The 72,089-nt window shown below is 41.4% G+C and overlaps 1 protein-coding gene across 2 annotated transcripts; it reads right to left on the reverse strand.

Moving 5' to 3' along the window:
* Window positions 1-41,651: 41,651 nt before the first annotated feature.
* SEMA6D (semaphorin 6D) lies at window positions 41,652-60,145 on the reverse strand. Of its 2 annotated transcripts, none has more exons than XM_030762530.2 (18): window positions 56,365-60,145; window positions 55,854-55,965; window positions 55,242-55,302; window positions 55,070-55,132; window positions 54,860-54,961; window positions 54,535-54,625; window positions 53,757-53,876; window positions 52,982-53,070; window positions 52,062-52,279; window positions 51,831-51,962; window positions 51,354-51,509; window positions 51,089-51,262; window positions 50,166-50,306; window positions 49,993-50,070; window positions 49,453-49,514; window positions 49,037-49,093; window positions 47,383-47,550; window positions 41,652-45,655 (listed from the first exon to the last, which is right to left on the reverse strand). In XM_030762530.2, the coding sequence occupies exons 1-18, from the start codon at window positions 56,471-56,473 to the stop codon at window positions 44,367-44,369; spliced, it is 3,222 nt and encodes a 1,073-aa protein (XP_030618390.2). In that variant the 5' UTR covers window positions 56,474-60,145; the 3' UTR covers window positions 41,652-44,366. The 2 variants fall into 2 exon arrangements, with proteins under 2 accessions (XP_030618390.2, XP_089763394.1); XM_089907268.1 differs by having other exon boundaries at window positions 49,453-49,553.
* Between the last annotated feature and the right edge of the window lie 11,944 nt (window positions 60,146-72,089).

The following is a 72,089-nucleotide window of genomic DNA, read 5'->3' on the forward strand; positions in this document are numbered from 1 at the left end:
ACGTTTGGAACTGCTATGTGCATTGCCTTGTCTTGGAACACTTAAGTAGCGTGAAGCCTCCAAGACGTCTTACGGTAAAGCAGCCTGTGTAACCTAGCCTTTCCCATACTTATTTCATCACACACCACTCCTTTTTGCGTAACAATTATCCACCTTCCAAGAAACTTGAAATCCTTGGAGAACACTTTTTTAAACCCTTTTAAGAAAGGCAGTGTGGTTTGGTAGGAATTCAGGTGGCTGAGAGCCTGAGAACTGTGCCCTAGGACTGCTTTTGACATTAATGCACTGTGACAAGAAAATCGAATCACATAACCACACCCTTCCTCAGTTTCCTTGCTTTTCAAATAGAGGTATGTTACAAGGTGATATGTAGTAACAAGGCAGGATGTCACAAGGTCAGCAGAGAGACCAGATGAAGGAATGGTTGTGTTTTGGAAAATCAAAAGGAAAGAGAAAACAAGGGAACACTCTACTCTTGAAATGAACGTTGTTCTCTATGGTGGATTCAATAAGAACCCTCCTTTTTTTACAAATGACTCCTGTGCTGATCGGAGCAGATTTGGCCTTTGCCAACAGGCTCTCACAGAGCTCTGTGAGTGCAGAGCCAAGAAGAGAAGATGTTGAGTGGTTGCCAGAGTGAAATGAGGAAGCCCTGCTGCCAGCTTCCCCCCAAAAATGTAGGTGCTTAGACCATATTATCCAAAACCAGTTCTTTGAAGGCACTAAGTGCTGAATAAATATCACTAAAATACGTGTGTGGATTCTCTGCTTTGGAGCTAGGAAATGAATAATTGAGTTCAGGGTCCACCCCATCACATATCTCTTCCTGCATACGCATATCTTCCTGTATGTTCCTTCTGGGTAGAAATGGAAAGAAGAGAGTGTGAATCATAAACCCCTAGAATGGCAGAACAGGAAGGAAATCTGGGGCTCATCCTTTCCTCTCTCCGCTTGACAGAACAGCAAATTGAGACCCGAGAGCTACACCAGCCAATCCCGGTCAAGATGACGATTGCGGGGTGGAGCTGGACAGTTCCCCTCATCCCAAGCCAGTCCTCTGCCATGACACCATGACACCACAAGTCTCATTTCTTCCTCCCCAGTGATCTGAAAACATGACTACTGGAGACCCACTAGCGTTTAAATATAAATGAACCACAGGGCACATTTGTTAGGATTGCATAAAACCTCCAAAGAGCCGCTGTGCAGCAAAGCAGTCTACCTACCATTTAAGCTGGCTTTTCTAGAAGAGGCTTATGTGGAAAGTCCTGGAGAGATGGGCTGAATCATGCTGGGTTCCTTAGAAGCGGAGCCTGACACAGGGTAGGGCAGGCAGAGAAGCTTAGTGAGGGTGTGGTTTGGTAAGGCCCTGCCTTGGTCTAATCTATGGGAGAAAGGTTCTGGAGCACATGCCACACAGAACAATTGTCCCCTTTTAGGCAAGGAGGTCAGCTTTCTCTATGCCCGTGTATATCAGGCACTGGCAGTGGGCCTCTAGGGAGGGTGCGTATCTTCCTGGGCAATGCAGCTCCTGTCCTCTGAGGGTGGTTTTCTGGAGAAGAGGGCAGCTATGGGTCATTAGCACAGTAAGTGGGATCGGGACACCAGCTGGTTAAGGGGATCTGGGCCCAGGCTCCTGACCCCCACTCCCACCCCATAGCATCTACTGCAGGAGCAGAGTGTGGATGCGGGAGAGAGAAGAAGGTTTAACAGGGCAGAGAGAAAAAGTCTGGTCTATTGTCATTCCCTTGGACATGGGCGTTTGCTCAGACCCTTCAAGTCTGGACAGAAGAGGCAATCAAGCGAAACCATCAGAGGAATGTGTTTTTCTTTGTTTCTTTCTGTGGTCATGGTCAGAGAGCTAGGTCCCTCTCAGCTTCACATTTCCTTTAGGGTTTCTCCTGCATTTCAATTGTAATGATCTAAGCAAAGTCAACAAGAAGAAGGACAGGTGTGATGATATCTCTTGATGCCTTGGCAGCCATCCTTGACCCTCACGCTCCTCAGAGAAGCCATCCAGAACTTTCCCATTCTGCAGAGTGACAGGACAACAATGGCTAGTACTCATGGAATAAAAATGGGGAGTGGGACACTCCTACTTTGATAAATTGGAAGTGTTTTTCTCGTGCCCCATCTCAGTTCTCTTTGGTATGTGAACTTGTGGTTCCAGGACAAATGAGATGGCAGTGTTAATTTATTTGCACAAAGGTCTCTAGAATTTATTTGTCAGAAGGTCTCGAAAAAACAAACACATTCTTGTCATATTGGGGAGAAAATATTAATTCTTTGTTTTGGAGAGCTTGAGCCATGATGCTGTGGTATAACGTTTTATTGATGGGAAAAGCTTTAGGGTAATTCTTGCCCAGCTTCTTCATTTTAAAGTGGAGGAAACTGAGGCCCAGAGAAATGGAAATGATTTAACCAAGAGCACAGAGTTAGTTCATGGCAGAAACTGTAAGCAGCATTAAAAAAAACAAACAAACAACAACAAACCAGTGAGGCTTCTATTGGGCACCAAAACGCCGAAGCTTGTGCTGGGAGCCAAACATACCAACTTGACTAGGACTCAGTGGTTCCCTCCAGGAAGGCACAATGCACTAAGCACTTTACAGCATGTGCTCCATTTGAAGTACACAGAGGTTCTGGGGGGATCCTGGGAATCAGATACCATAAGATCGACCTGGGGAATTTAGGGGAAGTCTTTTCAGAGGAGGAGATATTTATGTTGAGTCAGATTTTGAAATTCATGAACGGGAGAACGAAGAAGGGTAAAGAAGACACCCCCACCATATGCACAGCCTGAATGAAGGCAGAGAGAGGGGAAGGAATGGCACTTTTCAGCTGAAGGCACAAGTGAATCTGAGTAGCTGCACAGGAGCGCTGGAAGGGACTCCAGGCGAGAAATGGTGTGGGGGCCCCAGGTGTAGAAATTAAGCCCAGAAGGTGAGGTAGGAGAGAAGGGAATGAAGACTGAACTCCCAAAGCACACTTGCCCTATGAGCAGTGATTTGAAGAGCCAATATTAGGACCTCTTAACCACAAAATCTCTCTCTGATCCTATCCAGCACCCTTTTTAGTCACCGTGCTTAAAAGTCACTGTTAGGATGTATTCCTTTGGGTATTGAAGATGTCTTTGCCTTAAGTAAGCCCTATTAAAATGTCATGCCCCCGAACGAGATAAGAATAATCCGTCAGGTAATACCTCCAGAAATTTGTTGACAACTAAATGACAGCTAGCTGAAAACAAGACCTGGAGGAAAGAAAACAGAAGAGGCACATGCTGGGAGGGAGTTGGGTGCTGAGGGAGGAGAAGGTGCTGAGAAAGGAGGATTCAAAATTGTGCCTGTGGCTGACCCTTCCTGTGAATGGTATGTGCAGGCCAGATATGGGGTTAAAGTGAACTTTATCTGAACTTGAGACTGATGGGTGGTGCCCAGAACCCCAGTTCTGAAGGGGAAGTAACCTGTGTAGACAGGAAAGTGTCCCTTCAGCCAGTGGCTTAGGGAATGAGAGTGTAGCTTCTCAATATACCCACCTGATTTGGTTTGCAGGAGGAAAAAGGGAGTGCTGGCTCACATAGACTCTAGTTTCCCTTCTGCTTACAGGGAAACGTGATGAATGTAACTCCAAATTTGGATATTCTTAGACTCTGTTGGGAATCTGCAAACTGGTATAGCATTGACATTAAACTTGCTTCAGTCATCTCCATGATATGCATTGCACTTATCTCCAAATTTGGATGATATTGTCTGCCCATTCGATAGTAACAAAAATGTCCCATGACTATTAAGTGGCAGAGCAAAGCCCTGAAGCCATTTCTGTTATTAAACCATGAATAATATCTGCCAGTAGTAGCCAACCCCAAGATGGCGCCAGTATTCATGTCTGTGTTAGAGACCCCTCCCACAAAGAATAGGGCTGACCTATGTCACCATTAGGATACTGCAGAAAGGATGGAGTGTGATTTCTGAGGCTGGGTCATAAAAGACAGTGTGATTTCCAGCGTGTGTTCTTGGATCACTGGCACTGTGGGAAGCCAGCTGTTGTATCACAAGGATTCAGGCAGCCTAGGCTAGACCAGTGTGGTTAAGGCCTAACATCTCCTGCCAACGCCCATGTGAGTAAATCAGCTTGGTAGTGGATCCTCTGGCTCCATCAAGCCTTCAAATGACTGCACTCCCAGCAGATATCTTGACTGCCACCTCATGAGACACCCTCAGCCACTCTCAAATTCCTGACCCCAAAATTCTATGGATGATAAATGTTTATTGTTTTAAGCCTCAAAGTTTGGGGGTAATTTGTTACACAGCAGCAGACATCTAATATATTGCCTAATACAATGAAAGTTGGGATAAAATGTAGGAGGACCCTGAGAACCAATACATATTACTTTAGACTATAGGAAGGATATGGATTTCTTTAAATTTGTCACAATCCTAAAAGGTCTATCCAATGATCTAGTGGCCTGGATGGGCCAGCAAAATAACAGGGGAATGTTCTGTAGATTTATTCCTCATCAAAATGACAGGTAGATATAAAGGAAAACCTGTTCAGACAGGCACTGTAGGTCTGATATGCAAGGAAAACTATTGGAGTTACACTCAGATGAAAAATGAAGGGAAGCAATAGTCCCATGGAGAGTCTAGAGACTTAAGTGGTATTACTGTGAACCTGATTGACTTCTTGCTTTCTCAGAAAATGGGAAATGAAATGAAAACTGGGGGGTGAATTACCCCTAGGGAGATGTAGCAGATTTAGTGAGAGCATGATTAAGATAGCACACCCTTGGGGCTTCCCTGGTGGCGCAGTGGTTGAGGGTCTGCCTGCCGATGCGGGGGATACAAGTTCGTGCCCCGGTCCGGGAGGATCCCACATGCCGCGGAGCGGCTGGGCCCGTGAGCCACGGCCGCTGAGCCTGCGCGTCCGAAGCCTGCGGCGGGAGGGGCCACGACAGTGAGAGGCCTGCGTACCGAGGGAAAAAAAAAAAAAAAGATAGCACACCCTCACCCTAGCTAAAACCATGAATTTGGCTAATTCACTCCTCCTGCCCCTCTAGGTAATATTCCAGCTGACCACAATAGAGACAGCTCCATTTAAAGAGTATCCTTAGACAGAAGAGAAAGAGCATAGACCTCATGCGTTGATTCTCATGGTGCGAAAGGGAAGGAGGAACACAAACAAAGGCAGATGGTCAACATTCCTTCTAAATTTAATAAGAACACCCTTTTCATGTGCTCTGGTGTGATTACCAATCATTCTCTCTCACTTTTCCTGCCAGAGATATGTGATCCAAACCTGGCCAATCAGAATAAATATTTATGAGACAGGACTGATAGCCTCAAGGATGGGCACGTGGTTGAATCTGGGCCAATCAGTCTTCCCTGGAACTTCTCTGCCAGTGCTCGGAAAAAAAAAAAGCTCTTTTCTTAGCTGTGTTGCTAAACAGTAGAATATGTCTTGAGTTGGCAGCAGCTGTCAGGGCAATCACTTGTAGAGAGCTTAACCAATAGATGGAGACTTGAAGACATCAGGTGAAATCCTAGATGATCCTAAAACTGCATTGCCTTTGGACTTTTCAGTGATATGAACAAATAAATTCACTTTTACACTAAGCTAGTTTGAGTTGAGTGTCTATCATTTGCAACCAGTAAGTACAAATCAATTCATTACTACAGGAAACAGAAGAGTTCACAAGATAGCCTCTTAGAGTCTTAGGGAAATATAAGATGGCATAGTTCTTCTGGAAGAAAAAGAAAACCTGCAAAAAAAAGGAAGATCAAAGAAAAGATGGTAAGACAGCTGAAAACTGACCTGGCCGAGCATAGAAAAGAAATGGAAGAGAAAACTATTGCAAAGAAGAAAGTCACATAAAGAAAATACAAACAGCGAAAGGAAATTGAATGCAAACATTGTTAGAGGCATGGATAACAAGCCTGAGGGAATTATCACTTTAGAATCACAATATAATTTAAAAAAATAAAGTGTCATCAATAAAATGAAAAATACGAAATGCAGACAAAAGATAATCATATATATGTATATAAATATACATGTATTTTTACATGTATAAGATAGCTGTTTATTATATATATTACATATATATGGCTGGTGTTCATGAATAATAATAATAGCTAATATTTATATAGTACTTACTAAATGTCTGGCATTTTCTAAGGCTTTTATTACCTCATTTAATCTTTATAAAAGCTGTATAAAGTAGGTCTCCAGTTCATGGGTGTTATGGACTGAACACCTGTGCCCCCCTCACCAAATTTACATGTTGAAACCCTACCCCCACCTGCACCTAGTGTGGCTGTATTTGGAGATGAAGCCTGTAAGGGATTAATTAAGGTTAAATGAGGTCATGAGGCTGAGGCCCTTAATGGATTACTATCCATTAAGAAGAGACCCCAGAGGGCTCTCTCTCTCTCTCCACCATGTGAGCACACAGTGAGAAGACAGCCATCTGAAAGCCAGAAAGAAGATGCTGATGAGAACCCAACCTCGCTGGCACTCTGATCTCAGACTTGCAGTCTCCAGAACTGTGAATTTCTGTTGTCCAATCCGCCTAGTCTATGGTATTTTGTTATGGCAGCCCAAACAGACTAACACGATAGGTGAGGACGACCAGGCCCAAAGAGGTTAAGTAACTTATCCAAGGTCACTTAGAAGGTAGGCAGCAGAGCTGAGATTTGAAAACTGAAGTCTCAAATGTTCTCAACTGCTATGCTATACAGCCTCACATATGTGATACAAAACAAATGGAGTCTTAAAATATTCAGAGATATAATTTTAAAAATTTTATTGAAATGTTAGCAGTAATAGTAAAATATGGCGTTTACTGTGTGTCAGGCTGTACAAGATAGCACACTGTGTCAGCAGAAAAACTGATAGAAAGTGATCTACATCAAAGTAACTAGTGATAAAGTTTAAAAAAAGAATCTTGTGGCATCCAAGCAAATCATAAGAAAAAAAAAAATCTAAGAAGAAAAAAAATATCTAAGTGACCTTAAACTTCTCCATAACAACATTTAATGATAAACTACAGTTGAGCACTCATGTGAAAAATCCACATGGAAAATAATTTTGATTGTTTTATGTTTATGTTTACCTTAATTTACACTTTTGGTCCAAATATATTCACATATTATATGAAACTACATTTAATGTTTAATTCTTTGTCTCACTACTGTCAATATAATACAACTTATATGAAAATCTCAACTATATAAATATAATGTGATTTGGCTTAAGTACAAAAAAAAATACATAATACTTTGTAAGTTACGTATGTCTCTTATTACTCATTTATACATCAAAACACATCAGTAGGAGCAAAAATAATTATATTCACTTGTCTATGATAGTTCCCAACTTTTAGCCATATAAAAAAACTATAGTTTTACATATTTTTCAGTTTGGTATTATGAAGGTATATTTATCAGGGTAGGAAGATAAAGAGAATTTCATTTAACAGTTAGCATTTATAACAAATATTTAGGCACAGGGTAAGTGAGTTTTTGTTTTACTGTCGCCAGAGACCCCACCAGATGGAATAACATAATAATAATAATCATGAGATGGAGAGAAAGAGTAGGATGCTAATTTCCTTATAATTTATAATAAAACATCAATAAACACTGTTTAAAGTTAAAACAGGGAGTTTTTTCCCTTTTAAATGATTTTGTCTCTTCATGTTATCCATAATCTTCACTTTCAAATTTTAGGCATCTTTTAGATATGTTAAAAAATTTTATCTAAAGATCAATGTTTTGTTGTATTATATTTGGTTATATTCTGCTAACATTTATAAAAATTAAACTTAAAACATTTAATACAAATAGCTCGTATAGTAACTTCATTTTTGTGAAACTTGTCTCCCGCCTCCTTCTATCTGTATGTGAATCACTGGAATTATGGTCCCTAAAATTCCCTGCTGCCTCTGTTAGAGGCTATTTCTTAACTTAGCTCTTTGTACACTGTATGCTTGCTTTTTCTTTTCCCCACCAGCAGCAATCATTTTCCCCAAAATAAATAAATAAAACGGCATGTGTATATATGTGTTTAGAGAAAACAAAGACAATCAGATTAGCTTTGCCTACCATGGCACGGTAATTACTTGGTGATTTGTTGAATTGGGGTTCGCTGGCTTGATGAGATCAGCCTATGTCACCTCATTTAGATTCTGCTTGAGGTGATGTGCATCATCCTTGCTGATTTGCATAGCACCATATGTTGCTCAGACTGAATCTTTGCACGGTATGAAATAATTCCTTTTGACAGGAAAACCACTATTACAGCAGGTAGGCCAAACTGGGGGAAAACTGTAATCAAATTAAGGAAGCAGTAATTATACAATTAGGTTTACCCCACCACCAAATGCCAGCACTTATCTGTTCAGGATATCTAGAGAGCACTTGGTTGGGAATGGCTTGAGGGCCACTTAGAACATTACTGCAGTGTGAATGTGAGACTTCCTGAAGGTTCTTACTCATAATCTGTTTAGTCCTTATTGGTGGCATTAAGTCCTGAGTTTTGCCATATTTTGAAAAATGAACATTTCGGGCCATGCCTCAAAACCCGAAAGTATAGCCCCAGGATGAAGGATGCAACTACAAATTGGCTTTTCTGTTTAGCCTGATGGGCTCATGCATTAGTTTATTAGTCACATGTTTAAATTTTAGTGACACAGGTTAATGTTTATTTATCTGGCAGAAAGGTACAGTTGCACACTCTGGAATATAATGTTCAGATGATTCTTCCTACCTTCCGACCCTGCCCCCTCTCCATCTCCCTTCTGTGCTGTCAACCAGCAAGCCAGTTCAGTAAGCTGCAGAGCAAGGATGTGATTTTATAGTTATCTCATAGACATCCTGCTCAAGTGGGCTGGCCCCAAGACACTAGTAATCCCTTTACATTCAGAGACCTCACCTTTTCCTTGATCAGCAGGAAGCACTTGACTCCTACATTCCCTAGAAAATTCCTGCTTTTCCCCCTTCCCCGATGTGTGCTCCTGAACAGACCAGAGACCCCCAAGCCAAGCTGAATGCCTGAGATGAAAATTCACTCTGGAGATGACAGGATTCCAGAGGTCAGAGTTCCATGGGACAGCTCCTCTGAGAGTAAGGGAAACTTCTGTTCTTTTTTTTTTTTAATTGATTTTATTGAAGTATAGTTGGTTTACAGTATTGTGTAAATTTCTGCTGTACAGTTTTATATATATATATATATTCTTTGTCATATTCTTTTCCAGTATGGTTTATCATGGGATATTGAATATAGTTCCCTGTGCTATACAGTAGGACCTTGTTGTTTATCCATCTTATATACAAAAGTTTGCACCTGCTTCTGTTCTTCAGGATCCTGAACAATTCTGAAGGAGGCCATGTTGGCGGGAATGCTTTTTAATGTCTCCTGAAGTTAGAAGGAAAAAAAATCAGAGTGTAATTGTGGAGTCTGATGGCTTTTTTATAACCTGGGTCTTTAGGAACAGTCAATTAAGGTTTACCTGCTAGAGTATTTTGCAAAACAAATCAATATCTCATTTATTCAAAATTAAGAGCCCATAAGCTTCTAATACAAGGGTCAAAAAGCAGGGAAGATAGGGCTTCCCTGGTGGCGCAGTGGTTGAGAGTCCGCCTGCCGATGCAGGGGACACGGGTTCGTGTCCCGGTCCGGGAAGATCCCACATGCCCCGGAGCGGCTAGGCCCGTGAGCTATGGCCGCTGAGCCTGCGCGTCCGGAGCCTGTGCTCCGCAACGGGAGAGGCCACAACAGTGAGAGGCCCGTGTACTGCAAAAAAAAAAAAAAAAAAAGCAGGGAAGCAGTGTAGCCATGAATGCTTGGGGGACTAGGAAAAAAAAAATAACATACATTTATGATTCTAAATATACCACAGGGTTCAGGGTGTTGTCACACTGCACTGCGTGGCATCAGCATAATCAGATTAGCTTACTTTTATTTTAAGAGTTGTAGCCCGTAGTTAGGTTTGATTTGCATTCTGTTTCTTCTAAATCACAGGCTCTAGTCCTGAAAGCAGGAGAGCAAAGAACTCTCCTGGAACTCACAGAGCAAAGAACTCTTCAGGAACTCACAGAGGCTGGAGAGAATAAGCAGGCTACTGGTCTTCTTTGACATGGAATAAAAAACAGAAAATATGACAAGAGTGGAGACTTTCCTTATTGACCTTCCCATTTGTGGATTTTGAGTGGGTTTCTCCACCAAGGAGTTCCCCACCAACGCTGGGAAAAAACAAAACAGAACAAAAAACCAACAATCCAGTTCCTCTTCCCCTCCCTATCCTGTAACTGTAAGAACAGCAACCCACTGGCATTCCACAAATGCTCAGGGCTGCCCATTCCACAGCCACATCCCTGATTGGCTCATCATATCAGTACCTTTAGATACAAGCTCTCAAACTTGCCTGGGCATTTGAATCACCTGGAGGGTTTTTTAAAAACACTGATGCCTTGGTCCCAACCCCCCACCCCCCAAATTCTGATGTAGTTGGTATGGGGTGCAGGTTGGGCACTGGGATTCTTAAACCCCCTACGTGATTTTGATGTGCAGCTAAGTTTGAGAACCACTGCCGTAAGTCAGCAGTTCTCAAAGTGTGGTCCTCGGACCAGCAGCATTGGGATCCCTTGGGAGCTTGTTAAAAAGGCAAACTCTCTGGCCTCACCTCAGTCAGACTGATTCAGAAACTGGGGGTGAGCCCAGCAACTTGTGTTTTAACAAGGTCTGTAGGAGATTCTGATGCCTGCTAAAGTTTGAGAACAATTGTCTTAAGTAAAGAAATTCTTTAGACAAACTGTGCTGACACCATTTGTGGAGTAGCATTAACATCTCCCAAATTGTGTTTTTCAGGAAGTAGCGAGATCGGATGGAAAAACTATGGGCTTTGGAGTCTGGCCAGACCTGGGTTTGTGTCTCAACTCCATCCTTTGTGAGCTGTGTGAGCTTAGACAAACATGCAATTTAACCTCTCTGAGCTTTAGTCTACTCAACTCTGAAACAGTGGAAATTTTATCTAACCCATAATGTTGTGAAAATTAAATAGGCTAACAACATCTAGAACTGACTCATAGAATACTTTTATTCAGATCTGAGTTCCCTGCCCTTCCTCCCTTCCATTCCGAAGCTTAACGAGCAATAGGAAAAAGTGATGAAATCTCTCTGAGCTGGGAGTCTTCACTTTCTCACCAGTTCCTAAATATTCTTTCCTATCCTCTTCTGACTGCATCATTTATTTTCACCTGAACCAGCAACACAGCATGGGACTTCACCATCAGGCAAGTTTCATGAACTGGGCTCCAGCTATTAGGCCAATGAAGGAGAGTCTGCCTGTGGCCTCATTGGTTGATGAGGGACAAAAAGCATGGCCATCACTCAAACCCAGGCAGACCCTTCCACAGAGCCCCAAGGGCATAGATATTTATTCTCAGAGGCACTCTGAGTCCTTAGAAGTAGTTCCCCCTTTGACTCAGGCAAATTGCTTAGTTTATTCCAATAATTCCCCTGTTCTGACTGGTTTGTAGAATTCATATTTTAACAGAAGGGATTTAATTTCCCATTGTTGCCCAAGGAAAAGGCACCTAAGCACCCTCCAAGACAACTGGGTCCATGCAGTGTAATCGCTGACAAGAGCAGTATCGACAATTAACATCTGAATAGGTCATTATTCTTTAACTCATAATGTCTTTAACTCCACTTCATTCTCACAAGTCAGTGAGAGAGGCATAATTATTATTGCCATTTTACAGATGAAAAAACTGAAGCTCAGAGAGGGTAAGGGACTTGTCCAAGGTCATGCAAATAGCAAACAGGGGAGTCATCTTTCTAAACTACCCTCCACATTCTCTTAATTACTGTGCTGCTATAATAATGATAATAAATAATAAGAACAATATAAACACAAAGAGCACCTGAGAGATGCATAGACTTGGCGACTAGAAACAGGTGCCCAAATACTTATGTACAAACTGCTGGATCTAGAGTAACTGTTTCTAAGTCTCTCCTCTCCACCTACCGCTCGCTCCACTATCAGCCCCCTCCCCTCATTGATTCCAATATTTTTAGTCCCTAGAATAATGAGATCGATTTCATGGGAATACCTAATCATATTTTCCAATTTATTTATTTATTTATTTTTTGCGGTACGCAGGCCTCTCACTGCTGTGGCCTCTCCCGTTGCGGAGCACAGGCTCCGGACGCGCAGGCTCCGCGTCCATGGCTCACGGGCCCAGCTACTCCGCGGCACGTGGGATCTTCCCGGACCGGGGCATGAACCCGTGTCCCCTGCATCGGCAGGCGGATGCGTCACCAGGGAAGCCCATATATTTTCCAATTTTAAAAGCACTTGCTTGAAAACAGAGAGGAACTGCACTGAAATTACCAGGTGCCCCAGAACCACTCTTGTTGAAGGAGCAGCAGTATTAGTAGTGTCCCCGGGAGAAGTGAAGTATCTCAGGGCTCACCCCACACCTACCCAATCAGAGCTCATGCTGAACCAGACCCCCAGGTGATTTGTCCTCAGTCTGCAGCTCTGAACCAACTCCCAGGTGATGCCAAACCCTCTGGTCTGTGGACTCTGCTTCCGTGGCTGGGTCCTAACACACGTGTCTTTCCCACTTCTCATTCCAACACTCTCCCAGCCTCCAGTCTCAGTGCTGTGGCTGGGTAGATGACACTGATTTCTATCCTATGACCTTACACCCACTCCCCACTTCTCCTGCCAACGCCCTCCACTTGAGCCCAGCGGGAGCGCAGGGGAGGTTCATTAAGTCCCTCCAGGCAGCAGCCCTACAGAGAGTTACCTGGGGTTTACAGCTGCAAAAGGGGTGCACTGTTTCACAGTGGGAGTCCCTCAGCCCACCTGCACGTGGCGGTGGAAGAACTTACCTATGAAGCTGGTCTCAGTGTCTCGCTGTACCCGTGGCTGGGATAAGCTCCAGCTCCGGTGGATCTCATGTCATTCAGGAGGATGGATGGTTCTAAAACCACATCAGGTGGATATGGCATATTTTATGGAAGGTTTTGTAAAATGTTCTCACCACACACACACAAAAATGGTAATTATGTGAGGTGATGGATGTGTTAACTAACCTTAATGTGGTAATCATTTCACAATATATACGTGTACCAAATCTTCACATTGTAAACCTTAAACTTACACAATGTTGTATGTCAATTATATCTGGTAAAGGTGGTAAATTTATTTACTGATTTAGGGATGGTCTGTATGTTCAACTTCTATCTGCACAATGACTCATGGTCTTTTACTTTCCTTAGTTTTTACTTTCTTTTCAAAAGATGGTTTAACTTTTCATCATGTTATCTGAGAGATTTAGTCTCATAAAAGAGGTGGTTAAATTGATTATTAATATTTTTCTTTCACATATAAAATATAGATACATATATTTACACACACATTGTATACAGATACACACACTTGCAGTTTCTCAACGTGTCCTTTCTTACCTTGGAACATTTAATCAATAAGATCATTTTTTTAAGATCACTTTTAATTTAAACAATTTATTCTCTTCTCAGTGCTATAGTTGTTATCCTTAAATAGTAGATCTAAATATTACAGATTATTTTTACATTTATGAAAAAAATCATTTTGAAAAGTAGAAAGGAAAGAAGAAAAAATTAAACATAGCATTGCTTTAAACACACTGGAATCTATGACTGTTATTAAAAGTTTTCACCTCATTAAGGGATGCTGAGTTACACTACAATTCAAACTGGAGTTTAAGTAAGATCATCGAATAGCTTCTTTTGCTTTAATAATTTCTTCCCTTCTCAATAGTACCATTTATGGTGAAATGCGGTATTCACATTTCTGAGAAATAAGTTGAAGGAAGGAACTTGCACAAGATCATTACAAATGATGCTTCCACTAAGGATGTCCATGCCTCTCAAGATTCCAGTTTACAGTTTAAGCACTTATAACCCAAAGGGAAAAAAGATGGGGATGCTCAGTCTCAGCTTCCAGACTGAAACAGGACTATTTTGTGGATGCCCTGAGGACCTCTACAAAAGCCTGTAACTGGAGCTTGGGAGTACGTACTACTCACCTCTTCCCACTGGGACTGAAATACAAACTCTGTAAGTGCAGAAGTAAGGTAGATGGAGCAGAATAAAGACTATTTTGCATCACTCTTCCATTGTTTTCACCTTTCCTTTTGCTAAGTCGGCTGTCAGTAGCTAACCGATGTTTTATTTTAACTGTTTCTTCATTAAAAAAAAAAAAAAATCCTATCTATATAATGTGCCCATCTCAGGCTTCACCAGCCAATAAGCACAAATTGAGTTTTAATACACAAATCGTAATGGCTCCAAGCCCCTTTCATATTTAACTGCACACCGCAAGCCACTCTACCCCCAGGGTAATTGGTCTTGTTATGGCACATCACTGCTGCTTTCTAAACTTCTACTCTGTTTCATGGACACTCTGCAACCCTGCCTTGTTGTTTCTGGGGAGGGACCATTCTGATTCTAGAATACAGCTGCTCTCTCTGTTGCTATTGCCTGAATCCTGCAGGAATTGAAAATCAACTGTTCTCCACGTCAGGGAAGGTGGAACTTCTGACCGGGTGCCAGAGATCCTTATCACTGCTCCTGCAAAGCAGAAGCTGAGGGTGGGGCTGGGAAAGTTGAGGGTGGAAGACAGGATTTCCTGCAGAACTTCAGCTTGAGCCTCAAAATATCACAACAATTAGTGATCCAGCTCTTTCCTCCTCCCAGCCTGGTGGGTGTGAGCCTAGATCAGGAGCCCCCAGGCTAGCCATTCCTCAGAGACACGGCTCTGAAGGTGGAAATCTGCCTGCATCCCTACAGCAGTGAGTACTGCCTTCACCTGTCTGAGGTTGAAGTGGGTGCCAGACGTGCTTACTTTTGAAGTCAAAGGTAGAAAATGACTTCATTTTCCCTTTGAAAGGGAGTAAGGTTCCCAGAGCGAGATTACATGAGCAGCCCTCAAGGACTTAGGGATATATTCTTTCAAAGTATAAACACACACACACACACACACACACACACACACACACACACACACACTGCTAGTGTAACCGGATATGACTAAATTGAGATGGCAAATTCTTTGACAGGCTTCCCAAGGAGAAGTGGGACCTATCTGTTCTCTCCCCACCCGTCCCCGTGACTCTGGCTGGCCTATGTGTGACTAGGAGAATGAGTACCATGGAAGTGAATCTACGCTGGATCTGCCCCTGGCTTTTACGAGGGCTGGCAGCCTCTGCCTTGACCTCTTGGAACCTGGCCCCAGCATATAAGAAATCTGACTACCTTGCTTGAGAAACTATGTGCAGAGGCCCTAAGACTCCACAGAAAGGGAAAGGGTCCAGCTGAGTCCAGCCTTCCAGCCATGCCGGCCAAGGCCCCAGGCAATGCAGCCGAAGCCTCTGGCCCCTCCAGGGGAAGCCAGTCACCAGCTGAATGCCATGAAGTGACCCCAGTCAACTCAACACGTGGCAGAGGAACCGACCAGTTCCTGACCTATATAAAAATGGTCATTGTTTATTTTTAGAAATTTATTTATTTATTTATGGCTGCCTTGGGTCTTCGTTCCTGCGCGCGGGCTTTCTCTAGTTGCGGCGAGCGGGGGCTACTCTTCGTTGTGGTGCACGGGCTTCTCGCTGCGGTGGCTTCTCTTGTTGCAGAGCTCGGGCTCTAGGAGCGCGGGCTTCAGTAGTTGTGGCACACGGGCTCAGTAGTTGTGGCGCACGGGCTTAGCTGCTCCGCGGCATGTGGGATCTTCCTGGACCAGATCAAACCCGTGTCCCCTGCATTGGCAGACAGATTCTTAACCACTGTGCCACCAGGGAAGCCCCTGGTCATTGTTTTTAAGATGGGGAATGTTCTGTTATACAGCAATAGATTCCTGGATCCCTGGATAAGGACAAATTCTATAGGAGCATCTGAGCTGTGTTCAGAACTCCATTACCTTTCAAGACCTTGGCCCTGTCCCTTGTCTGTCCCTCCTCACTAGACTCCTTTCCACTGGCTGCAGACCCTCTGGGACCCTCAGATACATAGACATAATGGGACCAACCAGGGTCATTAGAAGAGTTTCGCCTTTTCTTCTACTAGTTACAACTACTATATGCAAAGAGAGATCCTCAAAGAATTGGAGACTCATCCTCTGTCCGAGGTGGACATGAAACTGGAGAAAAAAAGTAAATATTTTCAAAATTTTTCTTCTTAGTATTTGAGAGGAAAGAAAATGTTCAAGGGTGTAAAGTGCATGAATAATTAGGGTGCTTGAATCCTTCCTTATTTTTACTTTGTAATCATTATGTTTTCTCTTCACCAAACCTCAAGTCCTGAGGCCTGCACTGCATTTCATGATATAAATCCAAATGTTCCCAATTATTATTCTCCGTTAGAGTGATTTTCTCCTCATTTTCTCTTTCACTTAAGAGAGAATGCTAAAATTAGCATTCGTAGCTGGAATCCGTAGCTCACTCAGTATGTTGCTCTAGCTCTGAGTCACATGCCAAGAACACCTTTGCAATCTGGTTCCCAGGGTGTCAGCGTTGATGTGCTATGCCAGGGCATCAGTGTGATGCTCAGAGATGCATAGTTCTTTCTATTCTAAGAGGCTACATTTGACTGTTTATAGAGCAGCAAGACACAGCCTAATCTTTACCTGCTGACAAATGAATGTGGGGGAGGTGCTTCTAGATTCATGTCACTGACCTCAGGATCAGTGATCAGCTGAGTTTGGGTGCAGCTTACAGCAGCAGTAACTTACTGGATCCCCAAATGGCCTTTTCATTAGATTTGGGCCTGAAGAGGCCTTTTCTTAGCTGGCTAGAAGCAAGGAGGGTTCAGGAATTTAACGTGTCAAAATTACCATGTCCCATTTATCAGGGGATCTTTATTTTCTGATCCTCTCACATCAAGTTTTGGAGTATTTGTGAAATGTGTAGAAAGAAATCCAGTCTGAGGGAGAACTGAATGGGCTAGTTACGACTTGTTGTTTCAAGTTATAGAAAAACTAGGGTGACCATATGATTTATTATCCAAACTAGGACACTTTGAGAGCGAAAGGAGGCACTGCCAATAATTTGTCCAGGACAACAGGTATAAACCTGGACTGTCCTGGGCAAACGGGTCACCTTCCCACCCTTAAGATACCCCAATTGAAGTTGTCTTGAGCAATCTGGCCCGCAAAACAAGAACTCCAGAGGTCAGGTGGGCTTTGAAGCTGTCCAACCAATTTCTTCTAATGTGTCCACTCTGCCTTCTAGATGATAGCTTTATCCTAAGGCTGGTTCTTCTGTGGTCATAGGGCGGGCGCCAGGAGGAAATGGAGCTCCATGCTGCTGCTTTCACATCTGGCAACGGGGAGAGCACTTCTATCCCGGCCTTACAAGCAAGGATTTTGAGGTTCAGGCACTTAGGTCACGTGCCCACTGCTTATAAATGACATGGCCCAGGAAATGGAATGCCTTGATTGGTTTTCATCAACAAGGGTCCACCATTTGGAACTGTGAGTGGGTCAGTTTCTCACAAATACTGGGGCCCTTTGGGGATGAGTGGCTTTTTTGTTTTTCATTAAAATCTGGGTGGTATTAAGAAAGGAGAGGGGAGGCATACTGGAATATAGCAGTAAACGTCAGCCCTATTGGAAACAAACCTAAAATTTAATAATTTTAGGCTGTGGGTAGTTAAGAGGGAGATTTCCCAGGTGTAAACCCAGGCTTTACCACTTACTACCCATGTGCTCTTGGACAAGTTGTTTTACTTAAACCTCATTTTCCCAACTTGGAAAATGAGATATTAGTAACTGACTTCTATGGTTGTTATGGGGTTAAATAAGATAATATAACCAAAGTGCTTATGACATTGTCTGGCACACAGTAAGTGCTTAATAAAGATTAGCTTCTATTGTAAAGGTCATTTAAGTGACTCTTCAGAGGGATGGTCATGGGAATTTGTAAAGAAATCCTAAGGCATCAGCAATAGAGAAATCCGTTCACTTGGCTGAAGAAATAATAAAGGCAGCAATAGGAGCTAGAGGAAGTAGCAGAGTGAGGGCTGCATATGGGAGAGGGAAGCAGGACCACAAATAAGCAGAGGAATAAAGTCGGGTTTCAGAAAATTTTAACTGGTTCCCATCCAAGGTGAGTCTGTCATCCTTAAACATTACAATAGACTCTTATAAAAGCCTTTTGCAATGATTCATGGTCAAGAAATTCTCCCTTATATTCAAGATAAATCCTTCCGGTTGTCACATAAGCCCGTTTTATGTCTTTACACAGGATAAAACATGGATAAAGATTTAACAGACATGGAGAGCTAAGATGCAGTTAAGAGATGTTGTAGAGAAAAGTGACAAGGCTTAGTGACATCCATTTTTTAGTGACAGGGAGAAAAGGATAGTGTCAGAAGCAGGCCGGTAATGGTGAGCATGAAAGATGAGGGAGACAATGGTATCTGTGACAAAGAGGGAACAGGGAGAGGTTGGTCTGCTAGATAAGGAGTTGGATTTATAAATAAAAGATTGTGGTATTACCAGGGCTTTGATAGTAAAACCAAAATGGTGCCAGAATAGTAAAGAAGACATTTTTTTTCCTTTCTGTCCCTTGCTAGATAAATAGGTAGTTAAAACAGAAAGGAGAAGGGAAAATGTTGTCAACAATGAGAACTTTTAGCAATCTGTACACATCCTGGCAAGGTTTATAAATTAGAAATCATCAAAAATGGATATTGTCAAATCCTACTTTTTGGCATAGGGGGAGTGGAGGGGGGATTGGTGGCTTTTCCTTTTTTTAATTTATCTTTTTTAAATTTTATTGAAGTACAGTTGATTTAAAATGGTATGTTAATTTCTGCTGGACAGCAAAATGACTCAGTTATACATATATATATACTTTTTCATATTCTTTTCCATTATGGTTTATCACAGTATATATATTTTTAACATCTTTATTGGAGTAAAATTGCTTTAAAATGGTGTGTTAGTTTCTGCTATATAGCAAAGTGAATCAGCTATAAGTATACATATACCACATATCTCCTCCCTCTTGCGTCTCCCTCCAACCCTCCCTATCCCACCCACCTAGGGGGTCACAAAGCACTGAGCTGATCTCCCTGTGGTATGTGGCTGCTTCCCCCTAGCTATCCATTTTACGTTTGGTAGTGTATATATGTCCATGCCACTCTCTCACTTCATCCCAGCTTACCCTTCCCCCTCCCCATGTCCTCAAGTCCATTCTCTATATCTGCGTATTTATTACTGTCCTGCCCCTAGGTACTTCATAACCATTTTTTTAAAAATTCCATATATATGTGTTAATATATGGTATTATTTTTCTCTTTCTGACTTTCTTCACTCTGTATGACAGGCTCTAGGTCCATCCACCTCACTACAAATAACTCAATTTCATTTCTTTTTATGGCTAATATTCCATTGTATATATATGCCACATCTTCTTTATACATTCTTCTGTCGATGGACACGTAGGTTGCTTCCATGTCCTGGCTATTGTAAATAGTGCTGCAGTGAAAATTGTGGCACATGACTCTTTTTGAATTATAGTTTTCTCCGGGTATATGCCTAGTAGTGGCATTGCTGGGCGATATTGTAGTTTTTTAAGGAACCTCCATACTGTTCTCAATAGTGGCTGTATCAATTTACATTCCCAGCAACAGTGCAAGAGCGTTCCCTTTTCTCCACACCCTCTCCAGCATTTATTGTTTGTAGACTTTTTGATGATGACCATTCTGACCAGTATGTGGTGATATTTCATTGTAGTTTTGATTTGCATTTCTCTCATGGTTTGTAATATTGAGCATCCTTTCATGTGTTTGTTGGCAATCTGTATATCTTCTTTGGAGAAATGTCTATTTAGGTCTTCTGCCCATTTTTGGATTGGGTTGTTTGTTTTTTTGATGTTGAGCTGCATGAGCTGCTTGTATACTTTGGAGATAAATCCTTTGTCAGTTGCTTCATTTGCAAATATTTTCTCTCATTCTGAGGGTTGTCTTTTCGTCTTGTTTATGGTTTCCTTTGTTGTGCAAAATCTTTTAAGTTTCATTAGGTCCCATTTGTTTTTGTTTTTATTTCCCTTTCTCTAGTAGGTGGGTCAAAAAGGACCTTGCTGTGATTTATGTCATACAGTGTTCTGCCTATGTTTTCCTCTAAGAGTTTTACAGTTTCTGGCCTTACATTTAGGTCTTTAATCCATTTTGAGTTTATTTTTGTGTATGGTGTTAAGGAGTTTTCCATGTAGTTTTACATGTAGCTGTCCTGTTTTCCCAGCACCACTTATTGAAGAGGTTGTCTTTTCTCCATTGTATATTCTTGCCTCCTTTATCAGAAATAAGGTGACCATATGTGTGTGGGTTTATCTCTCAGATTTCTATCCTGTTCCATTGATCTATATTTCTGTTTTTGTGCCAGTACCATACTGTCTTGACTACTGTAGCTTTGTAGTATAGTCTGAAGTCCAGGAGCCTGATTCCTCCAGTTCCATTTTTCTTTCTCAAGTTTGCTTTGGCTATTCGGGGTCTTTGGTGTTTCCATACATATTGTGAAATTTTTTGTTCTAGTTCTGTGAAAAATGCCATTGGTAGTTTGATAGCGATTGCATTGAATCTGTAGATTGTTTGGGGTAATATAGTCATTTCGACAATGTTGATTCTTCCAGTCCAAGAACGTGGTATACCTCTCCATCTGTCTGTATCATCTTTAATTTCTTTCATCAGTGTCTTACAGTTTTCTGCATGCAGGTCTTTTGTCACATTAGATAGGTTTATTCCTAGGTATTTTATCTTTTTGTTGCAGTGGTAAATGGGAGTGTTTCCTTCATTTCTCTTTCAGATTTTTCATCATTACTGTATAGGAATGCAAGAGATTTCTGTGCATTAATTTTGTATCCTGCTACTTTACCCAAATCATTGATTGGCTCTAGTAGTTTCCTGGAAGCATCTTTAGGATTCTCTATGCAGCATGTCATCTGCAAACACTGACAGTTTTACTTCTTCTTTTCCAATCTGGATTCCTTTTATTTCTTTTTCTTCTCTGATTGCTGTGGCTCAAACTCTCCAAAACTATGTTGAATAATAGTGGCAAGAGTAGGCAACCTTGTCTTTTTCCTGATCTTAGTGGAAATGGTTTCAATTTTTCACCATTGAGAATGATGTTGGCTGTGGGTTTGTCATATATGACCTTTTTTATGTTGAGGTAAGTTCCCTCTATGCCTACTTTCTGGAGGGTATTTATCATAAATGGGTGTTGAAAGCTTTTTCTGCATCTATTGAGATTATCATATGGTTTTTATTGTTCATTTGATTAATATGGTGTATCACATTGATTGATTTGTGTATATTGAAGAATACTTGCATTCCTGGGATAAACCCCACTCGATCATGGTGTATGATCCTTTTAATGTGTTGCTGGATTCTGTTTGCTAGTATTCTCTTGAGGATTTTTGCATCTATGTTCATCAGTGATATTGGTCTGTAGTTTTCTTTCTCTGTGACATCTTTGTCTGGTTTTGGTATCAGGGTGATGGTGGCCTCGTAGAATGAGTTTGGGAGTTTTCCTCCCTCTGCTATATTTTGGAAGAGTTTGAGAAGGCTAGGTGTTAGCTATTCTCTAAATGTTTGATAGAATACACCTGTGAAGGCATCTCATCCTGGGCTATTGTTTATTGGAAGATTTTTAATCACAGTTTCAATATCAGTGCTTGTGATTGGTCTGTTCATATTTTCTATTTCTTCTTGGTTCAGTCTTGGAAGGTTGTGCTTTTCTAAGAATTTGTCCATTTCTTCCAGGTTGTCCATTTTATTGGCATATAGTTGCTTGTAGTAATCTCTCCTGATTCTTTGTATTTCTGCAGTGTCAGTTTTTACTTCTCTTTTTTCCTTTCTAATTCTATTTATTTGAGTCTTCTCCCTTTTTTTCTTGATGAGTCTGGCTAATGGTTTATCTATTATCTATTTTGTTTATCTTCTCAAAGAACCAGCTTTTAGTTTTATTGATCTTCGCTAATGTTTCCTTAATTTCTTTTTCATTTATTTCTCATCTGATCTTTATGATTTCTTTCCTTCTGCTAACTTTGGGGTTGTTTTGTTGTTCTCGCTCTAGTTGCTTTAGGTGTAAGGTTAGGTTGTTTATTTGAGGTGTTGCTTGTTGCTTGAGGTTGGATTGTATTGCTATAAACTTCCCTGTTAGAACTGCTCTTGCTGCATCTCGTAAGTTTTGGGTCATTGCGTTTTCATTGTCATTTGTTTTTAGGTATTTTTTAATTTCCTCTTTGATTTCTTCAGTGATCTTTTGTTATTTAGTAGTGTATTGTTTAGTCTCCATGTGTTATATTTTTTACAGATTTTTTCCTGTAATTGATATCTTGTCTCATAGTGTTGTGCTCAGAACAGATACTTGAAACGATTTCAAGTTTCTTAAATTTACCAAGGCTTGATTTGTGACCCAGGATATGATGTATCCTGGAGAATGTTCCATGAGCATTTGAGAAGAAAGTGTATTCTGTTGTTTTTGGATGGAATGTCCTATAAATATCAATTAAGTCCATCTTGTTTAATGTATCATTTAAAGCTTGTGTTTCCTCATTTGTTTTTATTTTGGATGATCTGTCCATTGGTGAAAGTGGAGTGTTAAAGTCCCCTACTATGGTTGTGTTACTGTCAATTTTCCCTTTTATGGCTGTTAGCATTTGCCTTATGTATTGAGGTGCTCCTATGTTGGGTGCATAAATATTTACAATTGTTATATCTTCTTCTGGGATTGATTCCTTGATCAGTATGTAATGTCCTTCTTTATCTCTTATAATGGTCTTTATTTTAAAGTCTATTTTTCTGATATGAGAATTGCTACTCCAGCTTTCTTTTGATTTCCATTTGCATGGAATATCACTTTCCATCCCATCACTTTCAGTCTACATGTGTCCCTAGATCTGAAGTGGGTCTCTTGTATATATATATGGGTCTTGTTTTTGTATCCATTTTGTATCCATTTAGCCAGTCTATGTCTTTTGTTTGGAGCATTTAATCCATTTACATTTAAGGTAATTATCCATATGTATGTTCCTATTACCACTTTCTTAACTGTTTTGTTTTTGTTGTTGTAGGTCTTTTCCTTTTCTTTTGTTTCCTAGCTAGAGAAGTTTCTTTAGCATTTGTTGTAAAGCCAGTTTGGTGGTGCTGAATTCTCTTAGCTTTTGCTTGTCTGTAAAGTTTTTAATTTCTCCATCGAATCTGAATGAGATCCTTGCTGAGTAGAGTAATCTTGGTTGTAGGTTTTTCCATTTCGTCACTTTAAATATGTCCTGTCATACCCTTCTGGCTTGCAGAGTTTCTGCTGAAAGATCAGCTGTTAACCTTATGGGGATTCCCTTGTATGTTATTTTTTGCTTTTCCCTTGCTGCTTTTAATATTTTTCCTTTGTATTTAATTTTTGACAGTTTGATTAATATGTGTCTTGGCATGTTTCTCCTTGGATTTATCCTGTATGGGACTTTCTGTGCTTCCTGGACTTGACTATTTCCTTTCCCATATTAGGGAAGTTTTCAACTATAATCTCTTCAAATATTTTCTCAGTCCCTTTCTTTTTCTTTTCTTCTGGGACCTCTATAATTTGAATGTTTGTGCATTTAATGTTGTCCCAGAGGTCTCTGAGACTGTCCTTAATTCTTTTCATTCTTTTTTCTTTATTCTGCTCTGCAGTAGTTATTTCCACTATTTTATCTTCCAGGTCACTTATCCATTCTTCCTCCTCAGTTATTTTGCTATTGATTCCTTCTAGAGAATTTTTAATTTCATTTATTGTGTTGTTCATCATTATTTGTTTGCTCTTTAGTTCTTCTATGTCATTGTTAAAAGTTTCCTGTATTTTCTCCATTCTATTTCCAAGATTTTGGATCATCTTTACTATCATTACTCTGAATTCTTTTTCAGGTAGACTGCCTATTTCCTCTTCATTTGCTAGGTCTGGTGGGTTTTTGCCTTGCTCCTTCATCTGCTGTGTGTTTCTCTGTCTTCTCATTTTGCTTCACTTACTGTGTTTGGGGGTCTCCTTTTCACAGGCTGCGGGTTCGTAGTTCCCATTGTTTTTGGTGTCTCCCTCCAGTGAGTGAGGTTGGTTCAGTGTGTTTTGTGGGCTTCCTGGTGGAGGGGACTGGTGCCTGTGTTCTGGTGGATGAGGCTGGATCTTGTCTTTCTGGTGGGCAGGTCCACATCTGGTGGTGTGTTTTGGGGTGTCTCTGACCTTATTATGATTTTAGGCAGCCTCTCTGCTAAGGGGTGGGGTTGTGTCCTTGTCTTGCTCTTTGTTTGGCATGGGGTGTCCAGCGCAGGAGATTGCTGGTTGTTGAGTGGAGCTGGGTCTTAGCGTTGAGATGGAGACCTTGGGGAGGGCTCTCGTCAGTTGACATTATGAGGGTCTGGGAGGTCCCTGTTGGACCAATGTCCAGATCTCAGCTCTCCCACATCAGAGGCTCAGGCCTGACACACGGCCGGAGCACCAAGGTCCTGTCAGCCATGCGGCTCAGAAGAAAAGGGAGAAAGGAAAAAAAACAAAGAAAGAAAGAAAGAAAAATAAAGTTATTAAAATAAAAAATAAATTATTAGAATAAAGAGGCAATTAAAAAAAGGAAGAGAGCAACCAAACCAATAAACAAATCCACCAATGATTACAAGCGCTAAAAACTACACTAAAAAAAATGGATAGAACCCTAAGACAGATGGTAAAAGCAAACTTATACAGACAAAATCACACAAATAGCATACACATACACACAAAAAGAGAAAAAGGAAAAAAATATATATATATGTATATAAAAGGAAGAGAGCAACCAAATCAGAAAACAAATCTCCCAATGATAATAAGCTCTAAATACTAAACTAAGATAAGCATAAAACTAGAAAGAAATTAGATGCAGAAAGCAAATCTCAAGCCTACAGTTGCTCCCAAAGTCGACCTCCTCAGTTTGGGATGATTCGTTGTCTATTCAGGTATTCCACAGATGCAGGTTACATGAAGTTGATTGTAAGGCTTTAATCCGCTGCCCCTGAGGCTGCACGGAGACATTTCCCTTTCTCTTTGTTCACATAGCTCCTGGGGTTCAGCTTTGGATTTGGCCCCGCCTCTGTATGTAGCTCGCCCTCTGGCGTCTGTTCTTCACCCAGACAGGGCGGGGTTAAAGGAGCGGCTGATCAGGGGGCTCTGGGTCACTCAGGCCGGGGAGAGGGAGGGGTACGGATGCGGGGCGAGCCTGCGGCGGCAGAGGCCAGTGTGACGTTGCAGCAGCCTGAGGTGCGCCGTGTGTTCTCCCGGGGGAGTTGTCCCTGGATCACGGGACCCTGGCAGCAGCGGGCTGCACAGGCTCCCGGGAGGGTGGTATGAATAGTGACCTGTGCTCGCACACAGGCTTCTTGGTGGCGGCAGCAGCAGCCTTAGCATTCCATGCCCGTCTCTTGTGTCTGTGCTGAGAGCCGCAGCTCGCGCCCGTCTCTGGAGCCTGTTTAGACGGTGCTCTGAATACCCTCTTCTCCTGCACCCTGAAACAATGGTCTCTTGCCTCTTTGGCAGCTCCAAACTTTTTCCTGGACTCCCTCCTGGCTAGCTGTGGCGCACTAGCCCCCTTCAGGCTGTGTTCAAGCCGCCAACCCCAGTCCTCTCCCTGCGCTCTGACCGAAACCCGAGCCTCAGCTCCCAGCCCCCTCCCGCCCCGGCGGGTGAGCAGACAAGCCTCTTGGGGTGGTGAGTGCTGGTCGGCACCGATCCTCTGTGCGGGAATCTCTCTGCTTTGCCCTCTGCACCCCTGTTGCTGCGCTCTCCTCCATGTCTCTGAAGCTTCCCCCCTGCCACCAACCCCCCCCCCCCCCCGCAATCCCTGCCAGTGAAGGGGCTTCCTGGTGTGTGGAAACTTTTCCTCCTTCACGGCTCCCTCCCAGAGGCGCAGGTCCCATTCCTATTCGTTTGTCTCTTTTCTTTTGCTCTACCCAGGTACGTGGGGAGTTTCTTGCCTTTTGGGAGGTCTGAGGTCTTCTGCCAGCGTTCAGTATGTGTTCTGTAGGAGTTGTTCCACATGCAGATGTATTTTTGACGTATTTGTGGGGAGGAAGGTGATCTCCACGTCTTACTCCTCCGCCATATTGAAGGTCCTCTGGGGTTGGTGGCTTTTCTTTGCTTCTCAGTGACTTTGGCAAAAAAAGTGATACGTTTTTGCACCAGTCAACAGTCAAGCGAGCCTCCTGCCTTATAAATGCGGTCTGAATTGTTCACGCATGTGCAGTCATTTTAGATTTTGTTTCCCTATAGATTTTCTGGGATATGAGTCTTTCTTATGAATGGTTTCAGTGAAAGATAAACTAGGTTATCCGAATTTTGGTTATTAATATAATTGCATTAAATGTAATTTCTCAAAAAATTAAATACATTTTCATTACAAGAAATTATCTGAGGTTTTTTAAGTACTTAATTTAACTTGCTATACACATAGCATCTGGTCATGATTTTCCATCAAAAATAATAAAGAATAAGGACTTGCCTCTGAAGTGTGTACTTTGATTTGTAAATAGAACTATCTAGTCATATAATTGGTAGAAAATTGAAATCCCAAAGAGGATTGTGTTCCATGAAAAGGAGAGACTATGAAAAGAATTTTTTTTCTTCCTTTTTGGTTCTCCCAGCATGCTTTGCTTGTGTCACAAACTATGGATTTTTCATATATAGTACTTACCTTATCTCCATTATCAAACTCTCCATTACCAAAAAAACATAATTTTTTACAAACAGTAGTTGCTCAAAAAATGATTGCAAATGAATGAATCTATCATACTTCAGAAAATCAATTCATAGTCCTGAATATTTTAATGAGAAGCATTGAAATATTATGTGTATTGATGCAAACTTATGGACACAGTAAAGTTGCATTTTATATTTTAAAACAGTTCTGGTCCTAATTTATACATTTAAGAATTTAATTCTTACTTAACCACTTGACCTACTACTGTCCACTATTCTCAATTATTTAACAACTTAAGCTAACACTTAATAAGTATGTATATGGAAGCACCCTAACATAATGCAGGTGTCTCTTCCTAAGTGCCAATTATATGCCTCAACATTCCCTTCAATTTGAATGTGTTAGTAAGAATCTAATTACACTGGTTAATAGCTGATGGCATTACGGAAGGTTTCTCTCCTACATACTTATTAGACCTCAATAAGTGTTCCTTTACAATCTGTCGCTATTCAATTACCAAGTAATAACTGTCTTAATGAATCTAATTGAAATGCTTATTTCAGACTCCTGTCACACACAAAGAAGGAGGCTTCACTTGGAGTGCTTCCCCTGGATGGAACCTGACTTGTTTATCCAGAAAGAAGTGACTTCACTGGGAAGAGGGTCAAGGGGCAAAAGCTTTTGCAGAGTTTCAAGGGCATTCATTTCTCCATCATTCAAGTATCATAAAACTTAAGCCCCTCCCCCAAAGCTTGCTACTCAGGCCCATGCCTACATGAATCTTCACCCAGTCTTCAGCTTGCATTTTCCCCTTACAGTGAGAAGTGTTGGTTTAGCTTTCCTCAATGAAGACAGAATAATAATAAAAATGTAAATACCAATAGCTAATATGCATAGAGTACTTCCTAGTGCCAGAGCTGCCTAAACACTTTACATATAGAAACTCATTTAATCTCCACAAACTCCCTAAGAGGGATATATACTGTTATTGTACCCATTTGACAAATGAGGAGACTGAGGATAATTTATTTTTTCGAGAAGGACAAATTTGCACAGCTTATAGGCTAATACATGGCAGAGATTGTGAAGCAACCCCAGGTCAACTGGCTCCACTGCATAAACTCACAAAAGCAAGATGTGAAATGAATGTTAGAGCATAGTTGATGCAACCTCTTGTTACTCAGGAAATTGAGGGTTAAGCCTTACACAGCAGAGAAGGGTCTAGTTCCTGACCTCCAATCTTGTGCACTCTGACCTAAACTATGCTGCATTGTTTAAAAACAACAAAATAGTTACGAAACCAAAACAACAACAAAACCCCTTGAGTTAGATGTTCTATTTAACACTCCTTCCTGCCTCCCTCCCCCTTTCTGTAATTGTTGTTTGGATCAGCAACTGGGTTTTAAAACTCATTTATCTCAAGGTGATGATAGAATTTGTTTGGAAGAATGTATAAGAGGACAGCCCAAAACATACCACAGTGTTTATTTTTCTTAAGGAAGAAATTTCAATTGTATTAGTCCAAACAGGGATGTGAGGTTGATTCAGGGAATTGCAGATCACTGATAGTTTACAATTTCTATGCAGATTATGTGAGGCTGTGCCATTGAAAACCACCCTTGGAGAACTGGCTTGGCCACAGAGCTGCTGACACACGTGTACTAAGCCCAGAGACTCACTGAAAGTCAAGTTAACCTCAGCAGGATGTGGTCCTTCTCAGTTTGTGTCCTCATAGTCATGGTGATGGGCAGTTATCACATCAGGGTTCAGCTCTGGGACATACGCTGCATGGATTTTCTTCTCCAAAAATGATAGTGTGTCCAGGAGACCCCACAGTGATTGCAAGGATTTCTGCTAGGAAAATGTCTCTATGGAATTTACAAGGATTTTAGACACACACACACACACACACACACACACACACACACACACACACACAAAAGAAAACCTATCTGACAAGAATAACAACACTTTATATAAATTAGCTAGGTTTGCTGAAGCAGCGCCTTATATACAGATGCAGTTTTTCTTCTTTACCCGTGGTCCATCTCAGTGGTGATTGGTGTCATTGCTCCAGTTATAAATGGCCAGAAATGGGAGTGCTCAGGCCTGTTCCTGACCCACGTTGTCATCTGTGCAGCATTCTTCTCATTTTAGTCTGTGATATTTTCCTCCAGTCATCTATGCTTGTCCATGCTGATTCTAGGGGCTTGCTTTAAGACTCCTTTTGCATTCACTCAGGAACAGCTTGTAAGGAGCAAAGGGTCCTCATATCTACCCAGTGAACATAACAGCAAAATTACAGAGACTTTGGGCTTCCCTGGTGGCACAGTGGTTGGGAGTCCGCCTGCCGATGCAGGGGACACGGGTTCGTGCCCCGGTCCGGGAAGATCCCACATGCCGTGGAGCGGCTGGGCCCGTGAGCCATGGCCGCTGAGCCTGCGCTTCCGGAGCCTGTGCTCCGCAACAGGAGAGGCTGCAACAGTGAGAGGCCTGCGTACCGAAAAAAAAAAAAATTGCAGAGACTTCTAACAGAACAATAACTTCTTTTCTGTGGAAAGAAAACAACACTACAGGAACACTATGGAACCCCACTTAAATTGGGAAATTTAAGCTCAGTGCGTTCCCACCAGTTTCTCTAGGTGTTTTCATACTGCTCAGCAGTAGACACTCACTAAATGTCCATTGAATGAATGAATGCATGCTTGCAAAAGCGTACCTGGGTTAGAGGACTATCATAATTATTACAATGTGTGCACTCTAATTGCCATTATTTGTTTATTTATTTATTTATTTTTGCCTGCATTTGTTCTTCGTTGCTGCATGCGGGCTTTCTCTGGTTGCGGCGTGTGGGCTTCTCATTGTGGTGGTTTCTCTTGTTGCAGAGCACAGGCTCTAGGCGCACGGGCCTCAGTAGTTGTGGCATGCGGGCTCAGTAGTTGTGGCACACGGGCTTAGCTGCTCCACAGCATGTGGGATCTTCCTGAAGCAGGGATTGAACCCATGTCCCCTGCATTGGCAAGTGGATTCTTAATCACTGCGCCACCAGGGAAGTCCTCTAATTGCCATTTAAATTTTTATTCCTGGCCCCAAGGTAAGCCTTGAATCCAATGGTGGGAAGTGGGGGAGGGGGGAAAATACTTTGTTCATATTTGAATCTCCAGCAACTGGAAGGCTGTATATGGTCCATAATAGGCCCTCAATGAATTCTTATTTGAATGAATGAATAACTAGATTACTGAATGAACAGTATTGGCTTCTAAGTATGACTTAGGGAAATGATAGGAGATAATGAGGACCCATCACTGAAGCCATGTTGGGAAGGGCCTGGTATACAAATAAGGAAGTTGGGATTTATTACTTATTCTTTTTGTTATAGGAAATGACTGAAGCTTTTTAAGCAATCAGGGAGTAATTTAGTAACCAAAAGCTGTTTTAGAAAATCACGCTGATGGTCACGTAGAAGATCAGTTGGGGGGGTGAAAAGATTGACGTGCACCTAAGCTTTTGTTGCTTTCAAAAAGTGATAATGAAAACTTTAATGACCAAAGGGCTTTTCAGTCCAGACATAGATGTGGCTGCCTTAACTCTGTTTTGCATTAACGGAAATAAATATGCTTTACCGACCTTACATGGTCTAAGAGTGCTGTATAGTTTTAGAAGACAAGTCCCTATGAAATTAGTGTAAACACATTTAAGGTATTCAATTATCTATCATTTCAGGAAATATAAAGTAACAAGGAACTTCTAGATCCTTAATGGCCACCAAGACTATCCTGAGACTAAGAATAAGAAATGCTCCCCTTCTGAGGAGTTTTTAACATCATTTTGGGAAAGAGAGTTCTTTGATTCCTACAGTCCTTTAAAGTGTTGGACATCCAATTGCATGATTTTGTAGCCACTCTAAGATTCGAAGAGTTGGACTTATAGAAGCAGATTGTTTTGTTTCTTTCTGCCATCTGTGTTGTGGGCCCCTGATGGTCACAACTTAACATACAGTTTCAGTCAACAACCACTTGGGATTTTCTCCATCAGAGTTAACTGAAATGTGTTGGCCTATAGCTGAGGCTACTTCAGGTCCATCAACCTGTGCTTTTTGCACCTCTGAAACATACAAACACCTCTTTGTTACATATCATCATAAATATTGATTGGTCACTATGACAATATATGGCTGTAAAATTTTTACAGCTCCTTCCATCAAGCAGTGGGGGTCTTTTCTCCCCTCCCCGCTGGATCTGGGCTGACCCTTTGACTTGCTCTGACCAAAGGAAGTGACAGACATGATTCTGTGTGATTTCCAAGCCTCTACTTGAAGGGGCCTTGGAGCTTCCACTCTCACGTTCTTGGGACTCTACACCTTGAAGCAAGCCTAAGATAGCCTCTTTGAGGGAGAGACATGGAGAAAGACAGACAGAGATCCTGTTACAATAGAGGTCCAGTCATCCCAGACATCCCAGATGAGGCCCAAGGTATGTGAGGCCATCAAAGACTAGCCAGCCTCACGGACAGCTCTACCAGCTGATGGACTGCAGATGCATGAGAAACTCCAGCCAACACCATGTGGAGCAGAGGTGAGCTGTCCCAACTGAGCCCTCCCCAAATTGCCAACCTATAGAATTGTGGAAAATAATCGTTGTTGTCAGCCATTAAATTTGGGATGTTGTGGTAGACAGAATTTTAAAGATGGCCCCCTGCCCCGCCAAGATTCTCATTCCCTTCTTATTTAATCAAATACTAATATAGGTACTGCTGTGAAGGGATTTTTCAAATATAATTAAAGCCCCAAGTAGTTGACCTTGTGATAGGGTCCTGATGCAATCATTTAAAGTGCTGAAGTGAGCACTTCAAAAGCAGCGAGTTTTCTTTAGTTTTTCTTAAAGGTTTTCTTAAAGATAGAGTGGCGCCACCTGACAAGGAATTACTGACAGCATTTAGAAGAGTGGCGCCAGCCAGCAAGGGAGCTGGGGCCTCAGTTGTATAACCAAAACTGAATTCTGCCAACGGTCTGAAAGAGTTGGAAGCAGATTCTTTCCTAGAGCCTCCAGGTAAAAGCCCAACTCAGCCGAGAACTTCTTACAGCCTTGTGAGACCCTGAGCAGAGAACCCAGTCCAGCATACCCACAACACTGACCTATAGAATCATGTGCTAATAAGCATCTAGTTTGTGCTAATTTGTTCTGCAGCAATAGAAAATTAATACAAGTAATTTATTTCAGATGACGAATACACATACTAACATTTTCATGACACACAAGAAAGACATAACATAGAGCAGGGAATTTTAATTCTGGCTGAACATCAAAATCTTGTGGAGAGCACTTTGAACATACCAATGCCTGGGCCCACCCCAGAGATGCTGACTTAATTGATTTAATTGTTCTGGGATGTGGCCCAAGCATTGGTAGTTTTGAAAAGCTCCCCAGGTGATTCTAATATGCAGCCAAAATTGAAAACCACTAATATGAAACAAATTATGTATGGGCAAATAGATAGATGAGAGAGATTTCCACCTCATCACTCCTCCACTGTGAGATAACTACCTTCAGCATGTTGGTGACTCTATCAGTTAGGGTGCTTTCAACTGGAAGAAACAATATCCCATCAGCCATGGGACAACAAGAATATTAATCTCTCCCTTAATAGGAAATTCAGATATGAGGGGCTTCAAAGTTGGTGAGTTCAGAAGCTCTATATAACCATCTTTCCTCTGCCTCCTTCAGCATGTGGGCTTTTCCCCCAGTTTACTTCATGGTACCAAGAAGGTACCTGCTGATTCATGCACCATATATCACTTGCCACCATCCAAAGGAGGGGAGCTTCTCCTCATGTATTCCCTTCTATTAGGGAAGGAAAACTTTCCCAAAGCCTTCCCAGACTTTTGCTAAGGTTATGCTGGCCAGAACTGGGTTACATTTCCATGTCCTCACTGTCAAAGAGACTGGAAAAGAAGTACTTGGCATGTTAAGCCTCTGTAGTGGGAGGTGGGCTCTCCTAGCAAGTTCGCAGCAGGAGAAGACGGGTGGAAGGTTACTGGGTAGAATACCAACCACCTTGATTCTTTCATGCACACCCTTATGCTCATATAAAGATACATGTTTATGTATCTCTATATACATGTACACACATGAGTAGAATTATATCATAGATGGTCTTTACTGTGGTCATTCTCCCTCTCACATTCTAGTATTGTTATTATAATAGTTTTAACTTATTCTGTTTTAGTCCAATAACAAATGTTCACACCTGGTGTTTATCCTTTAGTAATTTTCTCAATGCATACATAAATCATCAAAAATGCATATACTAGGACTTCCCTGGTGGCGCAATGGTTAATAGTCCGCCTGCCAGTGCAGAGGACACGGGTTCGATCCCTGGTCCCAGGAGATTCCACATGCTGCGGAGCAACTAAGCCCATGTGCCACAGCTACTAAACCTGCACTCTAGAGCCTGTGCGCCACAACTACTGAGCCTGTGCTCTAGAGCCCACGAGCCGCAACTACTGAAGCCTGTGTGCCACAACTACTGAAGCCTGTGAGCCTAGAGCCCGTGCTCCACAACAAGAGAAGCCACCGCAATGAGAAGCCCGCACACCGCAACGAAGAGTAGCCCCTGCTCACTGCAACTAGAGAAGGTCTGCGCACAGCAACGAAGACCCAACACAGCCAAAAATAAATAAATAAAAAATAAAGTAAATTTTAAGAAAATGCATATACTTATGTGTTGGAGAGGGGGTGTCATGGTTTATTTACCAAAAGAGGATCATATTGTATATTACAGCAGTTCTTTCAAGCCAAATACATGCAAAACACAGGTATTTTTCTTACTAATCTCTAAATATTATCTATTACTGCCCAACTTTTCTCAGTTTTCCCTCTCACTCATCTCTCCTTTCCACTCCTTCAACTTTTATCAGAGTCCAATTAAAACTGAGTACAAAGTAGCTTACCTCATACTTTGTTGTTTGGGATGTGAGGGCAACATAGTTATGAAGCAAAATATTTTCTAACTACTCCTCTATCTTTCAACTAGTCGCTTGCACTTAGAAAAGTTTTCTGGATATTTGCAAACGAATCAATGGACAAAGGATTAATCTCCAAAATATATAAACAGTTCATGCAGCTCAATATCAAAAAAACCAAAAAACCCAATCAAGAAATGGGCAGAAGACCTAAATAGACATTTCTCCACAGAAGACATACAGATGGCCAAGAAGCACATGAAAACCTGCTCAACATCACTAATCATTAGAGAAATGCAAATCAAAATTACAATGAGGTATCACCTCACACTGGTTAGAACGGGCATCATCAGAAAATCTACAAACAAATGCTGGAGAGGGTGTGGAGAAAAGGGAACCCTCTTGCACTGTTGGTGGGAATGTAAATTGATACAGCCACTATAGAGAACAGTATGGAGGTTCCTTAAAAAACTAAAAATAGAATTATCATATTTGGTAATTGACCCAGCAATCCCACTACTGGCCATATATCCAGAGAAAACCATAATTCAAAAAGACACATGCACCCCAATGTTCATTGCAGCACTATTTACAATAGCCAGGTCATGGAAGCAACCTAAATGCCCATCAACAGATGAATGGATAAAGAAGTTGTGTATATATGTGGTACATATATACAATGGAATATTACTCAGCCATAAAAAGGAATGAAATTGGGTCATTTGCAGAGACGTGGATGGACCTAGAGACTGTCATACAGAGTGAAGTAAGTGAGAAAGAGAAAAACAAATAATGTGTATTAATACATATATGTGGAGTCTAGAAAAATGGTACAGATGAACCAGTTAGCAAGGCAGAAATAGAGACAGAGATGTAGAGAACAAACATATGGACACCAAGGGGGGAAAATGGCAGGGTGTTGGTGGGATGAATTGGGAGATTGGGATTGACATGTATACACTGATGTGTATAAAATGGATAAGAACTAATAAGAACCTGCTGTATAGCACAGGGAACTCCACTGTACAGTAGAAATTAACACAGCATTGTAAAACAACTGTACCCCAATTAAAAGTATATATATTTAAAAAAAGAAAGAAAAGTTTTCCGGGTCTCCTGATATTCCCATGTAGCTTTTAAGATCCTTTATTCTCTTTCTACTTTCCCAGTGAAAGCCAGTAATTAATTTTGTCCCTCCTAAGCTGCTGGAAGATGCATTCTCTCCTAGGGGAATGTAAGACCTTGGGATGATGTTTTGCATTTCCAAAGATGCCATATTTCCCCATGACTTTTGCTACCCAAATGGTAGAAGTTCCCTATTGCAGGATAGAGAGGAATTCATTCTTTCCAGACTCTCTTCTTTTCCCATGTCTATTGCAACATGGAAAGGAGTTTCTTCACAAAGCTCTAAAATACAACCATTCTGCCAAAGAGTTTTGTTTTGCTTTGTTATGTTGTTGGTTGTTTTTAGTAGGTATGGCCTTTTCTGTTATTTTTTTAAATTATTATTAATTAATTAATTTATTTTTGCTGTGTTGGGTCTTCGTTTCTGTGCGAGGGCTTTCTCTAGTTACGGCGAGCGGGGGTCACTCTTCATCGTGGTGCACGGGCCTCTCACTGTCGCGGCCTCTCTTGTTGTGGAGCACAGGCTCCAGACGCGCAGGCTCCGTAGTTGTGGCTCATGGGCCTAGTTGCTCTGCAGCATGTGGGATCCTCCCAGACCAGGGCTCGAACCCGTGCCCCCTGCATTAGCAGGCAGATTCTCAACCACTGCACCACCAGGGAAAGCTATCTTTTAATCAGATGTGAACAAAACCAAAGCGTTGTTAAATAAATTTATATACATAGTAAACCTGAGTCCTTTCTGTCTAAACAACTCCCTAAATATACTGATGTCTGAGTAAAGGAGAGAAGAGAAGAAGCAAAAGATCTGATCATCGGAAAAGACACAAAACCATTCAAAAAAGATTACAACAGAATTGTGACTCCTGGTCACCTTCAATTCAGGCACAGGGCAACAACTTTGTCAGACCAGGGCCTGATCAGAGTCTAATAAAATGTGAATAACGCCTAGGGTTTTGAAAGCCAGGGTTTCAAAACGTTGTAACCAATGTGTTTTCAGTGTGCCCAGGCCACCCATTTTAGATTTAGAAATTAAAATGATTCAATTGAGGTGATTTCATATGTAAAGATGAGGAAAGTACTCTTCCTTTACAAATAGCTCTTCATTCCCTGGCATTAGGTGACCAATCTAAAACCAAAAGACCCAAGTCCACTCATGTGATTAATTTACATTTTTTCAACAATGGGGGTAATTTTCTCTTTAGTGGTTTCATTCTCCCTTTTGCATTGTAAGCTTATTTTCAGAGAAAAAGAACTTCCCACTGAATTGTCTTGGCTATTGATACTCTATATAAGTTAGAACAGCAGAAATGCCAATAAAAAATATGACGTACAGCTAAGACCTTAAATGCCATGCTAGAGGTTGAATTCCATTTTAGTTTGGCTACACTGGTTAAGATTACCCAAAAAACTTCTTCAATCCCTTTAAGGTGGTCCATGCTACAATAGAGAGGAGGGGACAAAGTCACTTCTTCAAAGGGAGAACTTGTTCAATTCAGAAAATTCACTTTAAAAAAAGGGAGGGGGTCACTGGGAGGGGCGAGGGGAGGAACCACAGGGAATTTTGGAAAGGGGTGTGGCTTTTCTGACAGCCTTAATTGGCATGCTGTCACAGAGGAGAGGATTTTGCTCTACTAATTATTTTGTGTTTTCACGAGTTGTCATTGCCGTAACAATCTCATTGTCCCCAGAGCTACATGTTCTCTATTCACGCGCTTCCTAGCTTTCTGTTATTCTGGAATCCAGGGAAGAAAAGACAAAGGAGAAAATGGGTCTTTACAGGTTTCTGTGTCTGTGCCCTTTGAGAATAAGACCAAGGCTGACGCAGCTTCTCCATTCTGTGGTCCTGCTCTGGACTCTTAGCATCTACTCATGCCCTGCTCAGCTGCTGCCCAGGCCGCTCTGCCTGAGTCTTAGTTCTTTCCTCGGAAGCCTCTTTTCTGCATTGTGGGATTTTCACAATTTTCATATTTCACCATATCAGTCCTAGGATCTCCAGCTGAAAATGAAATACACTGTTTAAACACCTTGGAAACCAAAGGACACCAAGGTCAATAACCACTGGGACATCTCTCTCCCAGCTAAATCAAACCTTCCCAGAGTTTGTTTCTAGCGGTGGACCGATGTCACCTTTTCTTGAGACCAGAAAACTAATCAAAGTCAGGGGCTGTCTCCAGGAGGTTTTTTTTTCCTTTTTTAAAACAAATTTAGAAGAATCTAAATTAAAGACATTTCTCCAAAATATATGTTTGAATGGGGCACATTTCAAAATGTTAGTTTTAATGGTTACAGCCAGTTTTTAGTATTTTGTGTGTTTCTTTCCAGACTCCCTTCTACATGTATACTTACATTTAAAATAATTTGAATTCCATTGCTTTCTTCAGTTAAATTTTTTACCATTTTCATTAAATAAATTTATGGTAAATATTTATGTAAATTATGCCAGCTTCAAGAGTTCAACTGTTTCTACCTCTCTGGAGATGGGTTGCATAGGTAATTGGAAATAATAGCTTAATAAGTCCCAGAATTCAGATGGGCTTATTCAGGGGGCAGCCTTCACTTGGTCAGTCTGAGAGGCTGTCATCAAGTCAGGTTGAATCTTAAGGTTTGACTTCAATTTTATGAGTTGCTGTAGGTACGTAACTGACCAACAAACAATCCAGATTGCTTAGATCAGCTAATGGTCCTGTCTCTCAACCTGAGATGTCCTTGACTTTTGGAGCCTAAGTCAAATTCCAAATGCACACTAACGCCTGAGGCTTTCAAGTTTGCAAAAGTACCCCGTTTCCATTTCCTTTTTACACTTTCTAAAGCTCTCCCAAACCTATGGCATGCTCCATTCAGAATGTTAAAGAATTCTCTAATCCTCTTATTTGGGAACCTGATTTGCAAATGCTAAGTGGTATATGCTTCTGCTATGTTTATTAGCATTAACGTTTGCAATTGTCTGGTCAGTCTCTGCCACTTGACTTAGAATCAAACCCTGAGGCAGTCATCAAATTTGCTCCTTCAACAGACATTTTCTATGTTCTTATTCCAAGCCTCACAGAAGGCTAGGCAGCTCAGATCATCAGAAAACATTTTCCGTTAAGATAAAGTGTGATTCCTATAGGTCTCCCAACCATAGGGAAAAGTGGGAAAAGTATAACTGTGTTTAACTCCCAATATGCAACCCCAGCTCAACATGAAGAAATTCCAAAATAAGAAATAAAGTGAATTCGCCCCCAAAGACTCTGACAGTCCACAGATGTAGATCTGGCAGGATGCCCAGAAACTTACATGGGTACAATTTGGACACATCAGGTTAGTTTCTTTTAACATCTCTAAATTCATCCTCTCTGGTTGCTTTCAGCCTACAGTACTGCATCAGCTCAATCCAGGGATTTTTTTTTTTTCCAAATAATGGATTTGGCATGTTCTTTATGATAGCCAAGCATGTGACTGATTCACTAAATGTTTCATTTTTCACTTGGTATTTGGCACATACCCCTGGATACTGTAATTATTCTACCCTTTTTGTCTCTCCTCATTATACATGAAACACTGGAGAGAGGCCATCCTTTCTGATTGAACACTGATATTCTCTTTCAGCCCTCTCATGGAGAGTGTTGGTTTGTGCACAGGGCCTGAGTGTGAGAATATGTGAATTAGCCCTGATTTGTGAATTGGCTGTCATCTATATTTCCATAGCTGTCACAGCCCCGCTGATCTCAATTTCTGCACCTGGAAAATGGGAATGACAAATGTTATTCCTTTCCAACAAAAAGCATGTGGAGAATTAACTCATAGAGCTCAAAAGCACCAGGAAAATGTAAGAGGAAACCGTTCACCAAAGCCAAGTGCTGACCCTCTCTCAGGTCCCAATGGATGTGCTCATCATTGTTTCTAAACAAGAAAAAAAAAAAAAACCCAAAGACCCTCAAACTAGAACTGTGATTGATCGGTTGATCAACTGTGAGCTCAGCGTTTATGAGACACAAGGGTAGATATACAAAATGTACAAGGCAGATCTCATCTTCTAATCAGAGTCAAGTGTCCCTTGGAGTTGTTACATTCAGAGCAGCAGTTTGACCTCTGACAGTTGTGGCAGTAGCAGTGGTGGCTTTCCAGATCAGTGCTGTCCAATATAGTACTTCAGTGGCATTGGCTACTGAAGTACATTGGCTACATTCCAACTGCTCAGAAGCCATATGTGCTAGTGGCTACCATATTGGACAGCACAGTCTCCACCAGCATAGAAACTTCCACTGGACAGGGCTGTCTGACACTGATAAATCTTCCCTCTCACAACTTCTCCAACTGGCCCTAAGTCAACCTTTACAGTAGCTTCAGGTGAGTCCATCTCACACAAATGAACAACAGTCTGAATTAACAGTGCATATGAAACAAGTGTCATATTTTCATACTTTCCTTCACCCAAACCCAGCACAAGAGGCTAAGATAAGCCAAAGTGTATGCTACAAAGAGATTTATCAACCAATAATCAATACCTAATTCTAAAAAGAATTATATCGTGGGACAGGGTCTAGAAATAGTCTATCTTCCTTAATATGTGAGTCCCAGTTGATTCATGGTCTGAATATCCAGGGTTTGACTGCCCTCCCCCAACCTCTCACCCCCTGATTCCTCTGTGAATTAAAGATTGATTTTATTATCCGTCCATTTCCTCCTTGTTTATGGTATCACATCTATTTGATAAAGAAGGCAACGTTAGCAGAGATTTAAGTGTTTTGCATGCTATATATGCAAAAAGGGTAAACATCAAATATAGACACAAGCTAAATGGCTTAAAATGCATTGTTTTCATGCCTTATTTTATTGCCAATCTCATATATACCTCACATCTAACAGGGAACAGGGCTCACACATCCATAAAAAGCTTACAGACCAAGCTATTGAAAGAGTAACATTTAAGCGTAGCATTCATAAAATAGCTAATGGTGCTATAGAGTTGACAGATGCCATAGAAGTGTCAGAGAAATGGATGTTGAACCATCTCCTTTCAAAAATGAGAAAACTGAAATCAAGAGAGGGAACCCCTCTTACACTGTTGGTGGGAATGTAAATTGATACAGCCACTGTGGAGAACAGTAGGGAGGTTCCTTAAAAAACTAAAAATAAAGGTACCATATGATCCTGCAATCCCACTACTGGGCATATATCTGGAGAAAAACATGGTCCAAAAGGATACATGCACCCCAATGTTCATAGCAGCCAAGACATGGAAGCAACCTAAATGTTCATCAACAGAGGAATTAGTAAAGAAGGTGTGGTACATATACACAATGGAATATTACTCAGCCGTTGAAAAGAATGAAATAATGCCATTTGTGGCAACATGGATGGACCTAGAGATCATCATACTGAATGAAGTAAGTCAGAAAGAGAAAGAGAAATATCATATGATATTCTAAAAAGAAATGATAGAAATGAACTTATTTACAAAACAGAAACAGATTCACAGACTTAGAGAATGAGCTTTTGGTTACAGTGGGGAGAGAAGGGTTGGGGGGGAGGGATAGTTAAGCAGTTTGGGATTGACATGTACACATTGTTATATTTTAAATGGATAACCAACAAGGACCTACTGTATAGTACAGGGAGCTCTGCTCAGTATTATGTAACAACTTAAATGGGACAAGAATTTGAAAAAGGATACATGTATATGTGTAACTGAATCCCTTTGCTGTACATCTGAAACTAATGCAACATTGTTAATCAACTATACTCCAATATGAAATAAAAGTTAAAAAAAAAAAAAAGAGGTAATAGTGCTGCAGTTACTTGATGGGTAGTGGAGTCGGGATTTGAACCCAGCTCCTAGACCTGGACGCAGGGCTATTTTGGACCCCGTGTTCTTTGCCCTCCTCTGATAAGGAGGATGAAGGAGATGAGCTGGGAGGGGAGGAGAAGGGAGAAAGTTGGCTTCTCTCAGATGGCAGAAAGGCGAGTCCTCCTGGTACCTGGCCAGCACCTAGGCCACACAAGGCCCACTACTTTGCATGTGAGACACCCTTTCTTCTTAGCCTGAACCAGCATCTCTTGTGTTGCCATTTCCCAGAGTAACCTAAATGCCAACCAATGGGATCTCTGGAACCAGAGTACGGGTGGTGTGTCTTGGTTAATTCATTTTCTTTACAATGCTTTCCTTATGAAAAGCTCCAAGTTCTCTAACTCCATTTCTCTCAAATGGCATCTAAGCATTTATCTCGAGGATTCGTAGATGTGGTTTTAGGGGTCTGTAAATCCCCTGAAAATGGAAAATGAAATTCAGCTCTCAGTCCGTACCATTCATTAAATTATCAAAGATGTCCATGATTGAAAAAGGCTAAAATTTGCTATAAAGGAAGAAGAGAAAGATGTGCTTTTTAGAAGAAAATCACTGAACCCAGGAAAATTTGTAAAATGGCCAGAAGGTATAATAAACAGCAACTTAATAGAAATAAACCATAGAAATGAAAGAGAATACAATGCTCAAGAAGCCCAGGGAGAAGCAAGGCTGAAGATACATTTCCCTTAATTGTCTCTTCCTTCATTCGTCTAAGCCCAATGACAGCAGCCACTAACTCATGCCATGCTAAGGAAAGAACTGAGTGGAATCATTACTTTACCTCCCATTTCCATATTTGAGGAACGTTATCTCTTACTACATTCTGATTCAATTGAAACAATGGAATTGAGAAATGCCCTATACCAAATAGCAAGAAATGTTCACAGGAACCTGATGTACCAGCTATAATTCTAAACTAAAATATTAAAAATTTCACAGAACACATATCATGAATGTTAAAAATACCTGTTGAACTAGCGATACGTGGACAAGGTGAGCCACTGGGATGTCGGCCTGAAGCATTTGACTGTTGCTGTGGTACAGTTCATCTGGTTTTCTGAATTATACGCTTTTCAGGGGCTCTGCCCAGCCTTCCAAGATGAGAATGGTGGTGTAACCACGACCTGACGGCAAGTATTCCAGGTAAGAATATTTTGGTATATTTTAAAAGAAGCTCTCAAGGATGTTGACTGACTTAAAAATATTTTAAAAACACGATACCTTCCAGACCTCTTCAACATCAAGAGGCAGGATATAATGATTTGTATATTTTATTTTGACTTTACATGCGGTGTTAAAAACCCAAAGTACATATTATTTACACATCCACAATACAAGTTTACAAGATATCTATACATGTTAAAGTACTCTATAAAACAGTATAGAGCCACTTCACTTTAGGGTTACTTTTTATGCCGTACCATTAAAAAAGATACAATCTGTGTTTACCTTTGCACAAATGGATAAAGCATTTTAAAATTAAATTAACAGGATACAGACTAGATTTTATGTTAGAAATTTCAACATAAATACTGATAGAACTCACATTACAAACTACAAGGCAGCACGATGTTACAAAATGTTATCCGGGTTCACATAGAGTTACTGTTCCACTTTCCGCACGCTGGGATTAATATTGGTAAGGTGAATTCGAACAGGTTTGTCAGCGATGGACCGAGTAGTGTTTATCGTTGGTTGGTTTAATTTATTATCAATCTGTAATACTTTCGTTTCAAAGCTGAAGTGTTTCAAGAACAGAAGTTTTAGCTTTTGAGCTTCCAGAGACCTCAGGGAATTGTGTTCTTTATTAAACAATATTCTCAAAGGAAAAGAATGACTGCATCCGTATTCTACATTCTGCATCAAAATGCTCTGGTCTTCTGCAACCCATCTCCCCCAAGTAATAGATATCATCACGGGAAAACAGTTGAACTTATTTGTCTGACTAAGTCAGGAGCATTCCTCTGCCTTGATACTTTCTAGATGAGGTTCAATAAACCGTGGTGTGCAGCATATTAACCAAAATCGTCATCAGGGTTGCACGTAATCAACTCTAAGTGGCTTCTGCAAAACTACAAATAAATGACCCTGTATGGTTTCCGCAGGTGTCACATTACCCAGGAAACCTCACTTGACTTCACATTTTCACTGTTTCATCCTTAAGAAAGTAGGAGTGGAGTGTGTGTCCTGGCAAAGGATGTAATGCAGCTATTTGGATAGACTGTTTTACAATTAACTGTTCTAGATTGTTAGGATTTTTTAAAAGTCTTTTCAGGCGCTGGTTGAAAAACATTTACAACTGGCACTCAGTAAATGATGTGCTATACCGAAAACACTTGACATATTTGAGTACTTCTATGATTCTCATGAATAAGGCACAAAATGCACAGATTTAGGTAAACTCACATGTAATATGTACAGTATACTGTCATTACCTGCATGACTTAGGAGAAAATTCTCACATCATACAACATAGACAACATGATTGCACCACGGTTAGGTTTTCACAGACTGTTTCTGCTAAGCCAATTACAACCCTCTCACATCCCCTTCTTTTGTCTTCTGTTGTGTGTGTGTGTGTGTGTGTGTGTGTGTGTGTGTGTGTGTTTGTTTCACCTTGGGGTTAGGGGGAATTAAAAGAAGAGGAATTTTACTACATGGGAGAAACCAAACACAATCAAGATAAAACCTCATTAGTGCGTCCAAGGTTGAGTAGAGTGATTCCGGCTCGGATTCACAGTGGACAGGTGAATTTTACTACTGAATACTGGTGGATAAATCAAGGATACCTCTTACCATCTCCATCTCCTTAAGCTGGCAAGACTGTTATAGAAGTTTTAGTGAATAGCAGCACAGAATTACTTAGAACTCTTACATTCTGGCATTGGGTAACACGTAAGTCAAGTTAATCATTTTGACCGTCAAAATCAGCCTCGGTTTTACTTCCTTCTCAAAGCTGAACCCAATGGACTGCTGTGGGAAGAAGTTATTGTCTCTTGTTCAGTAATGTGCGATGTAAATAACTCCATAGCACTAAAAGATGCAGTGGGCACCTAAACAAATCCTAGTGGGGACAGAACACACACACACACACACACACACACACACACACACACACGCTTACACGCACACACACATGCACACGCAACACAGTTCCTTGGTGGCATGAAAAAAAATGCCACACATAAAAAAATGCTACAGTTTGGGTCAAAGACTGAATTTTTAGCAAATTGTTTGGTAATCTACAACTTCTTTTCTTTGAGACATTACCATTGTTTTTTGACATTTGTGCAAGAGGCAAGGTGAATGCATACATATTAAAATGTTCACATTTAATGGGAAGACCACACAGAATGGCAGTCTAAGTTGAACCCATTTTCAAGTATTTGCCCACAGACAGATTCATCTGAGCACTGTATCAGCTCTTTATACTGGTTACAGGTAGCCCCTCGGAGCCACATATCTCTTTAGTTTCAAACAAAAGAAATGGAATGACCAGCACCTTCCTTTGTTTTCAGGCAAGTACACAGAAGCCTTGCTGCAGTAGCTACGTATGGCAAGTTCTGATGTTGCCAAAGTTAGGAAGAGTTTCTTTGGCCACTTGGTTCTCTTAAAATACAAGCGAGTCTCTTGTCTTAATGTACCCTTACAACATCATCCTCTCAACAACATGGACAGGATAAAGCCACATGGGGAAGAGCACACTTGAGGCCTAGTAAGTGTATTTGTTCAGTGGTCTGACAGATGTGGTTTGGGGAACAAATGAAGGCTTTGGTGGTACATCAGGTTTTAATGACGGTGTCCTCTTTAGTCCCGTCCTGGGAAGGGTGCCATTACTGGTGTAGCTGCTCTGTCTGGAGAGGGAAGGCTGCAGATGAACACTTACTGGTGTTCCCTGAATATAGTCCACCTTCGCCCCTGCGGGGGTGGGCATGTAGCCTCCACGGTTCATACTAGGCTGTCTAGATAACAAAACACCATTTGGTGAACTTAAGTTTTTAGGCATAGCAGATATAGAGTGCCTCTGGGAGGAATTTTTATGATAACCCCTCTGTCTTTCCAGAGAAGTCATTGGGACGCCAGGAGTGGTGGGGACGTCCACTCGCTTGGTTGGGCTATTTCTGGGGAGAGTCGAGGGAGGAGAGTAGAGTGATGCCTCGCGATTAGGGACCTTGGGCGGGACCTCAGACATAGGTCCCACGGGATCCAGCATTAGGGTCTGGTGGGCCACTTGGATGTCTCCCATGATGGCTTTGGGGTTACTGTTTGGGTCATTTAGATGCTTCAGGAGATCGTTGAGGGTGTTTCTGGAATCCACAGAACGCCGGTGATCCCTTTTACTGGATGACTTTGTAAGAGGGTGGTCAATGTTTTGAAGTTTCTTTTCAGCTTTGTGAGCATTGGAGTTTGAGAAAGATGTGTTGTAGTCATGGGTAGCATTAGGAAGGACAATGGCACTGGGGATATGTCCATGACTTAGTGGGGAATGCGGTGGAGGACTAGAAGGAAAGAACTGGGGGGTTTCCTTCCTTGAAGCCCCGTGGCCGTGGGCCTTGTCTGAGTGGCTCTTCACGGCCTGCAGGGTCTTCTGGTGAAGCACAGGTGTAGACTCAGGTGTCGGGAGAGCAGCCAGCTCGGGAGGTTGGCCTCGATGGTCCATGACCATGGATTTCGTATCTCCACTGGGTGGCAGCTCTTTCCGACTGGTCAGCAGGTTACTATACAATTTGGGAGAATCTATATTCTGTTGATATTCCTTGACTGGGCTGTCAAAGAGACCATTCAGCTTGGCAAAACTTCCACTGGAGTCTGTGCACGACTGGGCAGATTCTGCATCTTTATGGATCTTTCTGTTTCTCCGAACAAACATGTCACGATAGCAGTATACTGCTACACCTGCAATGAATGCACCCAAGACAAAAGCCGCAAAGACACAGGTGATGAGGACATTCATGTGGACCATCTGGTTGGACTCTCCAGATTGGACTTCCCATCGTACACCTGCAACAGACACACAGGAGAAGAGTCTGAGTGAGGAGCTTCTTTAAAACAATATTAGCCAGCAAGTGGCTCCCACTGAACCAACACTACCTTCACATGGTCCATATGCTTAGCTTGGAGGGTGAGGTGGACTCCAAAATTCCATATTTTTTCCTTTAATCCCAATAGGATGCCCAGAGACATTTATGATCGCTACAAATACCAGGATAACTCTAATCTTCCACTGATCTGTATTTGTCTTTTCCCCTCCAATCCCTCTTAAATAGTTGTTACATAACATTCAAAATTTTAAGGGTTTCTACCTAAAAATTAGAGCTAGAAGGTATATATTTTCTAAGTGGCCCATTTTAAACTCATAAAATGTTTTTTTCTCATGATTTTCTCTTAATTCATAAATCAGGATTAAAGGGCAGCTACTGGGATTAGGGAAATGTATGAATTGGTATAAATATATATTTTGCTAAAATGATTATGCTAATGCAATTATGCTATCTTAATTAGAATGAAAGGACATAGTTCGTTCACAAACTAAAAGCATTTGCTTCGTCACTGTTAGCTACAAATACAGCCTCTCATGTTTCCTTTGTGTTTTTTTTTTCATTCCATCTTGGAGTGAAGCACTCTTGAATTGCCTGCTCTGAAAGAAATCCAGACAGTCTAAGGAAATATACTATGTTAAGTAATATTATCCAATTGTCTTAAGATATTTAAGAAATATTTAAATTAGACTAGAAATAGAAGAGTGAATTAGTTTATAATTATTGGGATTTTTAATGCAACCACAGACATCTAGACATGTTAGTTTAAGAGGTATCCAAGTCTGTTACATGCTACAAGCACAGCTATCCCAGAGTAAGGTAAGTCAGAGTGATTTGAAGATTCTGTTGCTCTAGGTTAGTACTAAGGCCTTTGAACATTAGTTGTTTTTAACCAATGTTGAGGGCTATGGAATTCAGTGGCATTGTGAAAGACAAAGAAAGAAATGTAGAGAGAAATGGAATTACTAAAGAAAATAAAAGAGGAAGAATGATTATAAAATTGTTTACAATGAAAACAAATAAAACCAAAATCAATAGATGTAAATCATAAATGACAATGCACTGCTATAAAAACTGATTGGAAACCTGATACCACAGTTTAGTAAGCACTAAAGAATAGATTTTTTTTCCCAGAGTGATCTGTCTAACAAGGTAACTCAGCAGACAGCTCTTTGATAAATGCTTCTATTATGGGCTGAAAATGATAGTTACGGACGAGCACTCTGTTAGGTTTCAGTGCTTGTGGCGTTCAAACAACTTGGCGCCTCCCGTACTTTTCAGATTGCATTGTAAATTGCAGCTAAACAAAAGTCTGGGAAAGGCTCCTCAACAAAACATCCGATATCAGGATATTTGCAATTAATGAGTTTTGCTTTTGGATATCGCTGGGGTGACCCTCGGAATTCTCTGATACCCAGCAGAGTGTAGCTTTTTCAGACAGAAGCCAACACGGATTAGATTGTCTGAGTGGCTGTTTTACCAACTCCTTCTTCAACAGCTTTCCACCTCTTTCATCTGCTAAGGAATGCACACTCCACATAACCACAGAAAACCGGTGTGAGTGTGGCCAGCGGCGGCGATGGTAACAACAGACGCAGCTCCGTCCGGCTTCACCTCCACACGTTCCTCAGAGGTATTAGGAATCAGGTTTCCACTCAGTGAGAGATGAGTTCCCTGGTGAGGCCTTACCCTTTGGGATACCTGATAAAGGATCAGTAAAATCAGAAGTGTTTGGGTCATCTTGAACTACAAATTTCCGGGAGCTGGTCAGTTTAGGTCTCCAGGTATCAATCACTTTAGGTGTAATTTCTGGGATACTTGCCATTGTGGTAACAGAAGATGAAGATACCTCCATGTCTGTGGTGGCAAACAGATTTTTATTAACATGGGTAGTGACAGCGGATGGCTTCTGACTGGTCTGTTGTATTTTCAAGTAAAGTTTAAGCAAATTTTATGAGAAAGCCTGTTCTAGGATTTCATAAAAACACATCCAAGGAGATTATACCAAATCCTTTTCTTGCAAGGGAAAAATATAAGCTAAAAATGAACAATAAAGACATATTAAGCAGATTTCGAACTTGAAGACACTGAAAATACTCCTCTACGAAGCCTCTACGGTGATTAATGACACTCATGGAAAAGGTACGATGAATCCCAAACACTAATTGCTAGTTTCTCATCCTTTTGTGAGACAACATCACTTCTTTTGTGTATATTTGTTTAAAGCATTTTCATAGATGGTTGGAAACTGTATTGCCTTCACTGGGGAACCTACAGTGTAACGTCATCAGAACACACCTGATTAGATCTGCATAAACACTTGATTTTAGACCTGACAAAGAGGCTGTCCTGCTTTACCACAGGCATCTCGTCTATCTGTAGATTACTGACTGCACCGAGGGCTCACCATCCATGGTAAAGCACTGAAGCAGGGATGAACCTTGTCTGTGCCTTCCAAAATGCCCGGGGAGTTTCTTCCAAAGAGTTAGCAGCAACTCATGCAAAAGAAATGGCATTCACAAGCTGAATAAGGATGTTCCGATACACGAGATCTTCCATCCTTTTCTCCCCTCTGAGGAATGAAACTGCTGGTAAGTTTTAGAACCAGCAACAGGATCGGGAGTAACTTAACCTCTTTGTGTGTCTATTACTGATTTCTGCCAAGTAGATTTTCCCTCAAAATGTAAGCATATGATCTTAGGTTAAACCCCTGGAGACCCCAATTCAGACTGGTGCAACGGTCACAGATGAAGACTCCAAAACGGATGCAGACAAGAGGGGCACAGGGAGCCTAGCGAACATCTTAATACATCAGAAACCAGCTTCATTCGATGGGAACCTTTTTCACACCACTGAGACCACAACATTCAAAGGTTTCTAGGATCACCACAAACCATTCAGAAAAGATCTCTCAAATTTATAAATACACATTTTGGGGAAATGTGTATTTGTTTACTAGGTCTTAGGAAAGGTGAGGAGAGAAGGGGTAAATAATGAAATTCTGCCATCCATTGAATATAGATGACCAGAGGGAACATTCACAATGCACAGGGGTGAGAGAGAAGAAAGCTCGGGTGGACGGGCGTGCAGCTGGAATGCAGCCTATGTTAATCCATTGGATTTTTCTTAAAGGATGTGCCTTGGTCAATGATGGGCTGTTAACATGCTACACAGGGTGAAGTGCTGAATAAGAAAAAGTCTTTCGGACCATCAGGGGGGTTATGAGTCAAAGCAGAAAAATGAAGGGCTGCCAAACTGTGCAAAAGGAAGGGAGAAGGGGCTGAAAATGCTGAACTGAAGGAAAGAAAAGGTTGTTAATTCAAAAAAATGAAAAAAAACTAACCAGATGTTGGACCGCCAAATATTTTGTAATCTGGTGTAGTTGAAGTAGGCAAAATTTCTAAAAGAATTAAAGGAACAAGTAATCAGTAAAAAGTAACCAAAAGAAAGCAAAAATTTACGAATTCCAATTAACTCAAAAAGTCAAAAGAAAGGACTATAAATTAAAAGAGTAACCTACTGCTTAGACTGCCTTTCTCTAGATTTCCTACAAGATTGTAAATCGTGAAGGAAAAAAAAAAAGTAAGATTCTTCTCTAATGTATCCCCATGACCAAACAGCTCAGCTTTTGTGAAGTTTAAGTTAAATGCTAGGTGGCATGTGTCCTGAGTCATTATAAAAGGCTGATTGTAAAATAATGTTCACGTGCAAATGTGGTCAAAAAGAAGCACCAGGAGGGAAAGGAAGATTCGGTCTTACCATGGCAGTCCCCTAGATGGGCTGTGTTGCCATATTCCGTGTCCTGTTCAAATCCTCCAGCGCTGTGGTTATGGAAAGCAAAGAAGTCTTCAGTTAACAGCCTTCATAGGAACACAAGTGACAACCAGAGCAGAACCAAGAACACAGATGGATTAGTAAGAATGAGCAGGCAGAAAAAAAAAAAAGGACATTTCAACATAGCTTGCTAAAATGAGTATTTCTAGTAAACATTTGGTAACTAGAATGTTTAAGAGAGCAGAAGAAAATTGGTTCTTTCTCTCCATCCATTTCCCGTAGGTATTTCACTGTCTACAATCTCCCTTCCCTCTCACAGCTCCAGATTTTCTTTTTTTCCTTCTCCCATACAAAACAAACAAACAAAAAACAAAAACAGAAAAAAGGAAAGAAAGAAAGAAAAGTAAAGCAAAAAAGAAAAGTAGTGTTATTGGAAGTTTTCTAAAATTTCTAGCTTTAGAGTCCCTGGAGAAGATAGAAGCACATCTGGAGAAGATCTCAGCTAATGTGACAAAGTATACTTACAGCATCCCTGGGGTCACTTGACCACAGGCCCCTGGGCTTAACCAGCCACAGTACGGGTCTCGAGATGCAATACAAGACCTGTATAAAACCAAACAGAACGTACATTGAATTTTCTCATCATCAAAGGTAATGATGCTGTAAGACCCGGGATAAGGAAAGAAACATCAGCCTACTTTTTACATGATGCATAACGCTCACAGCGACTGAGGGGGATGCGGATAACACAGCTAGAGAACGCCACGTATAAAGCATGATGAACTTTATCCAACTGGAGTGAGATGACCCTTCTGTCCTCCTCATTCTCAGCATTGCACCTGTATTGTGGGAGACATTTTGAAGATAGACGTTTAGGAAGTCAAAAGCTACAGGAACTACACGAGGCAAGTGAGGCTTGGTTTTTGCACTTATTGAGAGCTGGGGAGGCGTTAAGGAATGCTCTCAGTAGCAAACCAGGCAAGCACGTAGTTTAGGAAGTAATAATGATGTGATTCATCTTCTACTGCTCTGCATGGCTGGTTTAATTTCAGGCTGGACAAAGGGTTTTTTAAAGATTGGCTTCCCGTTCTGATGATCGAAGGGAACCGCATTTGTGAACAGCATGTTAGACTATAGGGAAGAAAAAGGATAATGTTTTAATGCATTTAAATCTTCCTGTGCTAGACATTTCTGGATCTCTCCTTAGTCTTCTTTGCTCCATTTCTCTCATCTATTTCTTGTTTGTTTTAATGGTCCACATAATTTTTTATATCAGTGGTTAGAAGAAGTATGGTGTACTGTGTGTGTGTGTTTGCAATCAGCTGTCTGCTCCATGTAGCATCCTGAAATATATCTTCAAGGTAAGAGGGTGGTGGGAAAATATTCTCATTTTCCACAGGTGACAAACAAGGGCTGAATTATTTTTAAACTCATCACTGTCTACCCTCCAAGCCCTAGCGGACTCAGGAAAGCAACAAACCCGGGTTTTATTTCAGTGAGGAAAAAAACAAAACAAAACACTGATATGCCAAACCACTGCTAATTTAGAGGGCTGGAAGGAAATGACTAGAGGAAACACACACTGGAAGTACTAGAAAGTGTTCTCGTATAATATACCTACTTTGCATGGTTGTACGCTTCAATCTCTTCCAGTAACACGCTGTCATTCAAAGAGAAAGGACTGGTTTTTGCCAAAACTTTAAGTACCATGCCAGCTTCCGAGCCAACAAAGATGACTGTGTAGTTCTGGTGGGGTCCCGCAGAATGGTCAACGGCGATGGCCGTCAGTCTGTACCTGCCGGAGGAGGGGAGCCAGGTCAGGGGGGCGGCCAACAGGAAGGGAAGCCACTGGATGGGAGAGGGCCCGTGTTTCTGCACAGTCTTACCTGATCCGAGTCTTTGTGAACCAGGGCTCGTCGGCAATGGGTGGGACGGCAGAGTCCATCAGGGGGTGGGATTTAATGAACGACAGGGTTTCATCCGGGAAATCGATGGAGGTTTTATAAGCTTCGGCAAGCCCATGCTTTGCACAACAGCCAGGCCTGAAAGGAACGTAGTGTGTTTGGTCCCCCCTCACAATTTGTATCTAGGGATTAAGTGTCCATTGTGGAAGACGAGGTCAAGAGAGAAAGGAGAGTGAACCAAACCAGAGGAGCGATGCTATTTCCCTGAACTCTGGGGACTCTCCATATTCAGGCTCTCAGAGTCATATTCACTGACTTTCTGTCTGTAGCGCTGCACAGGGACCCTTCCTGGAGTGGGAGGTTGGCCCAGCTGCTCTCTGAGGATGGATGCTTCCCGTGACCAGAGGGTTTTGTCAAAGACAAAAATCCTCTCCGTTTTTTTTTTTTCTTTTTTCTTACCTTGGCTTCGGTACTTTGTCTTCAGGGACTGCTGTCCAAACAGAATCTGGAGTTTTCTGTTCTTTAAACCGTCCTCTGAATACTTTTTCAATGTCGTCCATGCTAAATGCACAGACTGCAGAACCAGGAATGCTGAAAAAGAGGAACAGTATCAGGAGACAATGGGCCTGTTCTCGGTTCCCACAAGCGAGATGCGGAAGGCCTTTTGAAGTGCCAGGGATCTGTTCTCACCTGTTGAGCTGTGTGGTAAACACCCCGACCACAGTGGGGACGCCATTGATTTGTATTATGTCTGTGACAGACTGCAGAACATCAAAGTAGAAAAAGGAATCTCCGGGGACAGAACAGTTAAGACGAGCCTTCAGAAATGAAGTCCAGTGTTTCTCCAGGACCCGCTGGGAGCCACCCATGTCATTTTTACATATGCGGGCCACACGGGAATATACAGCCTGCCCACGGGACAAAAGCAAAGCAACGGGGTTATGAGCACGTTGGAAGAACGGGAAAAAAAGCTGCCAGATAAGGGAGGGATGAAACATGCTAAAGATACATGTGGTTCAAAAGACTCCGGCAGCCTTCTCCCTAGGGATCTGTATAGTAAGAATGTCAACTAGATTTATCTGTGAGAAAAAAGGGCCATTTTCCTGCTCTGCCAAACAAGCTCCATAAGAAGTGAGCTATCGAACGGCCCGGCTGAATGGAAACCATTCCCATGCTCTGTTCTCATATTGTTAACAAAATGCACCATTCTTAAACCTGGCATAGAAGGGGCCGCAATATTTTAGAATCATATGGGCTTGTACTGAAGTATTCAACAGTGAACAGGGGCCCTTACTTTCCATCCTGCCTTTTGACGCTGAGAAAGAATAGCTATCAATAGATTCTAAAGAGTTAAAGAAGCATCCATAGCTCAAGGCAGCCTGCAGAACATTCTCTGTAGTAACAGAAAAAAAAAAAAAAGAAATCTCAAGGCCCAAGGCTGCTGTCCCCACTCTGGCCATTGTGCAGGCATTCCACAGCAATTATTCTCAGGATAAGCAACTCACCTCTCTGCACTTGGCCCTAAATGCTTTGAGTGCTGGAAAATATGCAAAGACTTTACCAAAGCGGGCTCAATTCCATGCAGTATGAGTGCACAATCATATACTTGCCTTGCCTAAATTATTATGTTCTACAGCAATTTCTCGAAAGAAGAAATAGACATAGTTTCCATATTCTATGGCATGAAGAAAGTGTGGCTCTGAAAGAGAAATTGAAAACAAACTGGTTCCTAAAGGATAATTCAATTAGTATCAGACCCTGACTGCCAGGCATGACTGACAGATGTCACATTGCTACATTCAAGCCAAGGAGAACTCTGATATGCCAGCGAGTCTGTGGAGTCCCAGTATGGGTGTGTTGAAGCTTCAGGGAACCCGGAGTCTTTAATGTTAGCTAATGGACTAGAAAAAGCCTACGGGGAAATGAACTACAACAAAGGTCTTTGTTTCAACAGATTTATTCATTAACCTGTAGTTAACTAGGGAAGGAAACTTCTTACGTTGAAAATAAAAAATCTTGATTTCTAGACTCCAAAGATCAAAATAACTCTGCAGATACGAACTACTGATTCCCAGGGTTAACTTTCCAGGGTAGGTAGATGGAAGCGGGCAAGGATTATTACATGCATTTAGAGTTAGGCAAATGGCACACAGAATTGAGATCTTTTTTTTCAGGTCACTTAGGATAAAAATCTACTTTCCTGACGTGGCTACTGATCTCCTCATCCCCCATTAATGCTCCTGTTCACAACCAAGGCAGCTTGTACTTGGCTCTAAATAAACCATATAAAGTCATGCACTGAATTTCCTGATGCCCAGGTCTCCTGTTCCCACTCGGCCATGGTACTTCCCTTGGTGATCTCCCAAAGCCGTTCTTCAAAGATACCTTTGATCCACTTGGAATCATATTTTATAGTACGAAGGGCAGATCCATCGCCCATGCTTCGATAAATAACGGCATCACTGGCCAGGAAGTCAGCCACTGTGGCAGAATACAGCTTCCCATCTGAAACCAAAGTTATAAATTAGATAAAATAGCCATAATTATCCTAAGTGTGTTATCTTATATAGTGTATTATAGCCTTTGGAGTGATTTCACCTACATTATTGCTACATATACAAATAAATCTAAACCCGATGCTCATAATCAACCTGTGACAGCTTGACCCACGGGATCATCTAAGTTTACAGATGAGGGATTGAAGCATCAAAAAGTTAGGCAACTTATTCAGGGTCACTGGCCTAGTTAACAACAGAGCCAAGTGTCAGAATACTTATAATATGCTCACTTTTAATTCCTCTTTTTTGAAAACTTGTTCATAGCTTTTAGTCTTTTTTTTTTTAGCGGTATGTGGGCCTCTCACTGTTGTGGCCTCTCCCGTTGCGGAGCACAGGCTCCGGGCGTGTAGGCTCAGCGGCCATGGCTCACGGGCCTAGCCGCTCCGCGGCATGTGGGATCTTCCCGGGCCGGGGCACGAACCCGTGTCCCCTGCATCGGCAGGCGGACTCCCAACCACTGCGCCACCAGGGAAGCCCAGCTTTTAGTCTTTGAAACACCTGTGTCAAGGTAGCTATCCTAGTTATGAGCTTTTTTCTTCCTTTAAATTCCTTTTGCACCTTCAATGTCATTAATCATTTATATCCATTACACTAAAGAATCTTACCGGCAAAAAGGGCAACATTGGTTTGTCTGGCATCAAATGGGCACCTTGCCAAGCCACTAATTTCTTCCCCATCATACTCTAAGGTATTCAACTACAAAAGAAAAATAAATAGCTAGTGTCATATCTGTTCAATGTACATGTCTGAAGGCAATACTGCTTTATTTGCGCTGAAATTCTACGGGAAGAATTCTGTCTTTATTCCTCCATAGCATTAGAGATAAAACAAATTACTGGGTCTATAGGAGAAAGGATTTGACGCTAACAACATTCCCGTAAAGGAAGAAAAGTTGATTTAAAAAAAGCACATTGTATAAAATATACTTACCCTATAGTATCTACACATGGGATTAAAAGCATTGGTGCCACAAACAAAAACCATCTCATCGTTTCTCGGAACAAATACTTTAATAAAGTTGTGGCATTCATCCTAAAGAAAGTAACAATTACATTAACATTAGACATTCCATATGCTTACACTGTGGGCTCAAGCCCCCACAGAGACTCAATCTAGTAGGCACTTGTTTGTTTCACTTACTTTATGCTTGCCTTTCATAGCACAGTTTTCTCGATCCTGTTGTCTTGACCGCCATGTCAGTTTCTGTATCAATCAAGCAAACCAAAGTTCAGTATTTTAAATATCGAGGGGAGAGGGACATTAACCAAGTTCTGAGAGAGTGCAAATAAATATGCCAACTACACTTGCTCACCTTGTTTGGTATTACTTCTGTTTTGGGGATTTCATTTAAGTTTACCGTATAAACTTGATCCCTGTTGGAAACAAGGCAGTAAGTCATATCATGTGAATACATAAAAACGTTAAGCTGATTCTTATTTTATTTTTACAGATCTGCTTTTATTGTGTTTTGGAGATCATTTGGATTTTCTCTGTCTCCAAGAAAGTCAACAGAGAGTGTTTTTTCATTAGTGAGTCGCTTTTATATATCACTGTGGTTAGGGAGCAAAGAAAGCTCTTCATGCGTGGGTCAAACTGCTACTTGGTATTAGCACAGACATACTTCTAATATTTGCTTGAATAATTCCAAGTTAAAAAAAGAGTAAAGAATGATTTTTTTCTCCTGCTGCTTTAGGAATAAAGAATGGTGCATGGTTTCTTGATGGCAGTAATAAAATAAGACTGCGAAAGGTTTTTGCTATATTTTGTTCCTGGTACACAGCACTTACTCTTCCGGGTGAATATTTTTGGCTACTTGCAATTTTTGATCACAATACATATTAGTTTTTCATGAACTAGACACATTAATGCAAGCACCACAAGAGAAAAGAATTTTAATCTAATAAACCAACGAGAGGAAAATTACCTGCCAGCAATATAAAGTGTGTCTCGAATTTTCAACATCAGCTGAAAGTCCAGCCTATGCTGTGATTCATTGCCTGAAGGGCGTCCTCTAAAAACCGGATATTGCCTTGAATCTGCAAGTAAAAATGGGCTAAACCATCAGTCAGGATTACGGAGCTGAAGAATCGATATACAGCATTGATTAGCTGTATATACTAGTTGTAAAAGGGTTTTAACTAAATTCCCCTCTTAAGGTCTTGAATATGAATGAATAAAGGACAGTGAATGTCAGCAAATGGTCTTTTTCTTTTAACTGAAAACATATAACCTATATATGGGCTGCTTTAGAAAAGCACCTAACTAAACTGTCCCATTTTCTCCAGACACTAGGAAATGATTATGGATAAATTAGTATGTAAAACATTATAAAGACATAAAACTCTCTCTCTCTTTCTAAAGATGAATATGCTTAGAAAATCAAAACCGAAAAAGCTTCCTTCTTAGAAAAGGAGAATGTTCTTTAGATCACTTACAGTGATAGTCAACAGTATTAAGGGGTTCATCGTCTTCAGGAAAGCTGATTGCTCTCAGCTGGGAAATCATCAGAAGCAGCATGTAGGCACAAAGCAGGAAGAACCTCATGGTGGGCCAAGATGAAATCAGAGCAGCCCCTCCTCAGAAATCCCACTTAGCTACGGGAAAACAGAAATAGTTTGGAAAGATCTCTATGCTGTGATGAAACTGTTTTGTCATTTGCAATCAGCTCAATTTTCACCACCAGCTCTCCAATGCCCCCCCTCCCATCAGAAAGATGGCAGTGGTGGAGGAGGTACCTCTGAAAACACAGGCCAAAGATGGAATCATGCCAAGTCTGATTAAAGCATCTGGTGAGCATATTGAAATTTTAGGCCAATTTGCAAGAGTTTTGGAGGTAACTACATATGTTATCACAGCAAAATCACCAGAACCACAAACAGAAATGCTGGTTGCTGATAAGAAGATGGGCAAAGTTGGGATTCGAATTTTAATTAAACTCCAGTCTGCTTCCCTTCCCCCATCCCTGAAATAAATCCAGTACAGCCCGTCTCTGCCCCCTCCCCACTAAGATGCCCAAGCTGCCTCAAGAGTATCCAAGGAGCTATCAGTCCTGTTGCCCCTCACAGCCCCTTGAGGCCTGCCAAATTCCCAGCATTATTTAAGCCCTACCCCTAAATTCTTAAGTAGAACAGTTCCCTAAGCTTAGAAAGAACAACATGAAAGTAATGACATGAATGACCTTGAATCAGGGTGAAAGAGAATTAAAAGAAATGAAATGATTTCATGATCAATCAATCAGAGAGGGGCCGGGATGCAGCAGCACAGCTGACACCAGATGACTGGGGAAGCCTATATGTTTACATAAAACCATTTGGACACAAACCAATACCCTAAGTATGCCTGTCCTCTTAGCTTTATTAAGCTTTAGAGCCATACAGGGCCTTAGGGACCATCTAGTTCAACCCCCTCATTTTTCAGATAAGAAAACTAAGACCTGGAAAAATTAAGGGACTCGCTGGATTTCATGGAGCTATTTAGGGCAAGATCAGAGTCCAGACTCACATCACCTGAGTCCCCATCCAGGCCTTTTTCATCAAATTAGATAATGAAATTAAATGGCTGGGTTTTTTTTTCTTAGAAGATATAGCACTGCAAAAAAATCTTTGGGGGGGGGTAATGAATACACTCATTATCTTTACTGAAGGGATGTTTCATAGGTGTAAGCGTATGTTAAATTTTAACAAGTTGTACAATTACATATGTGCAGTATATTGTATGTCAGTATCTCAACAAAGCTTACAGTGTTAATTGTACAATATTAACTGCAAAAATCTTTAAGTGTTATTAATTTATTAGAAAAATAAATTAAGGCCCTACTGGGCCAATGGGTATTTTTGCGAAACTGTAAAATCTCTGCTTCGCAACAATATCACTCCTTCTTCGACAGAAACTGTCACTTAGAGCTACTATACTGAACAGTAAAACATTTAGCTTTAGCCTCAATCTCATATGTCTAAGAACTTTAGGTGTGATCATGAGAATCACTTCAAATTCTGGGGGAGTACAACCACTCAACTAAGTACTTCCCATGCCTCTTTCATCTTAATGTCAAAAACACAGATGCACACACATGCATTCTATACAACACTCTCAGTGTTTGTCTTTCTAACTAGAGTAGAAGCCAAGTATGTATATGTGGAACGTAGAATCCTAGGTTTTCAAAAAGAGAGAAATATATTGCAATACGATTTTTCTCAATGGACAACTAATCCAGCGGTAAGTTAACACACTTAAAACACTATATCGCTTATATGTGGAATCTAAAAAAATGGTACAAATGAACCTATGTACAAAACAGAAATAGAGTCACAGATATAGAAAACAAACTTATGGTTACCAAGGGGGAAGGGGGACTAAATTGGGAGATTGGGATTGACACATACACACTATATACACACTATAAAATAGATAACTAATAAGAACCTACTGTGTAGGACAGGAAACTCTACTCAGTACTCTAATGACTTACATGGGAATAGAATCTAAAAAAGAGTGGCTATATGTTTATGTATATGTATAACTGATTCACCTTGCTGTACAGCAGAAACTAACACAACATTGTAAATCAACTATACTCCAATAAAAATTAATTAAAAAATAAAAATAAAAATGCCCTGCAAAAAAGCCTGGAGGAGTGGGCCCTGCGGCAGCATCATTCTATACTCTAGTTGAAAGAGTGTGGACTTTGGTGGCAATGGGACTGGGGCTTGAATGGAACTCCACCACTTACCAGCTAATCGACCTGGGAAAGGTTCTTTGATCTCTCTTCGCATTAATTTCTGTAAGAACTAAAAGCTTGGCACCTACAGTTTCTGAGCAAAGTTAATCTTCCTTGCCCACTTCCTACAGGACACCATGGATATGACCAAGTTGACCTTAACAATATGAGCAAAGTCTGGGGAAAAGATATCCTAAAATATTAAAGCTATTTGGCCAGTTCTTTTCCCCACAAGTGGATAGTTAGTTTAAAATACGAAACGACTGTTCTTAGAATAAATTTTACAACTTGAGCCTATTTATCAAACCTGAAAAAAAGTAAAAAGCAGTCACCAACAATCCTACCATCTCAACCCAACAACCGTAATGATTTCGTTCTAATCTTGCCACACACACATATTTTCAATCATGACAAAATGACCTCTTTCAATCTACCATTTTTCCTGAAGCAGCACCTTCCTGTCTTGCTTTTCCACAGTGTTTTTCCATTTGTAAAGACCCTAAAGAAGATGTGGTATATATACATATACCACATATATATGTATACAATGGAATATTACTCAGCCATAAAAAAGAATGAAATAATGCCATTTGCAGCAACACGGATGGACCTAGAGATTATCATTAAGTCAGACAGAGAAAAACAAATATCATATGATATTGCTTATATGCGAAAGCTATAAAAAAAAGATACAAATGAACTTATTTACAAAACAGAAATAGACCCACAGACATAGAAAACAAATTTATGGTTACCAAACGGGAAAGGGGGGGCATAAATTAGGAGTTTGGGATTAACATATACACACTACTATATATAAATAAACAACAAGGACCTACCATATAGCAAAGGGAAGTATACTCAATATTTTGTAATAATCTATAAAGGAAAAGATCTGAAAAGGAATATATATATATGTATAAGTGAATCACTTTGCTGTTCACCCGAAACTAACACAATATTTGTAAATCAACTATACTTTAATAATAATAATAAAAAACTCTAGACATTGAAGCAGTGTAAAAATATGAAATGTTGTCCTAGGAATTAAAGTCTGCTATTACATCAATCCCAAACTGGATGTTTCTGCTGGGTATCAGAGGAAAAAACCAGAAATACCAATGAATCCTAAAGAAACACAGAAATATCTGCATGAACCCAAGAAGGTAGTTCTGTGAATCTTTCTCCACTAGGACAGGTAACTGAATGGTTCACATTATGTGGACAGAGCTTCCATGCCCCCGACAGCAAGGCAGGGAGGGGCCCTCACCAGGAAGAGTGTCTTTCACAGCTGTGATTCCAGCATTGAGACTGAGGGTGGAATCACTGCTGACTCACTGGCAAGCACCAAGCTGCTGGCTGAGCCATCATTTCCTGTAACTCATTCATCTGACACTGCAGAAAGCAATTTCTCCCTATACCCCACCCCTCACCAATCTCATCCTCCAAAAATAAAACCCCACCACTAATTACTTCCTGTCCCTGCATAAAGCTTTATTTAAAAAATTACTTTCAGATTTGCCACAGAACTTATAAATGGAAGCATTTAATGTAAAAACATATATCAAAGCAAAGCTGAGTAGGGGAGGTAAGAATCTGGAAATACCCAAGAAAAATGTACCAGGAAGGAGGTTTATTTGCATGTAAACCCCTCAGACTACTTTGTTCTCACCTTATTTAAGGAAGTATCCCAGGATTCCAGGGCTCGGTGAAATCATCAAACCAGTTATGTGGAATGAAGGCAAGACATGAGGCAGGACAAAATGTTGGAAAAGAACCTAGACCTTGAGGTTAGAAAGATCTGAGTACAAACTTGCTTGTGCCATTTACTTCCTGGCTCTGGAACCTTGTTTAAGGTGAATTAACCCTTTAAACCTCAGTTTCCTCATGTGTAAAATAGGAATAATTACCTTTACTACCTCATAGGTTCTTCTGGGGATTAAATGAGATAATCTATACAAAACGTCTAACACAGAACCTGGCCTATAATAAATCTCTAGTAAATCTTATTGAATATTATCATGACTATTATTGTTAGATCTTATTGTGCAAAAGGGCCAAAAAAAAAAAAAAGAAATATGTTTACTCTTTCATTTTGTACAGCTATTTATTTACAACTGTTTATGTACATCATCATAACAATAATAGAGGTATTCTTAGAGGATAAGGTACAGCTTCATAGACATTGATGCCTCCAAGAAGGAGGAGGGAACCACCTTCCTTATGTGTAAGCTTATAGTAAAGAACATACCTATATGAGGTTATTCCTTTCAGTGAGAGAGCAGGGAATCTGAGTAAGTATATTTTGGATTTTTTTTTTTGTATGGGCTTCCCCCTTACATTCTTGATTTTAAACCTAAATACAATAAGGATAGCTCTTAAAAGGAGTTCAGAGCTGCCAAGATAGCCAGGGTTTGAGTGACAGAGACTATAATTTTTTACACAAAATGCTCAACATTCAAGCAGCAATTACTAGACATTCCAAGAACTAAGATTAAGAGAGAAAAAAGGCAATAGGAAATAGGACCACAGGTAACCCAGGTATTAGAATTCTCAGATATAGTTTAAAAAAGTAACTATGTTTATTTTGTCCAAGAAAAAAAGATGACAAGATGGAGAATTTCACCAGATACCTAGAATCTATTAAAAAAGAATTAAATATAAATTCTATATCTAAAAAGCACAGAACTAAAGCTTCTTAATAGATGTGTTTAGCAACATATTTCTTACAGCTGAAGAAAAGATTAGTGGACTGAAAGATAGATTAATAGAAAATACCACACAGAAACATGGACAGCAAAAAGGTTGGAAAAAACAGACCAGAGAGTAAGAGACACACAGGATCTTGTGAAAAGATGTCACATATGGGAGTTCCTGAGAGTGAACAGAGAGAGAAAAATGGACAGAAACAATAACAACTGACAAGATAATGGCTGAAAAACTGATGAAGGGCCATAAGGCACTCATTAAAGGAGCTCTAAGAACTTCTAAATACAAAGAGAAAACACACTTAAATATATCATAGTCAAGATGCTAAAAATAAAAAATTTTTAAACGTTAAACGCTAAGATAGTTTACCTTCAAAGAAGCAGGAATACTGACGGATGACTTATCAATAGAAATGATGGAATTCAGTAGACCACAGAATGACATTTTTAAAGTGCTGAAAGAAATTACATTTCAAGCCTAGAATTCTATAATCAGTGAAAATATTCTTCAAAAATGAAGCAAGATAAGATGTTTAAGATAAGAAAAAACTGAGAGATTTATTGTTAGCAGGCCCAAACTAAAAGAAATACTGAAAGGAAGTTCTTTAAGCAAGAGAATTTATAGGGTTGGTTAATACAAGTTCTTTTTATGGTTACAGAATAGTGGCCAAATTTGAAATTAATGAATCCCAGATAGAGAAATTGATCTATAGTCTGTCTCTCTTAAAGCTATATTAGTTCAAAGGAAATGAGAATTCAGAAATGCAGTATGCCTACTTAATTTTCTCCCCAGTCCAAAGAACCCAGAAAGAACCATGCTGATTTTAAACCCCTGGCTCTCTTCTGGAAATGCTACTTCTCAAAGAGGAGCTGTTTAGACTCTCATACTCTCCCTACACCTCAGGATCTGACAGTGGAGTTGCTTCTGCCCAGTTTCCCAGTATTTCTTCTAGACTTTGGACCTCCATCCTTTAACAATAAAATCCTGTGCTTACTTGAGGTTCTGCCCCTCCTTTCTTTTAGCTGATAACTTTCCGGTCACTTTCTCTAAGAAAAACATTTCAAAGACTTTAGCAGTCCTGGTCCATGGTTCCACTCTTGGACTTATCAGCTATAGCTTCTTCACCTCAAAAATCATGAAGTCAAGCACTGCATGACTTGATCCCAAACTTCTGTCCCTCTAGCTTGTTTGACTGCTTTCACCAGACTACTCTTCCTTCTCATCAGGGCCTTCAGTCTACTAACTGCTCTCCTTTCTTCTCCTAACTTCTAATCCATTATTCATCCCCAGTCTTGTCATACCACTTTATCCATCTTATATGGAATATTCCGTAGTCAACCACTTCAATAATACTTTTGCCTGTACTCTAGACTCCCTCATCCCTTGTTACTGTGTCAGACTTTCTTGCAAAGTTTCTACCTAGGGTGAGCACAGCCTTCTGCACCTTCCCCAGAGCAGCTGAGCTGCTGTAGGGAAGACAACCACAGTCTGCGGCAATTTGCTATGTACTAATGTCACAGAATTCTTGACCACCAACTACAACGCACACTATAAAACTGTGGGGATCCTAAGTTTCTCTACTAGATTTGCCCATACCCCAAATCAGTAAGTTTAAACTTTCCCCATTCACCTCAAGGCCCTCATCTCTTCTCCCTCCTCACAGCTACTTCACGTAGAAAATAAAGCCGTAAGTTAGGAACTTCCTCAATCCTTCCCCCTTCCCATTACCAAGAACATCAACCTATATGCTTCGTCATGAAGTTTTTCCTCCCTCTCTCCTGTTTTAAGAGGATTTCACTCCCCAACTCCCCTCCATGTGCTTTAAACCCAACCCCTTCTGTTTTTCCTGGAACAGAAAAAAACATGGATTATATTCTTCTCTTCCGGCACGTTCTATAAATTTTTATTGCTTAAATATTATCCATCAGCACTTAAATTTGCCCACATCCCTCTCATCTCAAAAACAAAAAAGGTGAAAAAGCTGCTCCTGTCACCCCGGATCCTTCTCTAGTCACCGCCTATCTCTTTCTTTCCATTCGCAGACACTGACAAAAAGTTTTTCATTTTCATTGTTGTCATCTCCTCACCTCCCACTCAGTCTTCTACTGCCTCTGTTCTAGCTCCTCTCTCAATAACGTCTTTTACTAAAAACACTGATGACCTCCAGGTAGCTCAATGCAATGGATACTTTCCAGTCCCATCTCATGTAATCCCTCAGCAGCTTTAGACGCAGTTGACTGTCCACAGCTTTTTAAAGCCTTGCCTTTTACCACATTCTTCTGACCTTTTCCCTACTTTTCTGTCTGCCCCTTGTTTGTCTCCCATTCATTCTGTAGATGCAGCAAGAATGAGCTTTTCAGAATATAAACCCCATCGTAGAATCTCATAATCCTCCAGGAACTTCCTATTACTCTTAGGAGAAAGTCCAGATCTTTGCAATGAGGCTTTAAGGCAGTTCCTGTTCTGAGTCCTGGCTCCCTCTCCAGCCTTATCTTGAGTCTCTCTCCCTCTTTACTCATGCTTCTACCACCCTAGCTATGGTTCTGGCCTTGGAATGTGTCATATGCTATCTACTTCCACCAAGCCTTTGCTCCTCCTTTCCCTCTGGATGGCCCTTCTTGCCTCCCATCCTTGGCCTAGTTAAGTCCTCCTGTAGTTCTTCAGAGCCCGAAGAAGAGTCAGTCCCTTGGGACAAGCAGGTCTCACAGTTGTCAATGCTTGATACAACTGTGAATAAACTGTAAATGAAGGAAGAAACAAAAGAACTAGTCATGTGTCCTGAAAACTACCAGCTCTGCTAAATCTCTCAGGGCAAGATTAGCATTTTGGATTCCTGTCTGATTCAGCTTTACTTAATATTGTTAAACAAAACAACAACAATAACAACAGAGAGCAGCAGACCCAGGGAGGATGAGCACCCTAGGTTCTGCTCCCAAATAGCATTCATTCTTTTATTTGAGTGTGCTGTGAACTACAGGAGAGAAGCGGGGTGGGCCTGGAGCTGCAGCAAAGGGCACCATTCACTCCACAGTCTATGAAATTCCATTCCACTGCAGTCCATGAGAAGGACGGCCCATGGAGTTACAGGAGTTATAGGTCTACAGCCTGACAGCCCCACATGACAAAACGGAAATGGAGCAAAGGGTTTAAGTAGATTGAAAAAGAACAAAGAGAAGGAAGTTAATTGCTATTCCTTGGAACCTTACCAACACACGGAGGGTTGTCATTGAAGGTCAACTACAAAAGAGAAGTTTATGTTTATAGAGCATTCACGTTTCTAGATACTAGGCAGTGCGTTCTGTGTAGGGCCATGGATTTCAATCTGTGCTCAACATCAGTATTTAATGAGAATGGTGTGACAACCAGGCTGACAGCATAACCTCTGGAGTATAAGAATGTGAGAAGAAGAGATGATGATACAGATTCCAGAAGACCTCTTAGCAGAGTTGGGGCAGGGTACTCTGGGCACTTCTCAGCAGTGTGGGTAGCTACTTACATCCAGGCTCACCAAGTGATTCTTGACTGATGGAGTCTCCTGGGAGAGCATCAGCTCTCTCATTTAAGGAAGCTCTACTGTCACCCCCACTGCCACCATCCCCACCTTGGCCCGATCCTCTCCTGCACAAGGGCTTGGGGACCAGGGCACCATGTATGAACAAATATATCCTCCCTGACCCTGGGCCAGGAAGAGGTTTCTGAAAGGCCCTCGACTTTGAGACCCTTCCTCCCTCTGGGAACTTGGGTGCCCAGGTGAGAGGAAGAGGCTTCCTGCACTGTTCTGTTAATGACACTTTCACAACTTAAAACATTGCCCTTTGGCATGTTGAGGAAATGACAAAGCAGCTCTCTGACTCACCCCCCGACACAGCTGAAGCCCTGCTGACACACCAGAATCTGTAAGGATTTACATTCTGATGGAGCAGGGAACAGTCAGTCTGGAGGATTGGGAACTTGGAAGCATAAGGAATGTCAGGGCTGCTTCTCCCACTGACACCGGCAGCAGGAGAGGAAGGGACCAGGCACCAGTAGATCTGGGGTCATGGACTTTCTATGTGACCATGGACAGGAAACCTCACATTTTGGGCTTGAGTTTCTTCATGTAATAAAAGGGAGATAAAAAGAAGATGGAATATTACTCAGCCATAAAAAGAAACGAAATTGAGCTATTTGTAATGAGGTGGATGGACCTAGAGTCTGTCATACAGAGTGAAGTAAGTCAGAAAGAGAAAGACAAATACTGAATGCTAACACATATATATGGAATTTAAGAAAAAAAATGTCATGAAGAACCTAGGGGTAAGACAGGAATACAGACACAGACCTACTAGAGAATGGACTTGAGGATATGGGGAGGGGGAAGGGTAAGCTGTGACAAAGCGAGAGAGAGGCATGGACATATATACACTAACAAACGTAAAATAGATAGCTAGTGGGAAGCAGCCGCATAGCACAGGGAGATCAGCTTGGTGCTTTGTGACCACCTAGAGGGGTGGGATAGGGAGGGTGGGAGGGAGGGAGACGCAAGAGGGAAGAGATATGGGAACATATATATATGTATAACTGGTTCACCTTGTTATAAAGTAGAAACTAACACACCATTGTAAAGCAACTATACTCCAATAAAGATGTAAAAAAAAAAAAAAGAAATAAAGTCTATTAAAAAAATAAAAGGGAGATAAATTGAAAGTGTAGGAGCACTTTTTCTCAGAGTCCATGAGCTCCTTCTGAGGGCTGGAGGGCAGAATCCAACTTCCCTGCCTGCTCAGATAAACATCCTGGTGTAATACCCACCACTCCCACGTTCTTTCCCCTCCACATTACCAGCATCTCAAGTGGCTCTCATCACAAACAGTATCTCCCTGATTCTGAGGCTGCCTCCTTTATCTCCCTGTCTCTCACCCCTTCCCCAGCCAAACTGCTTTGAAGAGAAGTCTCAGCCTACTGTCTCCATTTTCTCACATTTTATTCAATTTTTAACTCACTTCAGTCTAACTTCAACTCTTGCCCATCAATCACCTTACGGTCAAATCCAACTCAATCCTCTTTGTTTTTTTGGCCGCGCCTCACAGCAGCAGGCGGGATCTTAATTCCCCGACCAGGGATCGAACCCATGCCCCCGTGCAGTGGAAGTGTGGCGTCCTAACCACTGGACGGCCGGGGAATTCCCTCAATCCTCATTTTAAGTCTTCTTTCATCTCCCTGAAGTATTCAGTCATGGTGGTCCCTCCTTCAGATCTTGAAGCTCTACTTTTGGCTTTCATAGTTATCTCCTCACCTCTCCAGCTACTCCTTGTCAGCAACCTTCCCAAACTTGTCTGAACATGCCCACCCTTAGATGTGGTTCTTCATGGTTCTGTTCAGGCTCTTTGAAGATTCACCCACATTACACACACCTTCTTCACTACCACTGATTAATTGATGAATCCTCACTCCACATGCCCAGCAGAGGTCATACGTCTCTGCTCCAGATCCAGCTTGCAACTCTCTTGCTAGCTATTTCGGCTCATAAAATATAGGCAACTTAAATTTGGAAGGTGCAAATCTGAACTTCAGATACTCTGTCTTGACTTGTACTCCTGCTAAATTCCCTACAGAGGGCAGGCTCTGAGCTCCAAGTGCTTGGGTTCAAATTCATGCACTATCACTTACCAGCCATGTGAGCCTGGGCCTGTCACTTCACCTCTCAAACTCTCAAGTTTTCACGCATAAAATGAAGATAATTTAAGCACTAATATTACAATGATTTAATGAAATAATCTGTGTAAAGCACGTAGCCAAACCCTTTGCACCTGGTAAGGATCCAACAATTACAATTATTATTGTTGTTAGTAATATTTTTAAGATCCTACTCAGTCACTGAAGCCTTAAACCTGGGAGTCACCCTAGATCTCTCCCCCTCCATCATCCTGTTTCCAACCTGTCAGTACATCCTGTTGATTTCTCTTTTAATTGTTCTAGAATCTACCCTGAACTGGTTTCTGCCCTCCTAGACTTTTAGTTTATTCTCCACAAAGCCACCAGAATAATCTTTTCAAAGCACAAATAGCATCATGTTACTTCCTTGTCTGAAAACAATTTTATGGTTCCCGAAGGCCTCTATGATAAGGTCCAAATTTATTTCCAGGATTTACAAGGTCCTCCACAATTTGATTCTTGCTTCTCTGTTTCAGCTACTAATGCGTCCCAATCTTCATCCCAAAGCAGTGTCTTCTACACATACTATTCTCTCTCAAAAGCCCTTCCTGGAAATTGTCTATTTATCAGATCAAAATGTCCCTGGCCTTTGCCCCTTTCCCATTCTTCCAACTACCCCAAATCCTGCTCCCCTGGGCGCTCTGTTCCCCTCTGGATGACTCATCATACCATGACACTGTGTAAAACTTCTATTACAGAACTCACCGCCTCATCACAGTGTTCCTTATTTTCACATTTTCCCTACTAAACTGGGCTCTGCTCCAGATAGAGAGTACGTCGTATTTGTCCTCTTTATCCTTTGCATGAGGCACAGGGCCTGGAATGTAGGAGGTCCTCAGTCATTATGTAAAGGACAGAGAAAAAAAGAAGTAGATGGAGGCTGTACACGTGGCTGACTCAGCTGTGGTGGCACAGGTGCCACGGCTTGAACACCTCGTCACCATGGCCCCAAACACCTGGAGTCTTGGGTCTACCATTTCCCTGCAACAGCAGTAGCACACAACCCTCATCAGCCCCAGGCGTTTCCAGGGGCTCCAAATCTAAGAGGTTCTTGCAAATGGCAACAGATGCCTCCTTTCACACCCTACCATCATTAACGAACTGCTCTTTGATCGGAGGCATGGGCAGCACAGGCCAAAAGAGTAAGTGATTTCCGTCACCCCCCCACTGAAATTCCGCCTCATTCTGCAGCTTTCCCAGAACAAGGAAAACTGAGCTGTTCCTGAAATTAAAGAGTGGGGTCTATGGAACTGACAGAGAAGGAAGTCTGTTGACTCCCCACTACCCAACAAGGAAAAATAAAATAAAAACCAACCTGCCTAATGGCTGACTGATGCTGGAGATTCTGCAATGGGAAATTCTTTTCTTTGGCTGACGGAGTTTTTTTCCAGTTATAAAGTATGTAGTGCTGGAGCGTAACATAAGCCAGAAATCAGTATGAATACATTTGTAAGATCTTTCCTTGGGGCTAGATTCTGATAGAAGAGAAAAGAAAGAAAGGTGGCAGTAGACACCATGGAAGGCAGAAAAGGGCACACTGCAGGGTATGGAAGCCTGTTGTGTTCTTTATTAATGCCTTGCTTTTATAATCAATGTCTTCCTAAAAGTTGGGTCAGTTTTGTTTATTTTAATTGTATTTTACATGCATGAGGAAAGCTGGCTATTTAAAGAAGTTTTCTGAAAATTAAAGCAGCTCTTATGTCAGGTTTTCATTTTAAGTCTAGGTGTTCTTAAAGCAAAGCATACCAATATCTCCATCAGTAATGCTTCTGGTCAAATATTAATAATTCAGAAAGGAGCTGCACTGAAAAGGAACTGAGCAGGAAGGGACAGAAAACAGGATCTAACCTGTGTCTGCCAAATTCTAAGCAAATCTGAACAGGAATCCCAGAATTCCACCTCTGATTGGAACCATGGCTCTGGGGAACATAATTCTAGTGACACCTTGCCTACCAGATTTTGCCTGTCATTCCTGACTCACGTCGGGTAACATTTTAAAGCTAAACTGACCTAGAAACAATCTTCATTTAAAGTGAAAATAACAAATGAAACTAATGAGAGGATGAGCCCCATATCTAAGCAGAGAGAATCTGCTACCCGGGCAGATGACAAAACACATCAACTTCTTAAGAGATCAAGATGAGGACTAGCTTTGCGAAAATATAAAATATATTTTATATTTTGCAATTGAAAAAAAAAAAGAGAGAGAGAGAGAAAGCAGAAGGTTGCTGTGGCAGAAATGAATACAATGGTGTCCTTTTTTCAGGGAGGACTGCAGGGCTTTCAAGGCTAACTAGTGACAAGAGACATTAAAAGCTTTTCCTGTGTTATCTCCTCCACACGCGTTCTCCCTGCCAGGCTTGGCTGCTCTCCTTTGGCCTCCAGGAAAGGAACCGTTCTAGACAAAGGAAGGGCTCCTGGTTCCAAGGGATGATTGAGATGCCAAAGGACTCAGCCTGTCTTTGGAACATTGGCTTATTCTACTAGATCACCTGCTGGGGCTGCCATATGGCCTGCGCAGACATTCTGTTCAGGCTAATAGGGCCTGGGTCCGTGCCTGGTTCTGCCCTCTGGGCTGGGATGACAGAAGTAGAGCATGCTTGTTCTGTTTCTACTGACTTGTCTGATGCCACCACTATGGAGCCATAGCTTTCAATATCCTGTATGGTGCCCGTTTTAGGTTTTCAAAGAACATGAACAATACCCAGGCAAGGGAGGACTGAGGATGGGCTGCTGCTACTATTCCTAGGAGAGAATGAGGAGATAAATTAAGGGACTTGAGGTCCAAGAGTGGTAAAGCTGGTGCAGAACCCAGACGTCATGAGAGTCTGTTGATGTATGTTTCTCATCCCTGCCAATGACAGGAATTTGCTCTACACGAAGAAGCTAATGTTTTCCTGTTTTATCTTCTGCAAATCACCTCACCAGAGGTTCCCAGGTGATGTCATGATTTCAAATAGCTGCTGAAGGGTTTACAGAAGGGTTAAATGTAACAACCCAGAGCAAGCAAAGTAGACTTTAAAAAAATGTGTGAAGCCAAAAACTCCTGGTCCAAGCACTATGGTTTCCAGTTGCCAAAAATATGGCCTTTGTATTTGCCCTCTGTATTTGAAAACACAGTAACAGCTGCTTGTCTGGGGCAAATGTGGAGAATGATTAGTAACTGTTCAGAATGACCTACGATAAAGCCCTACCATTATCTGCATTCCATTAGAGAATTCAGTTCTGACTTGTTTTTAAAAATCCACTGCCTGGGTGAAGAGTACATGGGACCCTACTATTGTTGCAACTTCCTGTTAGTTTATAACCATTTCGAAACAACTTCTAAAAATGTCATTTTGTTCTACTGATGGAAATGAGGTCCCCTGGTGAGGGTTCAGCCAACAGACCTGGACTAATAAACTGGCCCAAGTGAATTTTTATGGCCAGAAAAAGCTCTGCGAGGGCCCAGCCTGGGCCTGAGTCAGTTCACCTGTGACTCACCTGTAGCCCTTTGTCTGGGCTCCGTTATCTATCATATCTATGAGCTTTTGAAACCTCTGGGTCCACAGAGGAAAAATGGGAGTCTAGGTAAATCGATGCCAACTGCTGAGTTTTACTGAATCTATTCAACACCGAGCGGGTATGAGGAAAGTTGGGCCCTTCCTCCTCTGGGGTGGAGCCTGAGTGAGTGCTGAGCAGTGCCGTACCATGATTGCGAACATGAACTCTGCAGCCAGAATGCCTAGGGAGGAGACCAAGCTTGGTCACTTAAGCAGCCTCGGGCAAGCTGCTTAACCGCTCTGTACTTCAGTTCCCCGTGAAGTGGGGATAACTAGCAGCTCCTCTCAGAGAGGTGCTGTGAGGCCTGAGTGAGTTACCTAAAGAGCAATCCCTGAGCTCCTGTGATCATGTTCTGTGATCAGGTGAGTGCCAGGAAGCCAGTGCAAGGCTGACCGCGGCACCACCTTGAGGAAGGGCTGCGTGCTCCATGCTATTGCTGGAGATAATTATGCCTCAAAGGTTATACTACCCTTATCTACATTTATTCTCGCCTCTCCTTATGGGGATGCTAATTTCACCCCAGACGTCAAACATATCAAACACACCTAGAGATAACAGGGGACTGAGCAATCTAGATTCTACTCTAGCAGCCAAGAGGCCGCACCTGCTCTGGCTTCAGCTTCCTCATCTATAAATGAAGGGATGGGCTACAACATCGACCATTTCTAAGGCCCGTCTAAGTCATTAGCTTTTATTGATTCTGAGTTTGGTGCCTGGGTCGAAAAGGCTCTTTACCGAAAGTAACAGAATTCCCAATTCACACTTCTAAATTTTTCCTATAGCTCTGGCGTTGCCTAGGATACAAAATGCATGTGCCCCCTCTGAACCCCGAGACAGGAGAGCTGTGATCGCTGCCTCTGATCTATAACACCAAACCACAAATGGGCTCTGTAGTACAAACCGACTGATGTGGTGAATATGGAATGTGTCTCCACTGGCGCTTATGAAAGTATTGCGGCATTCTGACTCTGTGCCAGATAGAATGGCAGAAGGTGCATTTTTTCCCCTCCTCCCAATCACGTGGTCTTGGAAATACTGCCTTTATGTGCTGTCCTCTAGCTTCCCTGGACCCAGGGGTGAGGTGGTGCAGCCCCTCCCACTGGTCAACAGATCATTTCCAATTTCTTCTTTAAATTGTGTGATATGGACTTCCCTGGTGGCGCAGTGGTTGAGAGTCCGCCTGCCGATGCAGGGGACACGGGTTCGTGCCCCGGTCCGGGAGGATCCCACATGCCGCAGAGCGGCTGGGCCCGTGAGCCATGGCCGCTGGGCCTGCGCGTCCGGGGCCTGTGCTCCGCAACGGGAGAGGCCACAACAATGAGAGGCCCATGTACCGCAAAAAAAAAAAAAAATTGTGTGATATGCTTGTGGGAAGCTCAGGTCACATGCACCAGGAAACTCTAGGTTTCTTAGCCTCTCTCTGTGTCCCCAAATGTACTTTGTAGCTGATCTGATGGAGGTATTTCACTAATTTCTGTGTGTGAGGGTGGGATCAGG

The sequence above is a fragment of the Delphinapterus leucas genome, chromosome 2 (genome assembly GCF_059928025.1).
Source record: "Delphinapterus leucas isolate spDelLeu-1000000601 "Yukka" chromosome 2, BTC_Dleu_Yukka2, whole genome shotgun sequence".
In the NCBI taxonomy this organism is placed as follows: domain Eukaryota; kingdom Metazoa; phylum Chordata; class Mammalia; order Artiodactyla; family Monodontidae; genus Delphinapterus; species Delphinapterus leucas.

What these genes read in the sequence shown, in the direction of transcription:
- SEMA6D (XM_089907268.1), bottom strand. Translation starts at nt 56,473, where the DNA reads ATGAGGTTCTTCCTGCTTTGTGCCTACATGCTGCTTCTGATGATTTCC. An exon ending in CTATGAAAGGCAAGCATAAA is followed by an intron (nt 54,962 to 55,069) that starts GTAAGTGAAACA and finishes TACTTTCTTTAG; the next exon opens with GATGAATGCCACAACTTTAT. An exon ending in ATTTGGCGGTCCAACATCTG is followed by an intron (nt 47,551 to 49,036) that starts GTTAGTTTTTTT and finishes TTGCCACCACAG; the next exon opens with ACATGGAGGTATCTTCATCT.